Source organism: Moschus berezovskii, chromosome 19, assembly GCF_049115385.1.
Source record: "Moschus berezovskii isolate FMDL1 chromosome 19, NW_MosBer_1.0, whole genome shotgun sequence".
Taxonomy (NCBI): Eukaryota; Metazoa; Chordata; class Mammalia; order Artiodactyla; family Moschidae; genus Moschus; species Moschus berezovskii.
The window spans coordinates 75,938,080-76,006,127 of NC_142478.1; the positions used below are offsets into that span (position 1 = coordinate 75,938,080).

Genomic DNA, 68,048 nt, shown 5'->3' on the forward strand with positions numbered 1-68,048 from the left:
ATTCGGGCACGACTGAGCGACTAACACTTACTTACTTACTTGAACATTCTTTGGCATTGACCTTCTTTGGGATTGGAATGAAAACTGAACTTTTCTAGTCCCGTGGCCACTGCTGAGTTTTCCAAATCTGCTGGCATATAGAGTGCAGCACTTTTCACAGCATCATCTTTTATGATTTGAAATAGCTCAATCGGAATTGCATCACCTCCAGTAGCTTTGTTTGTAGTTATGCTTCCTAAGGCCTCCTTGACTTCATTTCCAGGATGTCTGGCTCTAGGTGAGCGATCACACCATCGTGGTTATCTGGGTCATGAAGACCTTTTTTTGTATAGTTCTTCTGTGTATTGTTAATATCTTCTGCTTCTGTTAGGTCTATACCATTTCTGTCCTTTATTGTGCCCATCTTTGCATGAAATGTTCCCTTGGTATCTCTTATTTTCTTGAAGAGGTCTCTAGTCTTTCCTATTCTATTGTTTTCCTTTATTTCTTTGCATTGATCACTGAGGAAGGCTTTCTTATCTTTCCTTGCTATTCTTTGGAACTCTGCATTCCAATGGGTATATCTTTCCTTTCTCCTCTGCCTTTAGCTTCTCTGCTTTCCTCAGCTATTTGTAATTCCGCCTCAGACAACCATTTCGCCTTTTCCATTTCTTCTTCTTGGGGGTGGTCTTGATCACTGCCTCCTGTACAATGTCACGAACTTACATTCATAGTTCTTCAGGCGCTCTGTCTATCAGATCTAATGCCTTAAATCTGTTTGTCACTTCCACTGGATAGTCATAAGGGATTTGATGTAGGTCATACCTGAATGTGGAGAAGGAAATGGCAACCCACTCCAGTGTTCTTGCCTGGAGAATCCCAGGGACGGCGGAGCCTGGTGGGCTTCTGTCTATGGGGTCACACAGAGTCGGACACGACTGAAGTGACTTAGCAGCAGCAGCAGCAGCAGCAGCATACCTGAATGGTCTAGTGATCTCCCCTACTTTCTTCATTTTAAGTCTGAATTTTGCAGTAAGGAGTTCATGATCTGGGCTCCAGTCAGCTTCCATTCTTGTTTTTGCTGACTCTTTAGAGCTTCTCCATGTTTGGCTGCAAAGAATATAATCGATCTGATTTTGGTGTTGACCATCTGGAGATGTCATCATCCAATTCCTGTCCCAGAGAGGGACACAGCCTTACCGATGGAGATATCCTTAATAATTGTGAATCTGCTTCATAAAATGGCATTTCTCCTTGGTTTTCCAGGATTCTCCTGGTGCTGCTGTTTTTAAACGAATCCGTCCAGAATCACCCCTTTGTCAGAGGCTCATGTTTCGGGTGTGCTGTACTGTGCTCCCCTTGACATGTCTGTGTCCTGGGTTACTTATGAATGCATCTGCGGAAGGACATCCTGATATCTTTAAGTGTTTAGCTATCATGAATAGAGCTCTCGTACATTACTTGATGCTAGTTTTTATTTCACAGTTTGGCAAAGCACTTGTCTAAATACAAGAGATACACTTCTTGGATCCTGAGGTGAGACTATTTAGATTTGGAGAAAAGTGCCAAACTGTCTTCCAAAGTTGACTGGACACGCATTCCACCAGCATCTGAGTGTACTCTTGTATGCTTATGTACTATCCAACTTCTTTGGCCAGGTGTGTATTTCAATCTTTACCAAAATTTAAAGAGGTCGTTTGGTATAATTTGAGTCAGATCTTTTTCAGATAAATGTGTTTTGGAAATGGCACTAGTGGTAAAGAACCCACTTGCAAATACAGGAGACTTAAGAGATGCGGGTCTGACCCCTTGGCTGGGAGGATCCCCTGGAGGAGGGTGTGGCAACCCACTCCAGTATACTTGCCTGGAGAATCCCACGGACAGAGGAGCCTGGCAGGTTACAGTTCATAGGGTCACAAAGAGTCAGACGTGAGTGAAGTAACTGAGCATACATACAGTGTGTGCTTTGTCTTTTGGTTTTCTGAATAAGGTCTTCCATAGAGTAGAAATTTTTAATTTTATAAAGTCTACATTATTTTTTCTTTTGTTGATAAGCTTTTATTAAGTAAATTTTTGTTTTATTTTTATTTTTAGCTGCACTGGGTCTTTGTTGTGCATGGGCTTTTTCTAGTTGTGGACGTGGGGCTACTCCTAGTTACAGTATGTGGGCTTCCCTTGGAAGTGGCCTCTCTTGCTGTGGAGCATGGGCTTCTATGCTCTTGGGCTCAGTAGAAAATATTTTAAAAATATTTTTCCTGATGCATGAGCATAGGATATTTTTCTTTTCTGTTTTCAATTTCTTTATCAGTGCCCTATAGTTTTCTGATTTTAGGTCTTTTATGTCTTTAGTTAAATTTATTCCTAGATAGTTTATTTTCCTTAAATTGTAAATGGGATTGTTTCCTTATTCTTTTTGATACTTTGTTATTCATGTATAGAAACAAAATTGATTTGTGTGTATTCCATTTCTTGTGTGCTGAATTTATCTTTTAACGTATTTTTTTAAATAACGTAAAAGATTGTGAAACTACAATCTCACTGTTTCTCCTGCAATCCAGATCATCCACAGGACCCACGACTTAGTGGTTACTAGCACCCTCTTCCCACGATGCCTCTTAATACTAAAACCATATGAACTCCTATAAGGGAAGTAAGTGTCACAACTTTGGTTAAACTAGGTCTTGTAAGTCTTGGCCTCTATAACAAAGTCTGATGCCTGTCTTATCTGATTTCTTGAATGGTGTTGTCATGGTTGTTTTGAAAAGTAACTCACTTTCCACTAATTTTAAAATGTACAGAAAGCTTTTAATAATGGCATAAAGTACTCATATTTGCAAATTCACAGAAAATGTTCAGTGTGTTTTACCCAAAACTGTGACACTCTCCTGAGAAACCAACACCTAGCCCCCACGAGGAAATCGTGACTCTGTGTCATAGTTTAATACACAGGCCCACTTCCACTTTCACCTGCTGCCCCAACTGTGTGAAGAACCTTTTTCCATCCTGATCCAGTTTTCTTTTCCTGGAACCAGTACTGAGTTTTCCCCTCATTTGGACAGCCTTGATGGATTTAAACAGACAAGATGAGTATGGGATCTGGGTGGCCTTTTAAGGTATGGTTTTTCTCACTAAGGATGTTTTTAATTTAATTTATTTTGTAACAGTTATGACCACTGCACTTTTTTTCTCATTGTCAGTAAAAATACAAAACGTGGCATTAGCCATTTAATTCATTTTAAGTTTGCAGTTTTGTGATATTAATAACTTTCATGTAGCTGCACAAATAAGTTAAATAATGTGTGTACCTCGTGTGTGCATGGGAGATACTTAAATATATGTATGAAGTGGAGTCGCTCAGTTGTGCCCGACTCTTTGCGACCTCATGGACTGCGTGTGTTTGTATATACACACACACACACCACAGCCACACACACACGTCTTTATCCATTCATCAGTTGTTGGACAGGTAGGTTCACATCGTTGCTGTTGTGAATAGTGCTGCTGTGAACATAGTGGTGAATGTATCTTTTTGAATTATAGCTTTGTCTGGATATATGCCCAGGAGTGGGACTGCTAATTCATATGGCAACTTTTTAGTTTTTTGAGGATCCTCCGTATTGTTTTCCACAGTGGCTGCATCAGTTCCCACCCACAGTGTGGGAGATTTAGTTTTCTCCACCCGCTCACCAGCATTTGTTATTTGTAGACATTTTATCGATGCCGTTCTGAGGACTATGAGGCGATACCTCACTGTGATTTTGATTTGCATTGCTTTAATGATGAGCAGCATGAAGTGTCTTTTTATGTGCCTGTTGATCATCTATATGTCTTCTTTGGAGAAATGCCTATTTAGACCTGCCCATTTTTAATTTATTTTTTGAGATGCATATGCTGTTTGTGTATTTTGGAAATCAGACAAAATACATGTGTATTTTGGTGGCATCATTTGCAAATATTTCCCCCCAGCAATTAGTACAGGTGCTGGGACAACCAGATCCCACATGCAAAAGAACAAAGTTGGACACCTACTTCTCTCACTATACAAAATCAACTCAAATTGGATCAAAGGCCTAGATGTAAGAATCAAAATTATACACCTCATGGAAGAAAACATGAGAAAAAAACTTCATGACTTTGGATTTGGCCATGATTTCTTAGATCTGCTACCAAAACCACAAACAACAGAAGACAAAAGAGATGAATTAGACTTCTTCACAACAAAAGTTGTGCACAAAAGGAGTCAGAAAAAAGACCGCCACCAAAATGGCACAAGGTGTTTGCAGATCATGTACCTAATAAAGGTCTTTAGCCTACAAGCCGAGGCCCCGCTGGCCCAGTGGAGTGCCCGTGGGGCCCCTCCCGTCCCAGGTTATAAGGGGGTTTCAGGCCCCACAGCACCCTTGGGCTGGACACTGGTCATCCTCAGCACCCTCAAGGAGTGAGTGCTGGATGGTTTTGAGCCCCGCTCCTTCTCATCACTGCCCTCAAAGACTGGAGGCTTCAACATGTCTCCAGAAGAACACAGAATCTTTGCAAGTCTTTGAGAACCAAGGGATCATCCTTCACTTTCTTGAAAAGTGCATCTTACTTCATCGCAGTGACCTTTTCCAGTGTGGCCCCCGTGGTGTTCTCCCACCTTCTCCATCTCTCTGAAAGTGGCCAGAGCAGGTCGAGTGTCTCCAGTCCCCACACCAGGTGACGAGGCCAGTGGGGGAGGTCCCAGTGGTCCTTGCTTTCACTGGATACTAACTCAGACTCGCAGGTTGACTGTGAACGTGGACACCCCTGCTTATCCATCAAGAAGTCTCATCTCCTCACCCTCTCTTTTCCTCTTGCTTTTCAGTCTCAGAGTTACCTGACATCGCCACTCACTGTTCCTGAAGAGCTCAGAGATTTCTCCTGAAGGACAGGTTTCTGAAAGATTCATAGAGATAAATAGAGAATGCAGATGATTCCTACCTTGTGCGGATGCCTCGAGGGTGACGAGAGTGAGTGTTTTCTCATGAGAACTGTAAAACCCTCCAAGTAATAGATCACTGGGGGCATCCTTTGTCTTCCTGCTCATTCTAATAATGTTGTTCCTGAATTTTAATTCAGTAAAATTTATCTTATAAATATGCCAAGGGGGCGATCCATTTAAAAATGTTTCTGAAGTAATTCAAGGGTTTTACAACAAATAGGGACACAGAACCTGAGGGCAGACACTGGCTGAGAGATTCCTACCCTGAGCCACTGTCCCTTGGAGGGTGGAATGGCCATGACCATCCTCCGGTAGGTTAGCCTCCTCAGGCACATCCTATGTGGGACCACTGCATCACAGAATCTTAGATTGGCCAATGGCAGGCAGCTGGCAGGAGATGAGGAAAACAGAAAGCTGCCCAGCAGCCTGGGACAACTCCTGGGCAAGGACTTAGTAAGAGTCCGCATCAGGCCATTCGTTAGAGCCAGCATCAGGGCCTTAGAGACAGTGTCAGGATCTCAGAGATAACTTGATGGCCTTAGCAAGAGTCAGTTAAGGCTGTTCATTAGGGACACTTCGCAGACTTTATCAGGGACATATTCACAGCCTTGGTTATGGACAGAATAAGAGGGATATTTGGTGACAGCATAGACTATGAGGGACCTAGACCTAAGCTAGGGACAGTGTCAAGGCTTCAGGTAAGGTTGTTCCTTAGGGATATCTCGGGGCTTTCAATAGGACCAGCGTCAGGGCTGTAGTTAGAACCAGTGACAGGGCATTAGTTAGTGACAAAATCAGGGTGTTACTTAGGGGATAAGTCAGGTCATTGTTATTGACAGTGTCAGGGCCTTTGTGAGGAGGAGGTTCTTGACCTTACGAAGGAATAGGATCAGAGAAATAGGACCATTCTCAGGTCATGAGTTAGGGCCACAATTAGGGTGTTATATAGGGCAAGAATTAGGTTATTAATGACAGTGTCTGGGCCTTAGGTAGAGTCATCATCAAGACCTTAGTTAGGAAGAGCTTCAGTTCAGTTCTGTTGCTCAGTCATATCCACTACTTTGTGACCCCATGGACTGCAGCAGGCCAGGCTTCCCTGTCCATCACCCACTCCCAGAGCTTGCTCAAACTCATGTCCATCGAGTCAGTGATGCCATCCAGCCATCTCATCCTCTATCATCCCCTTCTCCTCCTGCCTTCAATCTTTCCCAGCATTAGGGTCTTTTCAAATGAGTCAGTTTTTTGCAACAGGTGGCCAAAGTATTGGGGCTTCAGCTTCAGCATCTGTCCTTCCAATGACTATTCAGGACTGATTTCCTTTAGGATGGACTGGTTTGATCTCCTTGCAGTTCAAGGGACTCTCAAGAGTCTTCTCCAACACCACAGTTCAAAAGCATCAATTTTTCAGCACTCAGTTTTCTTTATAGTCCAACTCTCACATCCATATGTGACCACTGGAAAAACCATAGCTTTGACTAGATGGACCTTGGCCAGCAAAGTAATGTCTCTACTTTTTAATATGCTGTCTAGTTTGGTCATAGCTTTTCTTCCAAGGAGCAAGTGTCTTTGAATTTGATGGCTGCAGTCACCATGTGCAGTGATTTTGGAGCCCAAGAAAATAAAGTCTCTCACTATTTCCATTGTTTCCCCATCTATTTGCCATGAAGTGATGGTACTGGATGCCGTGATCTTATTTTTCTGAATGTTGAGTTTTAAGCCGACTTTTTCACTCTCCTCTTTCACATTCATCAAGAGGCTCTTTAGTTCTTCTTTGCTTTATGCCATAAGGCTGATATCGTTGTGTATCTGAGGTTATTGTTATTTCTCCCAGCAATCTTGAATCCAGCTTGTGTTTCATCCAGCCTGGCATTTTGCATGATGTACTCTGCATAGAAGTTAAATAAGCCGTGTAACAATATACAGCCTTGACATACTCCTTTCCTGATTTGGAACCAGTCTGTTGTTCCATATCCAGTTCTAACTGTTGATTCTTGACCTGCATACAGGTTCTCAGGAGGCAGGTCAGGTGGTCTGGTATTCCCATCTCTTTCAGGATTGTCCACAGTTTACTGTGATCCACACAGTCAAAGGCTTTGGCATAGTCAATGAAGCAGAAATAGATGTTTTTCTGGAACTCTCTTGCTTTTTCCATGATCCAGTGGATGTTGGCAATTTGATCTCTGGTTCCCCTGCCTTTTCTAAAACCAGCTTGAACATCTGGAAGTTCACGGTTCACGTATTGCTGAAGCCTGGCTTGGAGAATTTTGAGCATGACTTTACTAGTGCTTTAGATGAGTGCAATTGTGCGGTAGTTTGAGCATTCTTTGGCATTGCCTTTCTTTGGGATTGGAATGAAAACTGACCTTTTCCAGTCCTGTGGCCACTGCTGAGTTTTCCAAATTTGCTGGCATATTGAGTGCAGCACTTTCACAGCATCATCTTTCAGGATTTGAAATAGCTCAACTGGAATTCCATCACCTCCACTAGCTTTGTTCATAGTGATGCTTTCTAAGGCCCACTTGACTTCACATTCCAGGATGTCTGGCTCTAGGTGAGTGATCACACCATCGTGATTATCTTGGTCGTGAAGATCTTTTTTGTACAGTTCTTCTGTGTATTCTTGCCACCTCTTCTTAATATCTTCTGCTTCTGTTAGGTCAATAGCGTTTCTATCCTTTATTGAGCCCATCTTTGCATGAAATATTCCCTTGGTATCTCTAATTTTCTTGAAGGGATCTCTAGTCTTTTGCATTCTATTGTTTTCCTCTATTTCTTTGCATTGATAGCTGAGGTAGGCTTTCTGATCTCTCCTTCTATTCTTTGGAACTCTGCATTCAGATATTTATAGCTTTCCTTTTCTCCTTTGCTTTTCACTTCTCTTCTTTTCACAGCAATTTGTAAGGCCTCCTCAGACAGCTATTTTGCTTTTTTGCATTTCTTTTCCATGGGGATGGTCTTGATCCCTATCTCCTGTACAATGTCACGAACCTCCGTCCATAGTTCATCAGGCATTCTATCTATCAGATCTAGTCCCTTAAATCTATTTCTCACTTCCACTGTATAATCATAAGGGATTTGATTTAGGTCGTATCTGAATGTTCTAGTGGTTTTCCCTACTCTTCAATTTAAACCTGAATTTGGCAATAAGGAGTTCATGATCTGCGCCACAGTCAGCTTCTGGTCCTTTTTTTTTTTGCTAAATGTATAGAGCTTCTCCATCTTAGGCTGCAAAGAATATAATCAATTTGATTTCAGTTGTGACCATCTGGTGATGTCTATGTGTAGAGTCTTCTTTTGTGTTGTTAAAAGAGGGTGTTTGCTATGACCAGTGCGTTCTCTTGGCAAAACTCTATTAGCCTTTGCCCTGCTTCATTCTGTGCTCCAAGGCCAAAATTGCCTGTTATTCCAGGTGTTTCTTGACTTCCTATTTTTGCATTCCAATCCCCTATAATGAAAAGGACATCTTTTTTGGGTGTTAGTTCTAAAAGGTCTTATAGGTCTTCATAGATCCGTTCAACTTTGTCTTCTTCAGTATTACTGGTTGGGGCATCGCTTGGATTACTGTAATAGTGAATGGTTTGCCATGGAAACAAACAGAGATCATTCTGTCATTTTTGAGATTGCATCCTGACTGACTGACTGCATTTCGGACTCTTTTGTTGACCATGATGGCTACTCCATTTCTTCTAAGGGATTCCTGCCCACAGTAGTAGATATAATGGTCATCTGAGTTAAATTCACCTATTCCAGTCCATTTTAGTTCACTGATTCCTAGAATGTCAACGTTCACTCTTGCCATCTCCTGTTTGACCACTTCCAATTTGCCTTGATTCATGGTCCTAACATTCCATGTTCCTATGCAATATTGCTCTTTACAGCATTGGACCTTGCTTCTGTCACCAGTCACATCCACAACTGGGCATTATTTTTGCTTCGGCTCCATCCCATCATTCTTTATGGATTTATTTCTCCACTGAACTCCAGTAGCATATTGGGAACAAACCAACCTGGGGACTTCCTCATTCAGTACCCTATTATTTTGCCTTTACATACTGTTCATGGGGTTATGGTCCGGGTCAGGGTCAAGGACCCTGTGCGAGCCCCAACCTTCCCCGCACCCCACTCCGTCCGCCGCCCTGGCCCCGTCAGTCCCGTGGCCACCGGCTCTTGCTCCCGGGCCCATTGGCCTCCCGGTGCAGCGACCGGCGGGTCGACCAGCCGGCCGGGCCAAACTGTGCCTCTGGGTGGAGGGAGTTTCGGGTCGACCTGCCAGCCCCAGACGGCCTCCCAGTGCAGTGACCGACGGGTTGACCAGTCGTCCAGGCCGCATTCTGACTCCGGGTGGAGGGACTGGTGGGTCGACCAGACAGCTGGGCCAGACAGCCTCCCGGTGCAGTGACTGGTGGGTCGACCAGTTGGCTGGGCCGCACTATGCCTCCAGGTGGAAATACCGGTGGGTAGAGTTGGAACTTTATCCTTATGTCTGATGCACATTAGGACAAGAATTTGTCCTTTAAAATCACCTGTCTCTCATAAGAGTCTAAGTCCAGATTGGTAAACTTTTGGAGAGACTCTTTTAGACTTTCCAGAAAGGCAATGGTGTTCTCGTTGGATTCCTGAGTTATTGCTGAGACTCGGCACAGTCCCACAGCCAATAGGCTTACTTCTAATTCCATGGGTGGACTTCCTTAGGGGTGAGTCTTTTTAAAGCTTATCCTACACAGTACTATTGCAACCTGAGAGCCAGGTGTCCCTGGGTCAGGGTGCAGATCCCCAGGCAGGCTGAGGTGTGACAGCCTCCTGGAGATTGAATCCCTGGGCAGGTCAAGGGAGGTTGGCCTCCTGAGAATTGGGTCCCGGGACAGTTCGAATCATGTTGACTTCCTGGGACCCCTGGACTGGAGTTGAGTGTCCCCAAGGTCTCCAGCGTGACCAGTGCTGGGTGTGATTAAGGACTTGTAACCTTGATAGTATATTAAAAAGCAGAGACATTACTTTGCCAACCAAGGTCCATCTAGTCAAGGCAATGGTTTTTCCCGTGGTCATGTATGGATGTGAGAGTTGGACTGTGAAGAAGGCTGACCGCCGAAGAATCGATGCTTTTGAACTGTGGTGTTGGAGAAGACTCTTGAGAGTCCCTTATACTGCAAGGAGATCCAACCAGTCCATTCTAGAGGAGATCAATCCTGGATGTTCATTGGAGGGACTGATGCTAAAGCTGAAACTGCAATACTTTGGCCACCTCATGTGACGAGTTGACTCACTGGAAAAGACTCTGATGCTGGGAAAGGTTAGGGGCGGGAGGAGAAGGGGACGACGGAGAATGAGATGGCTGGATGGCATCACCGACTCTGTGGACATGAGTTTGAGTGAACTCCGGGAGTTGGTGATGGACAGGGAGGCCTGGCGTGCTGTGATTCATGGGGTCGCGGAGAGTCGAACACGACTGAGCGACTGAACTGAACTGAACTGAACTGAACCTTAACTCATTGCTGGTTTGTCCACCATGGATGGGAATAGATACCGTGATGTAAAGCAATCCAAGCCTGTGCCCTGAGACTGGGAACTTGGTGAAACAGCCATCAGCCTTATCCTCTTATTGTTCTGAGGGATTGTAAGTTACTCATTTCCTCCCCTAGTCCTCCATAAGAATAGCTTAGGGTATCTCCAATGGTAAACATTTCATTGTCATAGACCCACTGTAGGTAATAACAGAAGTAATGACAAAGTACACGGAACAGCAGACTGGTTCCAAATAGGAAAAGGAGCACGTCAAGGCTGCATATTGTCACACTGCTTATTTAACTTATACACAGGGTACATCATGAGAAACGCTGGGCTGGAGGAAGCACAAGCTGGAATCAAGATTGCCAGGAGAAATATAACCTCAGATATACAGATAACACTACCCTTATGGCAGAAAGCAAAGAAAAACTAAAGAGCTCTTGATGAAAATGAAAGAGGAGAGTGAAAAAGTTGGTTTAAAGCTCAGCATTCAGAAGACTAAGATAATGGCATCCGGTCTCATCACTTCACGGCAAATAGATGGGGAAACAATGGAAACAGTGACAGACTGTATTTTTCTGAGCTCCAAAATCACTGCAGATGGTGATTGCAGCCATGAAATTAAAAGACGCTTACTCCTTGGAAGGAAAGTTATGACCAACCTAGACAGCATATTAAAAAGCAGAGACGTTTACTTTGTCAACAAAGGTCCGTCTAGTCAAGGCAATGGTTTTTCCAGTGGTCATGTTTGGATGTGAGAGTTGGACTATAAAGAAAATTGAGTGCTGAAAAATGGATGTTTTTGAACTGTGGCGTTGGAGAAAACTCTTGAGAGTCCCTTGGACTGCAAGGAGATCCAGCCAGTCCATCCTAAAGGAAATCAGTCCTGCATATTCATTGGAAGGACTGATGTTGAAGCTGAAACTCCAATAATTTGGCCTCCTGATGCGAAGAACTAACTCATTGGAAAAGACCCTGATGCTTGGAAAGATTGAAGGTGGGAGGATAAGGGTCGACAGAGGATGAGATGGTTGGATGGCATCACTGACTCAGTGGATATGAGTTTGAGTAAACTTCAGGAGTTGGTGATGGACAGGGAGGCCTGGCGTGCTGCAGTCCATGGGGTTGCAAAGAGTCGGACATGACTGAGCGACTGAATTGAACTGAAAGGCATAACATAAACTGATTAAAATCAAATGGGTCTAAGATGACAGACAAATCAGTTTCAGCTAAACCTTGATCCTCAATCTGCAAGCTAAATGACACACCCAGGGGTGCCAGGACAGTTCCAAGGCACTGTCAAAAGACCGAGGAGTGGGTGGTTCCCCTGTTGTTGGAATGTTCCTTCTGCTCATTAACATATGAAATCACCCAACTCACTAATACTAACCACACCACATTCCACGGCCACCGCGCTGGTCCTCTGTGATGGCCCACACTCTCGGAGTGTGTTTGTCTCTGAATCCGAACAAATCTACCTCTTACCTATTGTTGGGTCTCTCATGGAGTTTTTTTTGAAATGAGACATCAGGAACCTGAGCTTCATTAGGTCTTGAAACCAAGCACCGTGGATTTTGGCCTGACTCAAGTCCCGGTCGGACACGACTGAGTGACTAAGCATAGCACAGAGTCCCTGACATGTGAGTTTGAGTCCCAATCTTAGGTAAACAGTTTCAAGCACAATTTTTGGAAATGGAAAGATGATGACCTGCCCAATACTTTGTAAACAGTGGCATAAATGGAGAGAGGAGCTGAAGGACGGGAGGAAAAAGAGGTGGGAAAAAGGTGCCTAGGAATCCCCTTCATAACTTGCGGAAAATCTGCTAAATGCCTGACCTGTGCTCACAGTTTTCATTGGCCTGATCCTTGGCATAAAGGAGGTTAAGGACAGAAGAACCTCCACCCACTTGGGCAACGGCTACCAAGGCACAGCAGATAGCAGAGCCTTCGGGACACCCTGGGGCACCTACTGCCGCTCACCCGTTTGCCGGGGGTTTGAGGAAACAAGGAATGAGAGATTGTAAAGGAAGTAAGATTTTGTTAGCCATATGTCCTTCCAGCCATAGGAGCAAGAACTTCCTACCCCAACCAGAGGTCTTCTGGACTCTGAGACAGAGCTACCTCAGCTTCTGCGCATTCATTTTTGCTGTCCCCATTTCCAGCACCCTGGGCTTCTTGTCACTTCCCCTGTGCTGGGTTTTCCTCACGTTCAACTTCCACCGTGGGAGCTTTTGCCGAGTTGGGCCTCTGATCTGTTTGGTCTCTGCCTCGCAGGAGCCGAGCTGAGGTTGTTTCAGCCGGGTTAAATGTGAGTCATGGCACCGTATGTGTCGGGGAAGTTTGTAATTTCCTCGGTTATCTCTCCCTGCAGCAAAAACTTGAAGCAACGGATGGACCAGTGTTACAGCTCCGTGATACAGCTCAGATTTATTTGGCAAACAAAGGAAAATACACCCTCTATGCGTGAGGGAGGGCTGACCCAAAAGATGCAGAGAGAATAGAAGCTCCCAGTCTTCTAGGCTTCCCCCTTTTATACATTAGTCTCCTTCCCCTGAACCTGCCCTGTGTAAATTGGGCTAGCCAGGAGGGCTGTATGTTTTACCTGAGGTCCTCACTCCGGTCCGCTGACCTTCCTTTGTTCTATGTTAGTGGGCTTTTCCCTTCTTTGTCTTTTGGCCACCGCCATTCTGGACTCCTTTTCCCTATTCTAACTACCTAACGGGTCAGGACTGCTCAGAGGCACCGCCGTATACCAGGTGCCGCCTGGATGTTCGGGCCGCAGCAGCAAGCACACAGGGGAAGACTTCGGTCCTTTGGAGCCTGCTTTCTGCTGCGGAAGATGTCACTGACAGTGGGCAGGCTCAGGCAGGAGGCGGGAGGTGGGTCAGGAGGGAGACAGGCCGAGCGAGATGAGAGGAGTGGGCAGGGTGTGCTGGGGGCGCTGCAGGTGTGGGGGCAGGCCCGGGGAGCCGTGTGGCCTTCACACGCCTTGACCTGTCTGGGCCTTGGTTTCCTCATCTGAGAAACAGGGGAGGACACGCTGGCTCCCCAGGGAGCATCGTGGCCTCTAGACGCCTCTCCATGGCTGGGTGCCTTGGGCACGGACGGGCCTGAGCTGCCTGTGGGATCCACGTGGCCTCTGGACGCCTCTCCATGGCCGGCTGCCTTGGGCGCAGACGAGCCCGCTGGGCTGACTGTGGGATCCTGTGGCCCCATGTTTTCCCCCCACGTGGTGTCTGTCACTCCCAGGCTGTGGTTTGTGGGTAAATTTGAGACTCTTGCGTTTAAAAGTAATTTCTAATTCCCAGGAAGCCTTCAGGGGTTTGGCGCTTTATCTTGAAACACATAACAAAGCCTGGTGTGCAGATCTGCTGACTTTCCTTTCGTGTTCATTGGTGCGTTGGGGGTGTTTTCCAATGCACGAGGCCCCTTCCTGCCTGGCTCCCTGAGTTTTCTTCCAAGCTCCTCTCCCCAGGCCCACCCACAGCCCCCTGCCCTGCTCCCCCTTGGATCCCCGCTGCCTGGGGTCCCCGCCCTCTCCAGGAGGCCGCCTGTGCCCTCACCCTTCCGCCTCTTCCCAGGACACCTGCCCTGCACACCTGCCCAGGCTGGGGTCCACCCCCGGGGGATATTCCAAGGCCCCGTGGCTGGTTCCAGCTCCAGCACTGGCTCAGACCTGGGGCTGGGGTGGGTGAGGACTGGCTGGGCCAGAGCTTCCTGCACCCCCAGGCCAGCTCCCCACACCCTCCCTGGGGGGCCTCTTCTTCCTGCCGGCTTCACCTGCGGTCCTCCCTAAGCTGTGATGGGCCCCGCGGGGCTCCTGACCCCGATTCTCATCACCTGAGGTCCGAGGGGTGGTCCTCCAGCTCGGCTGGGTGACAGCTGCCTGAGCTCTGGGCCCACCTACACTCGGGAGGAAAGAGGTTGACTTCTCGAGCAGCTCCCAGGGCTCCAGTCCAGGGGCGGGCAGAAGGGCGGCCTCAGCACAGACAGCGACCAGCACAGGCCTCACGGGGCTTTTGCCCTCTGTTTTCCCATCACCTTCAGGTCACCAGCAAATTCAGCCAAACGTGCAGAGAAGCAGATGCCCACTGGTCCCCCATCCTCTGGGAAGGCTCAAGCGTGCTGCCATAAACAGCAGTGGGCACTGGGTGCTGGGAACTTGTGAGATGCTCACCTTCTTTTCAGTTCAGCTCAGTTCATCGCTCAGTCGTGTCCAACTCTGAGACTCCATGGATCACAGCACTCCAGGCCTCCCTGTCCATCGCCAACTCCCGGAGTTCACTCAAACTCATGTCCATTGAGTCGGTGATGCCACCCAACCATCTCATCCTCTATCGTCCCCTTCTCCTGCCTTCAATCTTGCCCAGCATCAAGGACTTTTCTAATGAGTCAATTCTTCGCATCAGGTGGCCAAAATATTGGAATTTCAGCTTCAGCATCAGTTCTTCCAAAGAATATTCAGGACTGATTTCCTGTAGGATGGACTGGTTGGATTTCCTTGCAGTTCAAGGGACTCTCAAGAGTCTTCTCCAGCACCACAGTTCAAAAGCATCAGTTCTTCGGCACTCAGCTTTCTTTATAGTCCAACTCTCACATTCATACATGACTACTGGGAAAACCATAGCCTTGACTAGACGGACCTTTGTTGGCAAAGTAATGTCTCTGATTTTTAATATGCTACCCAGGTTGGTCATAACTTTTCTTTCAAGGAGTAAACATCTTTTAATATCATGGCTGCAGTCACCATCTGCAGTGATTTTAGAGCACAAAAAAATAAAGTCTGTCATGGTTTCCACTGTTTCCTCGTCTATTTGCCAGGAAGTTATGGGACTGGCTGCCATGATCTTAGTTTTCTGAATGTTGAGTTTTAGGCCAAATTTTTATTCTCTTCTTTTACTTTCATCAAGAGGCTCTTTAATTTTTCTTCACTTTCTGCCATAAGGGTTGGGTTATCTGCATATCTAAGGCTATTGACATTTCTCCCGGCAATCTTGATTTCAGCTTGTGCTTCCTCCAGCCCAGCATTTCTCATAATGTACTCTGCATATAAGTTAAATAAGCAGGGTGACAATATACAGCCTTGATGTACTCCTTTCCTGATTTGGAACCAGTCTGTTGTTCCATGTCCAGTTCTAACTGTTGCTTCTTGACCTGCACACAGATTTCTCAAGAGGCAGGTCAGGTGGTCTGGTATTCCCATCTTTTTAAGAATTTTCCAGAGTTTGTTGTGTTCCACACAGTCAAAGCCTATGGTGTAGTCAATAAAGCAGAAGTAGATGTTTTTCTGGAACTCTCTTGCTTTTTTGATGATCCAACAGATGTTGACAATTTGATCTCTGGTTCCTCTGCCTTTTCTAAACCCACCTTGAACATCTGGAATTTCACAGTTCACCTTCTTTCACATTACTTTAAAAGTTATTTATGGCTTCCCTGGTGGCTCAGTGGTTAAGAATCTGCCTGCCAATGGAGGGGACACGGGCTCCATACCTGATCCAGGAAGATCCCGCATGCCGCGGGGCAGCTAGACTCGTGCACCCCTACTGAGCCTGTGCTCCACAACCAGAGAAGCCACTGCCATGAGAGGCCTGTGCACCCCAACTCGAGAGGAGCCCCTGCTCTCTGGAGGCAGAGCAAGCCCGTAGGCAGCAACAAAGACCCAGCACAGCAAGAAATAAATATATAAATAATTTTTTAAAGAAGCTCAAACTCCAATACTATGGCCACCTGATGCGAAGAACTGACTCATTTGAAACGACGCGGATGCTGGGAAAGATTGAAGGCAAGAGAAGGGGACGACAGAGGATGAGATGGTTGGATGGCATCACTGACTCGATGTACATGAGTTTGAGCAAGCTCCAGGAGTTGATGATGGAGAGGGAGGCCTGGCGTGCTGCAGTCCATGGGGTCGCAGAGAGTAGGACATGACTGAGCGACTGAACTGAATTGCACATTTATGTGAAGTGACTGGCTGGACCCCCGTCTCCACAGGTACAGGGCTCACTGCCGTGTCCTCAGCTCTGCTTTGCTAGTAACTGGCGTGAGGAGGGCCGTTCTGTCACACAAGCTGCATCGCAAATCCCGGCAATTATTTTGCCCACAAATCTTCCATTTGAGCAGGTGTGGAGGGGGTAGTCTACTTCTGCCACTTGGAATCCGCTGGTGATTTGCAGCCTGGGGCCTGAAATTATCTGAAAGTTTGGTGACTCACACCTGGGAAGGATGCTGCCTCCAGGCTGAGGCTTCAGCTGGGGTTACCAGCGGAGACACCCACGTGCAGCCTCCCCACGTGGCCAGGGCTTCCTCAGAACGAGGAAACTGGCTCCAGGGTAGAGAGTCCAGGAAAGAGAGCCAGGAGGAAGCCCTCTGTCTGTCGTGACCTAGTCTGGAGAGTCACTCCACCTGACTCCCACGCCTGCTATTTGTCAGGGCATCCCGAACACCCGCCAAGGTCCGAGGGGTGTCCTGGTGGAGAGCAGCAGGGTTCTGGAAGACCATTCAGGACTGGACGTGCTGCTCTGGCCATTTCTGGAAAATACTATCTGTCATAAGGGGCTGCAAATGCCTTCAATGTCCTAGGAGAAAAATTACTTCTACCTAGAATTCTGTGGGAGAAGGACATGGCAAGCCACTCCAGTACTATTGCCTAGAAAATCCCATGGATGGAGGAGCCTGGTGGGCTGCCGTCTGTGGGGTCGCACAGAGTTGGACACAACTGAAGCGACTTAGTAGTAGTAGCAGCAGAATTCTGTACCCTGCCAACCTATCAGTCAGGTGATTGAAAGTGCGAGCTCTCGAAAGTTCACTCCTGTGACGGCCTCAGAAAGCCGCTAAAAGAACACTCCACCAAAACAAGGGAGGAGAGCAAGGGTGCAGAAGACACTGTCCTGCAGGGAAGAAGGAAGGCAAGTCCTGAGGTGACGACTAGCCGGGAGGCGACGAGATCCGCCAGACGACTAAGGGCAGGAGGGCGTGGTGTCCCTGGGGCATCTGTGCAGGAAAACATGCACTCGGAAGGCGCTGATGTAGCAGCCTGTGCGTCTGTCACTAGGAAGTGATATTTAGAACCTCTGCAGTGGTGAGTGATCACACACAGAATGAAACAGATGACAAGGGGATTGATTGAATAAAACGGAGCCGGGACACAGGGTATGTACAGACCCTTCATATGTGGCCGTGGTCAAAGTGCAGATAGAGGAATCACAGACCTTAGTGTTTGGCAGGAATCCATTAGCCAAACAGGGAAGAGTGAAACTGAGCCTCTGACATACTACAGACACATACAAATAGTTTCCAGGAGGATTAAAGACAAAAACGTGGAAGGCATGTCTGTAAAGTCTTTAGAAAATGGAGAAATTTGTCACACACATAACTGACCAGGGATGGTCGTGTGGTGTTTTAATTGCTAAGTCGTGTTGCACTCTTTGGGACCCCATGGACTGTAGCCCACCAGGCTTCTCTGTTCATGGGATTTTCCAGGCAAGAATACTGGAGTCGGTTGCCATGCCCTCCTCCAGGGGATCTTCCCCACCCAGAGTTAGAAACCGAGTCTCCTGCATTGGCAGATGGATTCTTCACCACTGAGCCACCTGGGAAGCCCAAGGTTTAATGCTGTTGGTTTCAGAAGTGCTCACAGGGTAAAGCGTCTGCCCACAATGTGGCAGACCTGGGTTCGATCCCTGGGTCACAAAGAGCCTCTGGAGAAGGAAATGGCGACCTACTACAGTACCCTTGCCTGGAAAATCTCAAGAACGGAGGAGCCTGATAGGCTACAGTCCATGGGGTCGCAAAGAGTTTGACACGACTAAGTGACTTCACTCACTTTTCACTAAAGGGCCCAGCAAAATAGGGGTAAAAACACCTTGGGTTAGAGTTTGGGGAGGAAGGGGTTTATTTAAACTGTGTTTCTGAAACAGGATTCTGAATAAATGAGGATTCCGGTGGAACTGGGGCTGGGGCAGGGCTGCAGGTTTCCCGGCCAGGTGTAAATCATCGGGCAGGTTGGAGGGGGAGGGTGTTTGCCTGTGCACACAGGGGCCCCAGAGACTTTGATGTCCACACCCCCGTCCCCCTACCCCCGCCACTCGCGGCAGACTTCAGCAGTCCAGGAAGGGCCCCTGGGGTCCCCAGCAGGACTCAGTGCCCGGAGGTGGCTGCGGCCTCTTCCGCAGGCGCGCAGAACAGCGACCCGGACTCCCGTCGCGCACTCGCCCGGCCACAAGGTCGCCGTTTGCGCCTGACGTCGTGGGCCCTCCGGGTAATTTGTTTACCGTCCTGCGTCACCGGGAAACGTCCGCCGCGGCCAGGGACAAAAGGTTCTTCCCTGGTGAGTCCCGCCGGACAGAGGGCGTTCGGGGGCGGCGCGCACACCACCTTCGAGCGCCGCCAGGTGACCGGTCAGACCGCGCTCAGCCGCCGCTCTGCCCGCCTGCCCCAGCGTCCTCTGGTCCCGGGAACAAATCTGATCCCGGGAGCGATGACAGACCCCCCATCACAGCGGGAACGACATGCCAACCCTCCCTGACCTGGCGGGCAGTTCCCACGCGCCCCCCACCACACACAGCCCGTGGGCCTCCACGTCCCCCCGCCCCACCACTGCCTTCACCACCGCGCACTCTGCACCACAGCCGCGCAGGGTCACTCCCGTTCCCTAGGCTCCGCAGCGTCCCTGCTCCCCCAGGGCCCTCCCAGGACCCTGTTTAGACCCTAGGCATCCTAGAACCCGGCCCAGACTCCTACCCTGGGCTCTGACACTTTGCCTATAGCTCTCTGAACACATTCTCCTGCAGCCAAATGTGGATGCCAAAAGCCGCCCTGTTTTCTCCCCAGGCGCCAATCAAATTACCTGCCCATTGGCGCTGTCAGGCAAGCAATCCGATGACAGTGAGGGAAACAGCAGACCAGGCCCAAGCACTGCCCGGACAGGTGAGGGCCCTGGGGTGGGAGGAGACTGAGGGGCAGGTGGAATGCTTCATACTGCCTTCCAGGGCCTAGTGGCCTCCCTGGATGGGCCCAGAGGAGTAGTGTGGACCACAGCAGGACTGGAGCCAGGTGGTCCCGTGTGGCAGGCCAGTGAGGTGGAAGCCGTGCACAGGGTCCGTATGGCCCACGAGAGCCCTGGCTCACCGCTAGGCAGACTTTCTCCTTGTCCTGCAACCTCTGAACCTGAAAGAAGGAGAAACGGAAATCCAGATGCAAGTGGCCGGGGCAGGCAGGCATCTGAGCGCCGCGGCGCCCGTCCAGCCCCGGTGGGAATTTCCGAAAGCGCCCCCTGCCGGCGGCGGGGCCGCTCCTTCCCGCTTCCACTGTCAGCCTCCAGGCTCCCGGGGCAGCCACGGAGGCGTCCCACGTGGTCCACGTCCGTTCTGCAGGAGAGGATCGGCACCCGGGGGAGGGGTTCTAAACTCACACGGGCCCAGACATCAGGGCCCCTGAGGCCGAGAAGCACAGGGAGGGACCCTGCCTGGCTGAGGACGCACAGCGTCCATCCCCAGCTGCAGACCCCCTGACCTGGCCCTCCCCAGCCGCCTGGGCACCGTGTCTCCCCAGGCAGGGGCGGTGGCTGGGGTGGAGGAGGCACAGGGGTGGTCATGCGCTGGGCTGTGCAGTCAGATTGCCCAGGTTTGAGTCCCAGTTCTGCCTCTTACGGTCTGTGGTCGTGAGCAAACACCTTCCTGTCCGTCAGCTTCCTTGTGGAGTTGACGACCACCCTGCTGGGGTGCCCTGCAGACCTCCAGTCAGGACACCCCTCCTACCACACTATGACGCAGGACACCCCCCTGCCCACACTGTGACCCAGGACACCCCTCCAGCCACGCTATGACCCAGGATACCCCTCCAGCCACACTATGACACAGGATACCCCTCCAGCCACACTATGACACAGGATACCCCTCCAGCCACGCTATGACGGAGGCAGACTGGCATCCTGAGCTAGGTACTGGGTTCTGTGCTATCACACAGCATCTCTCCCAGGTGTTCTTATGTCCCACTTTTCAGGTGGAGAAACAGACCCAGAGCACTAAAGTAAATTGTCCGATGTCACACAGCCAGAGAGGGTCAGCATGGACCCAACCCGGCCTGATGCCACAGCCTGTCCCCTTGGCCACCAAGGTCTCCTGTCTCTGAGCAGTGGGTGGGGGTCAGGCTCTCATCTGGAAAACAGAAGCCCTGGGAGTTTCCAGGAGAGGAAGTTGAATATAGGAAAATTGTTACACATGTGAGGGAAGTAACTAGATGCCGAAATGGGAATGAGTGGTGGGGCCATGGGAAATTAGCCAGGGCTCCTGGCCAGGCTGGAACCACGCAGGCCTGCCTAGGAGGCCACAGCTGAGGAGCCCTTGAAAGCAGAGGGAGGGGACAGATGCTCTGGCTCCAGTGTGTCCCCGCCCTCCAGCCTCTCCCCCGCCAGACCCCTCGGGCGTCCAGAGGAGCCAGGGCTAGGCAGTGTTGGCGGAAGGACCTGGAGGATGTGGGCCGTGACGGACAGAGCAGCAGGATGCCCTGCTCCAGGGGTGTCTCCCGAGAGGTCAGCCCCGAGCTGAGTCTTGAGAAATGTAGTGAAGCCAAGCAGGACCCTCTGGGGCCTTCCTGGGACAGACCTCCCCACTCGTGTCATCCATCTGCCTCTTGTCTGTAGAAAAACGTTAGCCAAAGAATAAATGTGATCAGAGAAATGAGAAAACACAGAGAGAAAGGAAAGCAGTCAAGTGAGACAAAATAGTAAGAGGCTAGTCATTAAACTGAGCGCAACACAAAGTCGGGGACAATAGTGAGAGGCCAGTCATTAAACTAAGCGCAGCACAAAGTCAGGGACCTTTAGATCTTCCCAGGAACTGTAGACAATATTTTGAGCCCCGCCCCTTGAGCTGTTTTTCAGACACCGAAACCCCTGCCCGATCCGAGAACTTAACTGTGTGCTGCCCACAAGATGTGGACCCCAGACCGGATGGAACCAGAAGGTTGGTGATGCTGACCCCTGGTTGCCTCACAATCAGAAGAATGTCCGTGCACTGATCATGGCCCCTGCAACCCTCTGCCCTGGCATAGCCCTCTCCTACGTGATCTCCAAGCAAAACCCAGGGAGTGAGGAGTTGTCTTTTGGACATAAGTCCACCTTCTACCCAAGACTGCAGTTTCCCCAATAAAACCATCTTTCCTGTTACCTAACACTTGTCTCTCAGTATTGATTTCTTGATCGACCTGAAGCTGAACCTGAGTTTGCTAACAGTAGGAGTTTGACATCAGAATAAAGGTCATTCCAAAAACGGGATGAATAGAAGCCCCAGGCACAGAGTCAGTTTTGTAGGAGTGACCTGAGATCTGCTGCCACGGAAACATACCAGCTCCTGTCCTGCTGGACCACCTGTGCCTCTGACAACGCCCACCCCCACCCCGGGCTGGGGACCCTTTCTTAGGAGCCCCCACTTCCTTCCTGCCTCTCTTGCAGTCAGGGTGGAGTGGGGACTCTCAGGCTCCCGCCTATCAGACATGGAGGCAGGCAGGTGACCCAGGTTCTGCAGGCCAGAAACACACATCAGGACCCGCTCATGGCCAGGGTCACACCTGCTGCCCGCTTTGGGCTCATTCCTGACACCACCATCTGGGGGTGGCTGGCTCCCACCCACTGCAGACTCAGAGAGCCCCCCTGCCCTTTCCGTTTTTAATTGGCTACTGTTGATTTCTGTATCTATTCTCAAGAACTCTGTCACAGCTTCTTTCAGGAGGAAATCAGCTCACATGTTGTTAACAAGGGGTTGGCTTTTCTCCTTTTGAGATGGATATTTTCCAGACTCCTAAAGCAAAAACAAGACCAGGAGCTGACTGTGGCTCAGATCATGAACTCCTTATTGCCAAATTCAGACTTAAATTGAAGAAAGTAGGGAAAACCACCAGACCATTCAGATATGACCTAAATTGAATCCCTTATGATTATACAGTGGAAGTGAGGAATAGATTTAAGGGACTAGATCTGATAGAGTGCCTGATGAACTCTGGACAGAGGTTCGTGACATTATACAGGAGACAGGGACCAAGACCATCCCCATGGAAAAGAAATGCAAAAAAGCAAAATGGCTGTCTGAGGAGGCCTTACAAATAGCTGTGAAAAGAAGAGAAGCGAAAAGCAAAGGAGAAAAGGAAAGATATAAGCATCTGAATGCAGAGTTCCAAAGAATAGCAAGGAGAGATAAGAAAGCCTTCCTCAGTGATCAATGCAAAGAAATAGAGGAAAACAACAGAATGGGAAAAACAAGAGATCTCTTCAAGAAAATTAGAGATTCCAAGGGAACATTTCATGCAAAGATGGGCTCGATAAAGGACAGAAATGGTATGGACCTAACAGAAGCAGAAGATATTAAGAAGAGGTGGCAAGAATACACAGAAGAACTGTACAAAAAAGATCTTCACGACCAAGATAGTCACGATAACGTGATCACTGACCTAGAGCCAGACATCTTGGAATGTGAAGTCAAGTGGGCCTTAGAAAGAATCACTATGAACAAAGCTAGTAGAGGTGATGGAATTCCAGTTGAGCTATTTCAAATCTTGAAAGATGATGCTGTGAAAGTGCTGCAGTCAGTATGCCAGCAAATTTGGAAAACTCAGCAGTGGCCACAGGACTGGAAGAGGTCAGTCTTCATTCCAATCCCAAAGAAAGGGAATGCCAAAGAATGTTCAAATTACCGCACAATTGCACTCATCTCACACGCTAGTAAAGTCATGCTCAAAATTCTCCAAGCCAGGCTTCAGCAATATGTGAACCGTGAACTCCCAGATGTTCAAACAGGTTTTAGAAAAGGCAGAGGCACCAGAGATCAAATTGCCAACATCTGCTGGATCATGGAGAAAGCAAGAGAGTTCCAGAAGAGCATCTATTTCTGCTTCATTGACTATGCCAAAGCCTTTGACTGTGTGGATCACAATAAACTGTGGAACATTCTGAAAGAGATGGGAATCCCAGACCACCTGACCTGCCTCTTGAGGAACCTGTATGCAGGTCAGGAAGCAACAGTCAGAACTGTACATGGAACAACAGACTGGTTCCAAATAGGAAAAGGAGTGCATCAAGGCTGTATATTGTCACCTTGCTTATTTAACTTATATGCAGAGTACATCATGAGGAACGCTGGGCTGGAAGAAGCACAAGCTGGAATCAAGATTGCTGGGAGAAATATCAATAACCTCAGATATGCAGATGACACTACCCTTATGGCAGAAAGTGAAGCAGAACTCAAAAGCCTCTTGATGAAAGTGAAAGAGGAGAGTGAAAAGGTTGGCTTGAAGCTCAACATTCAGAAAACAAAGATCATGGCATCTGGTCCCATCACTTCATGGGAAATAGATGGAAAAACATTGGAAACAGTGTCAGACTTTATTTTTTTGGGCTCCAAAATCACTGTGGATGCTGATTGCAGCCATGAAATTAAAAGACACTTACTCCTTGGAAGGAAAGTTATGACCAACCTTGATAATATATTAAAAAGCAGAGACATTACTTTGCCAACAAAGGTCCGTCTAGTCAAGGCTATGGTTTTTCCCGTGGTGATGTATGGATGTGAGAGTTGGACTGTGAAGAAAGCTGATGCCGAAGAATTGATGCTTTTGAACTGTGGTGTTGGAGAAGACTCTTGAGAGTCCCTTGTACCGCAAGGAGATCCAACCAGTCCATTCTAGGGGAGATCGATCCTGGGTGTTCATTGGAGGGACTGATGCTGAAGCTGAAACTGCAATACTTCGGCCACCTCATGCGACGAGTTGACTCACTGGAAAAGACTCTGATGCTGGGAAAGGTTGGGGGCGGGAGAAGAAGGGGACGACCGAGAATGAGATGGCTGGATGGCATCACCGACTCTGTGGACATGAGTTTGAGTGAGCTCCGGGAGTTGGTGATGGACAGGGAGGCCTGGCGTGCTGTGATTCATGGGGTCGCAGAGAGTCGGACACGACTGAGTGACTGAACTGAACTGAACTGAAAGTCTAGTTTGAGAACTCAATGGTGCTTGAGATGAACCCTCTCAGAACCGTGTGCTTTCCTACTCAGTCACTGGTCACACAGCTTGGACTATAGACTATGGACCCCAGGGAGGCAGGGCTACAGGCTCAGGCTGGCAGCTGGATCATTGGGACTGTAAGAGTCTCCCCACTTTGGGCAGACCCAGAAGAGACCAAAGAACTGCTCCTGCCTCGGGAAGAGCCGGAAGTTGCTGGGACTCACTGGCTCCGCAGTACTGGCCTGCAGACTGTCCAGAGGCCCCTAGTGGCCCCTAAATGCCTTATGTGTGTTAGTCACTAAGTCGAGTCCTATTCTTTGTGGCCCCATGGACTGTAGCTTGCCAGACTCCCCTGTCCACGGGATTCTCTAGGCAAGAATACTGCAGTGGGTAGCCACTCCCTTCTCCAGCGGATCTCCCCAACGCAGGGATAGAACCCAGGTCTACCTGCATTGCAGGCGGACCCTACATCTGAGCCACCCTTGTCAATCTATAAATCCCCGAGATGAGATGTGTGGGCAGAACTGGTGGCCATGGTCAAGTCTCAAGGAGAGGTCTCCTGCTGTTTTGGGGGATAGGGGACCTGGCGGGGGGGTGTGGGGCGTTGGGGTGGGGGGGTGGTGAGTCTCGGCGATCTAGCGCGGACCCCTCCCTGCTTACTGACAGGTGTGCCGCCCTGCCTTCATCATGCGTCATATGCAGCCTGTGGAGCGGCGGATCTCCACCCGAGTCAGCACTGGAGTCACCTTCGCCGGGTGAGCTTGTTGGCACCCAGATCGCCGGTCCGCCGTCCGGGTCCTGCAGAATGTTTGCTTCTGTAACTAGTTCCCAGCACGTGGGATGCTGCGGCCCGGGACCACGATTGTCAGAGCCGCCCCTCTAGACTGTAAGGTTAGCTCCGCAGGAAGAGGCAGGTAGGTGGTGCACGTGAAAAAATCAATCAGGAGAATGAGGGAAACGGCAAGAGGGGTGCTGACCAGGAAGGAAGCCCGCGCACGCTGGGCGGGGCGAGTCCACTCACTGCGCAGCCCCCGGGCGGCGCGGGCGCCGCGGGAAGGCCGGAGCCTTTGTGATGTCACTGCCCCGCCCACCGGGAGAATGGTTGCCATGGCGACGTAAACCGAAAGCCTGGACTCGCGGAGCCCCGGGGCAGCAACTCAGAGGCTTCGGAGCGAGCACCGGTGGGTGCGCTCGGGACCTGGGCGGGAGCCACGGGCGGGGTCGGGGCGGACACTTCGCGCGCCCTTCCAAGCCCCTGTCGCAAGGCTCCCTGTTCCTTACTCATCGCATTGCCAGCCGTCTGGCAACCCCTCTTCCCTCCAGGCCCATGCACCCTCGCCACACGCCCGGACGGGCCAGACGTGGGTGTGAGGAGGCCCGGCCCTGCTACAAGCCGAGTACCCCGATTCCTTTCGTGGAGGCTGCAGCAGGCATGCGGCTGGAAGGGTGCAAGCTTTGGAGTCAAGGACTCTCGGGCGGGAGTCCCAGCCTCGGCCCTTCCTGGCTGTGTGACTTCGGACAGTTTGCCACTTTGTTTCCTCCTCTGCAGAATGCAGACTAGCTCCGCAAATAGTGAAAACAAGCGCCATGGTGGGGCGGAACGCTTGATGGGCCGCCAATGAGTGCCTCCCCCGGTCCTCAGGGAGCTTACATTCTGGGGGAATTAGGTAATCGACAGTCGTTAAAGGGATACATCAGCTCTTGGAAACTGGTTAAAGGGAAGAGGATGGGGTGGTGGGAAGATGCTTCTGGAGAGGGGCGGGCCTGAGCGCTGGGCGAGGGTGGGAGGGGCCGAGGCTCGGGCTGGCGGTGGGTGGGCGGCTCTGCGGGCAGGACCAGCCCTGGGCTGCTGGAAGCACGCGGGGCAGAGGAGGGAGGCGCTGCGGGTCGGAGCTGCAAGTGTCCTCCTGGTGAGCTTTGGGCAGGTGCCCGCTGTTCTCAGCAGCCGTCAGCGGAGGGCGGGCGGAGGGCTGCGGGCTGCATGCTGCGGGCTGGGCCTGGGCCCATCCGGCTCAGACCCTGTCTCTGCCCAGGTTGGGAGTCTCCTCTAGCCCATGTCAGGTTTCTCAGTGCACGCTTCCTCCTCGGCGCCGATGTCGGAGATCCTGCCTCCTATGGTCTCCAAGAGCGTCACTTTCAACAGTAAGTGCTGGGCTGGGAGGGCTTGCGCAGCGTCAGAGGCAGCCTTAGGGGGCCTGGGCGGCGGGTTCAAGGTGGAATCAAGGCGACAGCGATTCTAAGCCAGGCCACCGACCAGAAATCACAGGCTTGGCCAACTTCCCTAGAAACTCCATGCTGTAATCCCTAGGGCTGCTGTAGCCAAGCCCCACCCCAGCCCGGGGCTTAACCCCCAGAGTGTATTGTTTCACAGCTGCGGGGACCTCGAGTCCCGGGCAGGGATGCTTCCATTCTGAGGCAGGAGGGGACCCGCTCCCTGTGCGCGCGCAGCTTCCGGTGGTGTGCTGGCGCCCTCTGGTGGTGATCGGCAGAAGCGCCGCCTTGGTCTCGCCTTCACCTTCACTCCATCCTCAAGTTCGACGTGTGTGTCCGTTATTTCCCCTTCTTGTTAAGGCTGTGCACACTCGCCCGGCGTGACCTCACCAGGGTTACATCTGCAGCCACTCTCTTTTCAAGCAGGGCTGCACGCTATGGCGCCGGGCGTTGGGACTTCAGATCTTCAAAAGCATTCGTTTGAGGGGGGAACACAGCTCACCCCGAGACAGACCTCGAGGAGGATGCCGCCGTGGAGGTGGGGCTCGCTCAGCCTTCCTGCAGCCTCAGCTGCTGGCCAGCCCCCCGCGCTGGAGGCCCCCACCTCCTCCCCGGGCTCCTGCTGAGTGGCCCCGGGCGTGGCCGCGGGGCTGAGGGGCAGAACTGGCCACACACCCTCTGCTTTGGTTTACTGGTCTTGAACTTCCGATTCCAAAGGGCGTTGAGAGCCCCCGTGTGAAACTCCAGCTTCCTGGAGGCTCCGCTGTGTTCTCTCTCCCTCCAAGCTTGACGCCCGCCGTGCTCACACCTTGCACACATCCACACAAATGCACACACAGTCTGTCCTTTTCTCACACCAATGGCCACACAGAAACGCTCCCTGTGCCTTCTTCCCCATCAACCCAGATGCTGTGCAGACTGTTGCCTATCAAACCCTGAGCTCCTGTAAACCCAGTGCTTCCAGCAAAGGCGCTTCCACGTGTGCGGGCACCAGTCTCTGTTGGCGACTGCTGTCCATGGCTGTCCCTCTTACACTGTGTGCTCTACGCCCTCCCTCTTTCTCATCCGCTCTGCTCCGGAGTAAACTGAAAAATGAAGAAAGGTTGAACTGGGGTTCCCAGAAAAAAGATAGCTTTGAAATGTTTACAGATAACAAAATAACTCTAAATGCGCTCACACAGAACGATGCAACATAATGGTGCTGTTGACGGAAAAAATACTCACAACCTACAAGTTCGGAATTATGTTTCATTCCCTGGGGATATTTGGGCGTCCTTGTGGTAAAGAACCGCCTGCTAACGCAGGAGACTCAGGAGGTGCGGGTTCGGTCCCTGAACTGGGAAGATCCCCTGGAGTAGGAAATGGCAGCTCACTCCAATAGACTCTCCTGGGGAGTCTCATGGACAGAGGAGCCTGGCAGGCTACAGTCCACGAGGTCGCAAAGACTCAGACCTGACTGACCACACACAAAAGTTGAGTTATGTTTTGTTTAGTGTGAATTTTGTAGGACTTCACGCCTGGGAGAAACAGAACTGCGACAAGCAGGGGAGGGAGGAGGCGGGCTGCAGAAGTTCTGCAGGTTGGGCGCAAGTTAGGGAGCCCTAACAGCCAAAAGTTAGTGTTAATGAAAGCAAGCCAGAGAGCCGGGTTAAGGGAGTTAGCGATTCTCCAAGTGTGGGGAGATGCAAGAGTCTGGGCTCGCTGAAATCATTCCTTTCATGTGCCTGCCACCTCCCTGGGGCCAGTGTCCTTCCTTTTCCATTGGCACTGGCGCCCTGGGATCACAGGTATTGTTCTCCTTCCTGGGTGCCCTGGAGGGCAGGAGTCACTTCAGACTGTGACTTCCTTGTTTATTGATGTGGCGGAAAATACTCCATTCTCATAGGGGAGGGTGTTCTGGGCCATGAGCTGGGGATGAGGTGAGGTGCTGGAGGAAGAGACAGAGGCCACTGTGGGCCAGTGTGTGGGGCCCTGTGGGCAGGGGGAGGACCGTTTGGCTCTGCTGGGATGATGGAGACAGCCCAGGTCTACGAGTGTGTGACTGGGGCACCATTCCTCCCACCTTGAGTGGGGGTTGGGGGGAGAAATGGCCACAGCTCCATCGAGACATGGCTAGTCCGTGCCCTGGTGTTGAGGGCAGAAGACCTCGGTGGGGAGCTTGGCCTGGCAGAGGGGCTGGCCACACCAGAGCGGAACCCAGGCTTCCCAGGCAGGGCTGGTGGGGCCAGAGCTGCAGCACTTCTGCTTCTGGGAGACGCGGCCTGTGGCTGGTCCCCCTGTATCTGGGGGCTCCTGACATCCAGGCCAGAACCTGCCTGAGCCTCTTGGGTCCAGGGGTGGATTGGGAGGGAGTGATCACTGAGTGGATGGTGGTATCTCCCGAAGGCGAGACTGGGCGGGGCGAGGGGTCATTCCTGGTGAAGGAAGCTCACTGCCAGGGTCTAACCTGAGCAGGCTGGTCGAGGGTGGGGCGTCCTCCCCGATGTCTGCACCTCCCGCGCTGGGGACGCTCCCGCCCCGTGTGTAGGCGTCCCTTCCCCCATCCACTGCTGACTGTAGGGGTGGGGCTGGATGCGGTCCTTTAATTTGGTGATTTAGGGTTAGGGTTAGATCCCTTCCCCCATCCACCGCTGACTGTAGGGTGGGGCTGGATGCAGTCCTTTAATTTGGTTAGGGTTAGGGTTAGGTCCCTTCCCCCAACCACCGCTGACTGTAGGGGTGGGGCTGGATGCGGTCCTTTAATTTGGTGATTTAGGGAACATGGTTTTCAGTGACCCAGCCTTAGTCTGGGGAGCCGCAGAATTGGGCTGTCCGAAGCCCGGGCTGGCGGCCGCGTGTGGGCGCGCCTGCTCTGTGCCTGGCACTGTGCTGGAGTGCAGAGGTCAAGGGCACAGAGGCAGGCCTGCTGTCAGAGGGTTTGGGGCAGCGTGACCTGCTGCTCTCCTCTCTGCTTCTCGGACAGACCAGGCAGTCCCTGTACAGAGTGCCCCCGCATCCCCGCACGAGCTTACTCAGTGAGCCACCTCCCCACCCCACCATCCAGGGCTTTCCTGGGGCGCCCACACCTTCCCCACCCTCCTTCCCCAGCTTTATCTTCTAGTAGCCCGGGCCCCCTCCCCCCGCCGGTAGACTGTCATCTGCCTGAGGGCTGGGGGCTCTCTGTTTGCCTCTAAGACTGCTGTCTTTTCCAAAACCCGGTACACAGAAAGCCCGCAATGAAATTCTGTTAGGCTGCAAGCTTTCCCCAAGGGTCAGGACCTTCTGGCACTGCTTTCCAATGCTGTGCTGAGCTCAGCTGGAGCGTTAGACGGGGACGAAGAAGCAAGACTCTGCTCACTGATGACGTGATCCTGTATGTGGAGAAGAAAGCTCTGTGCTCATAGATGAATGCAGCAGCACAGGAGAACACGAGGTCAGTACTCAAACGGGAGTTGTGTTTCCATATTCCAGCCATGGACAGTCCAGCTTGGGAGTTAAAGGGCAGTTCCATTCACGACGGCACTGAATAGAATAGATACAGCCATGAACAGTCCAACTTGGGAGTTAAAGGACAGTTCCATTCACGACGGCACTGAATAGAATAGATGCAGCCATGAACAGTCCAACTTGGGAGTTAAGGGGCAGTTCCATTCACGACGGCACTGAATAGAATAGATACAGCCATGAACAGTCCAACTTGGGAGTTAAAGGACAGTTCCATTCACGATGGCACTGAATAGAATGGATATCCAGGAAAGGGGTGATGTCGTGGGCGATGACCAAGCAAGAAGACCTGGGAGTCTGTCTCTCCACCAAAATGACTCTCCAGCAGGCAGGCGCTGTCAGAACCCCGGACAGGACCTCCCCAGCTTCCAGGAAAGAAGTTAATGCCAAGGCGGGGGGATTCCGGGGGATTCTGGCATTTTGTGGCGTGGCTACCAGCCTCCAGCCTCCGGTCCAGCAGCAGTGGGGAGGGCAACCTGAGTTCCTGGCGTGGCTTGCTGGTGCCAGTGTAGCAGGAAGAAGTCAGTTCTGACCCCATGTTGGAACTGTTTGTTTGACTTGCTTTCCGTCACTTTTGCTATCATAATCATACAGAACGGCCTGCCTCAGAGAATCCTGCCCCTCTGCCTGACTGTTAAGTGCCTTTGTCCAGAACACTGTCCACCTATGGATGGCAAAGAAGGAACTGACACATCCCCCTGCCTGGGGCTTGCCATTCTAGGAGATGTTTGTAAGACTAATGGCCTGTTCACGTTGCTTCCCCATCTCCTGCCGTCTCTGATCTATAAAAGAACCGGCGTCCAGACCCCATTGTGTTCATTCACCTAATTGTGTCCGACTGTCTGCGACCCCATGGGCTGCAGCACGCCAGGCCTCCCTGTCCATCACTAGTTCCCAGAGTTCGCTCAAACTCACATCCATCGAGTCGGTGATGCCATCCAACAATCTCAGCCTCTGTCATCCCCTTCTCCTGCCTTCCCAGCATCAGGGTCTTTCCGAGAGCCCACGAGATGGTTATTTTGAGGCGCGAGCTGCCGTCTCCTCGATCTGCCGGCTCCCTGATTCAAGTCTCTCGTTCTCAGTTTCATTGGGCTCTCGTGCGGCGAGCAGAGCTAGTTGCACTTGGAAACACAGGGTGGACAGCAAGGATCGTCCTCCAAGTTGGGCTGTCTGATTGCTGAAGGGCCACACAGAGGCTGGAGCCACTTCCCTGCCACGTCTGTTGGTGGGAGTTTAGAAACAGGACCCCTTCTCTTGCTTTGGAGCCAGAGTCTTAGGAAATCTTTTCTTACAAATTTTATTTATTGATTTATTTTTGGAGAAAACCCAACCCCCATCGCCGCCCCATCGAGGAGCACAGACCCACGCCTTTCTCTTGTGGCACCTGGGCCATGGGAGTTTCTGGAGGGCAGGAGTGCCCAGGGCTTTGGGGTAGGGGGGCGTCGCGCCTGTGCTGTCCGAGCCCACCTCCCGTGTCTCGGTTTCCTCGGTTACCGAGAAGCAGCAGCGTCTCCCGAGTCTTGTGGGGACCGCTCCAGAGCTGACCCAGGGAGGCCCGGGGTGGGGTGAGCTCCCACCGTCCTGGACAAGCGGGCACAGGGGAGATGCTGGGACGAACCCAGACGAAGGAAGGGTGTGTGGACAAGCGCCATGGCGGCGAGAAAGGCACCTCGAAGAGGGACCAGGAGCCTGCACAGCGGGCTGGGCTCAGGGCTCAGGGCCGGGGGCCGTGGGGGCTGCCGCGGACAGGCTCTGCGCGGAGGAGGAGGGCCTGGCTGCGCGTCTAGGGATGCGCGAGGCACCGATTTGGCTGAGCTCCAGGCTCCTATAGGGCCCCTGGGGGATGTGTGGTGAGTTGTGGAGCGTTGGGGGAATCCAGTGCTGATGCGGGGTCATCTCCACAGACCCAGTGACCGGCGGGTGACCGCAGCCACCCACCTGCTCTCGCTGTGTTGCCTGCCTGCCTCAGGAGGCGCCGTGGTGTCAGCTAACAGGGGAACGGCAGGGAAGGGGGTCTCCGCGTCTTCCACTGCAGCCCCCAGAGGCCTGAGGAGGCTCCTAGCAGAAGGGTTAGCTAGGCGGGTGTCAGAGGCTCAGAGCCTGTGGCCTTTCTGAAAAAGCATCCTGCTCTGTCCATAGGAGCAAAGGGGAGGGGTGCCCAGCGGGAGTCACAAGCTGCCGTCATGGGTCAGGCACGTGTGCTGGAACTTTTGTGGCCCGTTTTTTGCTCAGTCCTCAAAACTTCCTGGCAAAGTCAGTATAATCATTGCAGGTGTGGGAGCTAAGGGTCATCTGGCAGGTGAGACCCCAGGGCTGGAGCCTCTGAAGTCTCCCTGGCCTGATGCCATGGGCACAGCTCTCACAAGCTGCTGAGTCTTTTGCTGTGGCTGTCACTTTTGTGTCTCCCCAGAGCATGGCCCAGAATCCATGGACAATAGTTCTTCAGTCACTGAAGAAAAGAAGCAGCATGCGAAAAAAGGCAAAGGTAATTCTGGACTTGGGAGTGCACGTCCCATCAGTGGGAGGCAAGCGCTCACCCTCAGGCCCCAGATGTCCTCAGATGTAGCTTCTGGTGGGAAGGAGAGTGAGAAAAGTTTCTGTTTTCGTTAGAAATTGGATTACTAAAAAAAAAAAAGAAAAAGAAATTGGATTACTGAAACCTGAAATAACAGGAATGTAAGCAACAAAGTAGGATTTAGTTTTCCTCCAGTAATGAGGAGTGTGGGAGGCAGGCCAGGGCTCTGTGAGCTCTACCAGAAGCAGTCCTACAAAATCTTCCATGTGACCAGGTACTAAGTCTTTCTGCTCCACTATCTTTACTTTCGGGTCTTTCAACCACAAGGTTGTTGCCTGGTCAAAAAATGGCTGTGGCAGCTCCAGCCATCACATCTGCTTCCAGACAGGGAGAAGGAGGAAAGGGAAGGGCTAACTCAGCCGTCCATGGGAAAAGATCTTCCCCAGAAGCCCCACCCAACAGTTTCTTGCCACACTCCATCTGTTATGGGGCCATCAGTATCTGCAAGGGAAGCTGAGAAATGTAGCTTTTCAGTGAGTGGCAAGGTCACCACCTGTTAGGAGATAGAAAGGGATGCATCTGGCAGCACATGCCTTGTCCTCTGGGCCCTGCTGTGTCCTCCATGCCTTGGCTTCCTGGACTCCCTCCTGGTTCCTTGGCTGTCCCCACCCCCAGCCCGGCCCCACAAGCCAGTCTGCTCCTCGCAGAGGTGCGCAGCTCTGAGCATGTTGCTGAGCCTGTCCTTCTCTGGCCAAGCTCCCGCCCTGGGCCTGGGCTTCCCCGTCCACCCTGCCCACGCCCACTTCCTCCTCCTGTTACTTATCAAAACCCAAACCTGCCTAGAAGTAGAGACTGGAGGTCAGTGAACTCGTGTGCTCATCACCAGATCGGAAGCAGACGAGATTTAGCCATGTTTGCTTCACCTGTCCTTCTTCTCTTTTTTCTTTTTTTGTCTTTGGCAGAATATTTTACTGTTTCAAAATTTGTTGTTTCTCTTGAAGTGTAGTTGATTTACCCTGTTGTGCTATATAGCAAAGTGACTCAGCTATACACATATATACATTCTTTTTTATATTCTTTTCCATTATGGTTTATCCCAGGATATTGACTACCTGTGCTGTACAGTGAAAGTGTTACTCAGTCATATCTGACTCTTTGCGACCCCATGGACTGTAGCCCGCCAGGCTCCTCTGCCCATGGGATTCTCCAGGCAAGAATACTGGAGTAGGTTGCCACTGCCTCCTCCAGGGGATTTTCCTGACCCAGGGATCGAACCTGCGTCGCTTGTATCTCCTGCATTGTAAGGTGGGTTCTGTACCACTCGTGCCGCCTGGGAAGCCCTGTTTTGGCTGCACTGGGCTTTAGCTGGGCACACGAGAGCTTTGTCTTCATTGTGGCGTGCAGGGTCTCTAGTTGGCAGCGTGTGAACCCTCAGTTGCGGCTGTGGGATCTGGTTCCCTGACCAGGGGTCAGACCTGGGCCCCCTCCACTGGCAGCACGGAGACTTAGCCCCTGGACCCCAGGGAAGCCCCTGTGGCGCATGTGAGGCGCCGCGTCTGAGGGACGACGTGAGGTGTCTGTCTTTTTCTCTCTGACTTCACTTCTGTGATCATCGCTGGTTGCATCCACGTCTGAGGGACGGCGTGAGGTGTCTGTCTTTTTCTCTCTGACTTCACTTCCTGGGATCATCACTGGTTGCATCCACGTCTGAGGGACGGCGTGAGGTGTCTGTCTTTTTCTCTCTGACTTCACTTCCTGGGATCATCGCTGGTTGCATCCACGTTGCTACAGATGCTGCCACAATAAACTCCAGACGTTATTTCATTCCTCCAGTGTGCATTTTTCAAATATCAGGACCTTTCTCACATGCCCAGCAGCAGATAACCAGGCCAACGTCAGACTTTCCCGGTTGTCTCAGGAACGTCTTCCCACAGAAGACTTGTTCTCATCCAAAGTCAGTTGAGATCTGAGCACCTTCAGTCTTGTCTAACCGAGCAGAGCGGCCTCCGCGCCCTTTCATCCTCTGTGCTTGCCTGGTGGGGACGTGGTCTTACTAACCCGACAGCGTTTCCCTGTGGTGAGCACGTCTGTTCCCTTCCTGGTGGTGTCACTGAGGCTGTGTCTGTGGGTCCTGCATTTCCTCTGGCTCAGCGTTAACCAGGGTGCCTGAGAGAACCTGTGTCTGCCTGTGTGTGCACACACCCCTTCCCGGTGGGCTGTGTGCCTTCAGCTGCCTCCCTGGGAGCCACCTGGGAGCCCTGGGTTCAGCCTGATCCCTCATTGCCGACCCCAGCTGTTCACCCACCAGTTTCTTCTACTCATGATGCTTGCATTGAGCTGAGCATGACATTAAGGGCCAGGGGTCTGCATTGTGGCTTGTCTGTCTGTCTTCACTGAGGTACCATTCCTATGCAGTGCAAAGACAAACCTCCAGGTTACAGTTTGATCCATTTTGATAAATGTGTACAACTCTGTGTACAACCTCCACCCCGTTTGCCATCTAGAACGTTTCCCTCCTTTCTCCCGAGGATGGATGATGGTCTGCTGTCCCCATCAGTTCAGTTCAGTTCAGTCACTCAGTCGTGTCCGACTCTTCGCAACCCCATGGACTGCAGCACACCAGGCCTCCCTGTCCATCACCAACTCCTGGAGTTTACTTAAACTTACGTCGATCGAATTGGTGATGCCATCCAACCATCTCATCCTCTGTTGTTGCCTTCTCCTCCCACCTTCAATCTTTCCCAGCATCAGGGTCTTTTCAAATGAGTCAGTTCTTCGCAGCAGGTGGCCGAAGTATTAGAGTTTCAGCTTCAGCATCAGTCCTTCCAATAAATATTCAGGACTAATTTCCTTAAGGATGGACTGGTTGGATCTCCTTGCAGTCCAAGGGACTCTCAAGAGTCTTCTCCAGCACCACAGTTCAGAACCATCCATTCTTCCACGCTCAGATTCCTTTATAGTCCAGCTCTCACATCCACACATGACCACTGGAAAACCACAGCCTGCCTGCCACCGGCCGGCTGCTGAGCGCCTTTATAGTCCAGCTCTCACATCCACACGTGACCACTGGAAAGACCACAGCCTGCCTGCCACCAGCCGGCTGCCGGGCACCCTCGGAGCCCCTGACGCCCCCCTTCTGTCCTTGTTCATCTCCCCACCGGTGACGGGGCTTCGCTGGCGGCAGGAGCTCCCCTCCCTTCAGTCCCCCAGAGCACAGGTCCTGCCGCCCATCCCCTCCCTTCCTTCTTTCGTCCTGCTGGCCGTGTGGGACCCTTTTAGGTGTCTGAGGGCCTGGCTGGTCCAGCGCGTGCTCTGTGACAACCCTTCCTTGCGCACGTGCATTGCCGATGCGTTTGTGGGGAGAGATGGGCTCCGCGCCCTCCTGCTCGTCCACCATCTGCTGTTCTGAGGCTGTCTCCCCCGCGCGTGCCAGGAGGACTGGAACTGCTGCTGGGATGTTAAACTTTAGAAGTTGTCACTGAACATCTACCAGAGCCACTGTACCAGCTCACAGCCCACCACCAGGTGTGAGGGCTCTGGTCACTTCGTGCCGCTCCAGCCCTGGGCACCGGCCCTTCCTTTCTGGGTTACCTTTCTGGCACGCCGCTGGGCATGCGTTAGCATCCCGTGTTCCCCGTGACTAGCGAGGGGGACGAGCTGTGTTTACGGGCATTGATGATTCTTTGCTCTGAAGCACCTGCCTTCGGCCCACTTTTCTACTCGGTTGTCTGTCTCCTTAGTTTAATGATTCCTGGGCTTCCCTGGCCGCCCAGTGGTAAAGCATCTGCCTGCTAATGCAAGAGACGCGAATTCGATTCCTAGGTCAGGAAGGGCTCCTGAAGAAGGAAACAGCCAATCTATTCCCGTATTCTTGCCTGGGAAATCCCATGAGGGGCAGAGCCCCAAGAAGCCTGCCAAGCTCCTGCAAGTGATGCAGCTGCGCCAGGCACTGTCCATGACCGTCAGCCAGCAGCAGGGCACCCTGCCCAGCGTGCCCAGCGGGGTGGAGTCCAAAAGGTGAGTGGGCATGGGGAGGGGTTGATAGAGGAGACTGGCCTGCTGGGGGGCGGCCCCCAGTGGCGCCAGCTCAGAGTGCCTGGAACAGGGAAGAGGCTGAGGAAGGGCCGTGTCCAGCCTGGAGGGTCAAGAGTTAAACGTAAGCCTGAAAATCGAGGTGTTTCCTGAGCAGACACTTATGTTCGTGTGATTTGGTGAACTTGAGCTTGGGGTGGCCCACGTGGGTGCTGCTGGGACAGTCAAAGGTGCATGGCGGAGGCAGCTGGGGGCGGGGGGGTGCTTGGGAGAGGACCCGCCTGCCCGGACCCTCAGAGTCCAGAGTGCTGGCCGGGGGGCTGGCAGAGCCTCTGAACCTTGAAAGGGAAACAGGAAGTCTGGATTTTCATATAAAATATCCCAAACTTTAATTATGACAGTTATTTTCAAGTCTTATGCAAAACACGGTAAGGGACAAACAAACCGACCAGATCCAGCTCTGGTGACTCACCCCGTAGCCCCTGCAAGACCCTCTTGGGGACCACCAAGCCGCCCTGGGGCCTGTCCTGAATGTCTTCCTGTGATTCCCTGACACCCCCCCCCCCCACACACACACGCCGTGATGACTGACCGCAGGACACGCCTGCCCCACCGCCGCCTCCGGGGCCCCCTGCTCCTCCAGCAGAGTCACTGTACACCCCAGCCTCTCCGGGTGGGCTCCCCACAAGGTGCGGAGGGGCGGGGGCGCCTGACAGCCAGGCAGAGCTGCACCCTGGCCTTGCCTCAAGTCCCCGCCCTGGGGTCCAGGGCTGCAGAGGCCAGGGAGTTTCGGCAGGGTTCCGACACAATCAGACCTGGGTCTTGTACCTTTCTCTCTGATTTTGTGGTGCACGTGGCAGGTCACTAAGCACACAGGCCAGGCACGTGCAGAGGTTAGCTCTGGTCCCCATAACCCCTCCGTGCCGGGCTGTGGTCTCCAGCTCCGGGATCTGTTGTGTGTGCCTCCTCTGGCGAGGTGCCCTCAGCCTTGGAGCTCCCGGCAGCAGGGAAAGTCCCTGGAAGCAGAGGTCTGGGACCTCCGCCTGCCAGCCCCGTGACCACGGCCACTGTGCACATCTGGGCAGGTCGCGGGCCGCACAAGGCACTTGACCGGGAGGGCGAGTCAGAGCTGGAGTCCAGCTTGGCCGCAGGCTGTGTCCTCTTGGAAGGAAGAGTCTCAGAAGGGCGCCTTCCAGGCCGAGAGTGACCTTGGGCAGGTGACTGGCTTTCTGACGGCAGGGCTCTCGTGGGCCGATTCGGTGGCATCTGTGTGCGTGGGGCCCCCTGGTGGCTCAGACGGTAAATCCGCCCGCCAGTGCAGGGGATGCAGGTTCAGTGCCTGTTCTGGGAAGATCCCCTGGAGGAGGAAACGGCAACCCGCTGCGGTATGCTTGCCTGAGAAATCCCACGGACAGAGGAGTCTGGCGGGCTGTCGTCCTCGGGGTCGCAGAGTCGGACAATAAAATCAGTGTGCACACAGGGTGAGGCACAGACCTCACCAGCTCCGGGGGCGGCAGAGCCTGCGTGTCCATACAGGGTGCAGGCTGGGAGGGGTGATGGATGCAGGACTGAGGTTGGCCAGGTCCCCCCAGTGCTTGCAGCCCTCACAGCCTTCCCTGTGGCCACTGGGCCATGCGTGTCCAGCAAGGTCCCTGACGTGTGGTGTGTCACAGCAGCTGTGAGAGGGGCCAGTGATGACATGTGCTAAGGAGGGAGCGGGGCAGGGAAGGCCCAGGTGGGAGGGAAAGAACGGGGACCAGGGAGGGGCCTGGCAGTGGGAGCCGTGGGTCTGAGGTCGGGTTGGCTCCTGGATCTCAGGAAGGAGCTGCTGGGGCTGGCAGCCTCGAGGCGGGAGCTGCGCTTTATTCTAACCAGAGTGAGAGGGACTGACTGGGCGTGGTGTGACCGGGGCCACAGGAGGGGCCGAGAGGAGGTTGGGGCCACGGTCTCGGCTGCCGGGGGGACAGAGGACGGGACGAGGGCTGGTTGGGGAGGTGCCCCAGGCCCCGACCCCGTGTCCCTGCAGGTCCAGCTCCACCCTCCCTGTGGAGGACGACCTCGACAGCGACGATGGGGAGGTGAGTGCCTGTTCCCACGGGGCTGCAGGGCGGGGCCCGCTGACCCGGGTCCTCACCCGGCTCTGCTCGCAGGAGCTGGAGCTATACTTCACAGACCTGCAGCAGCTCCTTGACATCTTCACAAAGCTGGAGGAGCAGAACCTGTCCCTGGTCCAGAACACCCAGGAGATGGAGGAGGCCCTGGAGGAGCTGAGCTTCACCCTGAAAAACACCCAAACCCGCATGTAGGTCTCAGGCAGGGCTCCGCGGCGGGATGGCCCACCCTGCCCTGTCCATGGTGCTGGCCCTGCCGGCTCTGGGGAGAGGCCGTGTCCTCTTGGGCCCGGAGCTGAGGTTCAGAGTGGGCCAGGCGGGTGGAGCCCTGAGGGGCTGACCTCTCCCCACCCTGCAGCAGCCTGCGGTCGGAAGGGGGTATCTCCACGGACACCCCCCAAGGTGGTTCTGTAATGATTATTTTACTGGCTCAGCAGTAAAGAATCTGCCTGCAATGCAGGAGCTGCGGGTTCCATCCCTGGGTCGGGAGGATCCCCTGGAGGAGGAAATGGCAACCCACTCCAGTATTCTTACCTGGAGAATCCCATGGACAGAGGAGCCTGGTGGGCTACGGTCCATGGGGTTGTAGAGTCCAACATGACTGAAGCGACTGAGCACACGTGCATTTATTTTACTAATGATTATAATGATTAGCACCGTCATTTGTTATTTAATAGTAGTAATATGATCCAAGCTACTTGACTCTCCAGCCTTCGTCATGTAGTGTTTCCTGCCCAGCGTTGGCTCAGAGTAAGTTTTCTGGAACAGAGAGAGGCATCAGTTTTATTGTTGACATGAAGCACTGCAGAGCCTGTTTGGGCAGCGTCTGGCTCCAGGTGAGGCCAGCTGGGAGCAGGGGATCACCGCTTTACTCCCGAACCTGGAGTAAGCACCCACTCTGGGTCAGGCCGGGGTCTGGGCCCTTCATAAATAAGGTAAACCCTGCCCCATGAGCTGGCAGCCCAGGGGAGCCGACTTCGAGGCTCTCAGATTTGCCTTGTGGGTAGTAACACATGCTAGGGGTAAAGGGTCCTATGAGGAGGAGGTTGAAGTGGAGGTTGGCGGCAGATGGGAGAGGGCAGGGGAGGCTCCCAGGGAGGGTGTCCTTTCAGCCATGGACTTGCTGAGTGATGGGACACCGCAGGGAATCTTGGGGGAAGAGGGAACCGCGTGCAAAGGTCCTGAGGTGGAGCCAGCCCATAGCTCTGACCGCTTGTGTGCTCACGTCCTGTTGATCAACACCCTGCCTTGGATAATTTCCTACCAAGAGTCTCCAGAATAATGCTGAAACACGAGCTCTCAGGAAAGACTGTTTCCTGCCAGTGCAGGAGGTACAACAGACTCAGGTTCGATCTCTGAGTCGGGAAGAGCCCCTGGAGAAGGGAACAGATACCCACTCCAGTATTCTTGCCTGGAGAGTCCCATGGACAGAACAGCCATGCAGGCTCCAGTCCAAAAGACTGGACTGGGGTTGAAAAGAGTCGGATGTGACTGAGCACACACACAGTGGGGAAAAAGCATCTTTTTATCCCAAACACCTGGGAAAGAAATAGAAGAATAAAATTACCCGCCCCCCCATCTGGTCCATGTAAAAGGGGCGCTGGCTGCAGGGTCACTCGTGTCCAGGCACTGGACGCAGAGGAAGCTCTAAGGAGCAGGCTGGACTCTTGGCAGTCATGCAGCACTGGGAGATGCACCGCTGACTCTGCAGTGGACACTCAGGGTTGAGGGGAGGTCCGGCCTCTGTTCTTATCCTGGGTGCCCTGCTTGCCCCCCATAAGGGCCCAGGCCTTGAGGGAGGGTGTGTGTGAGCTGCAGGTGGTCCACCTGTCCACCCGCCTCTGAAAGCCTGGGAGGGCTGGCTGGACCATTTCCGCCCCCCTCGCACTCAGGCTCCTGGCCTCAGCCCCACAGCCATGGGGCTGCATCCTGGAGGGCTGCCAGGGGGCGGAGGCCTGTACCCCGGCACCCGTGCTCATGACAGAGGGCCAAGGAGCCGCTCCCATGGCACTTTGCCTAAACACAGGAAAATGTCGGTGGTTCTGCTCACCTGGGCGGAGCCTCAGAACCACCGTAGGGAAAGGGGCACCTCTAGACCCTACAGGCACAGCTGGCTGAGCGACTAGTGTCCTGCTCACTCTGGTCAGGACTGGCATGCCGCTGCCCACACTGGCCAGACCCATGCCAACCATAAGAGCCAGGGTTTCTGCTCCAGAAACCCCAGCAGACAATGCATGTCTGCCATGACAGACTTAAGAAAAATTTAATATGTTTCATATAAAAGGTGATTGTTGCAATCCTATTCCTAGTGAAAGTGAAAGTCACTCAGTTGTGTCCGACTCTCTGCAACCCCATTGACTATACAGTCCATGGAATTCTCTAGGCCAGAATACTGGAGTGGGTAGCCTTTCCCTTCTCCAGGGGATCTTCCCAACCCAGGGATCGAACCCAGGTCTCCCACATTGCAGGCGGACTCTTTACCAGCTTAACCACCAGGGAAGCCCCTAAGAGGATTAAAAACTTGGGCTCGGAAAACCCTGTCCAGTGAACATCCACAGCAGCATTGTTCCCAAGAGATTAAAGGTAGAAACTGCCTAATGTCCACTGAAGAATGACTCTGGCAAAGCCTGGTCTCCCACGTGGTGTACTACAGTGGTCGTAAGAAGAAACGAGGCTCTGACCAGGCACGTTACAGGAGAGACAGACCTGAAAACACAGTGCCGGGTGAAAGAGCCAGACACAGAGGGACAGACGCCACAGGGCTCCGTGTTTATGTCCAGGAGAGACGGAGTGGAAGGGCTGGGTGAGAGTGACCGGGGGCTTCTCTCCAGTTAATGACACTGTCCTGAAACTAGATTATGATGGTCATGAAAAAAATTGGACATTTAGAAAGAATTTTATGGTGAATTCTGTACCTCAATGAGGCAGGTTTGGGTTTTCCCTTTTTTTTTTTAGCGTGGATTGTTAAAGATGTTAAATTTCCCCTGCATCTCACCAGGGCCTCTGAGGCTGGGGCTCTTGGCCCTCAGCATGCGGCAGGGCCAGCAGGCTCAGAGGTGCTGCTGCCCTTCAGGGACTGGGAGGTGAACCAGCTGAAGCAGTGGATCACCACGCTGATGACGTCCATTGCCAAGGAGGAAGAGATGGCCGCGGAGCTGGAGCTCAAAGCCCGCGTCTTCCATTTTGGCGAGTTCAAGGGTGATCAGGAGGTAGGACCCCGGATGGGCAGATGGCAGCGGTGGGCACGTGGCCATAGCCCCAGTGGAGGGTGGAGTCATCCCCGCCAGAGGGGCCTAGACCGCGGGAGAGCCAGCCCGGAGGCACGTGGTTCTCCAGGGCTGCCGTGGTCCTTGCCACTCGCCAGGCTCTGGGCTTGACCGATGGGCACCACTGGACATGGCCCTTGGCCCCAAAGCAGAACCAGCCGTGTGCTCACGCCCCATAAATGGGCAGCTCCGTACCACCCCTCCTCCATCCCTCCTTCCTTCCGTGAACTCATCTGCTTCCTAAACACTCAGTGCGTCTGGAAGTGACCCTGCAGGGAGGCAGGCAGGCACGTCCCCAGCCAGGCCAGGAGGGTGAGAGGACTCAGCACGGAGCCCAGGGGCCCAGGGCCTGAACCCAGCTTCCTAGTTCATTCGATTGCTGTTGAGAGCCTCCTGCCTTCCGGGCCAAGTACCCGGAGCCCCGAGAGCGGGCCGGGCATCTACCCCCAGACTACCGGGCACCAGCTGTACCCTGTGCCCCCTGCCCCCCGCCCCTCCCTCTTGGCCACCCCAGGGGACAGGGGTGTTGTGTCTTCTGAACATCAGAACAGGCTGGGAGGGGGGTCGTCTAGCCGAGCACTACAGAAAGCAGGCCACAGAACGTGGTCCCGGGGGGAGCTGAGGGCAAGGCAGGGGCAGAGTAGGTCACGGGGCCTCAGTGGGCACCCCGTGTCCAGGCAGGAGCCCCAGTAGGCACTGGGACCCGCGATCTGGCTGACCACAGAGGCCCAGGGCGTGGCCCTCTGCCCAAGAGAAGCCCGAGTGTCCAGCTCTGTGCCCCCTGACTTCCCGAGCACCCCCTGCTGGCTCGGCAGAGCCCCGGGAGGTCAGCTGGCTGAGGCATGGGGGCAGCCCGGGCCCGCGCGGCCCCGCTGGAAGGAGGCCTGCCCACCTCACAGGACAAGCTGCTGGAGAGTTTGAACTGCAAGGTGCTGGACGTCTACCAGCACTGCATGGGTGGCCAACAGGAGTCCAGCCTGGGCACCATGCAGATGCTGGCCACCATCGAGTACAGGCTGGACGAACTGCTTGAGAACCTGGAGCGCATGCCCCCAGCCCGCATCGAGCAGGCCGAGAAAGCCAAGGAGAAGGAGAGGCGCCTCCGGTGCGTGGGGGCCCCTGCACATCCCCACCAGCTCTGGACTGGCCCTGAGGACAGGGGCACGCCCTGGGGCTCCCCGCTGGGAGGGGGGTGTCTGGCTCACACCCCACAGGCTCAGCCCAGTGGGAAAGGTCCCTCCATTGGGAGGGGCATATGGTGGCCTTAGGGACCCCAGGAGCAAAGTGATGGGCAAACCCCCACCTCCCGCACCCAGCCGCCAAGGAGAAGGGACAGTGAGAGGCACTTTGCGGGCAAAGAGCTATACTGCCCGAGCCCGGGGAGGGAAAGGGCCGGCCTGAGAGCCGCTGAAGGGGAACAAACAAAGGGTGTGCCCCGTGGGCCCGATGGGGTGCAGGCTAGTTCCCGGCCACCTGGGTCATTCGGTCCCAGCAGAGTCCTGAGGCACGGCCATCTGCAATCAGCCATGTCTTTCCCACACACGAGGGCTCTCCCCCTGGGTCCCCAGACCCTGCTCAGGCACTGGACAAGGTTTGGTGGCCTCAAGTACAGACAGGAGGACTCGGGACTGCTGACCTTGCTGGGGCCTGGGCTTTCAAGGATGGTGATGCATCAGTGACCAGGGAGGGGAATCCAGGAACCTGGGCCTTCCGGGGGTGGTGGTGATGAGCCTCGAGCCAGGCCCTCCCAAGCAACCAGGGCCAGAGCCAGCAAGGAGGTGGGGCAGAGCGGCGCCGAGGCCTGAGGCTGCGTGGGGAGATGCTGGTGGCCTTCTCCGGGCCTCTGGTCGTTAACCTCGCCCTTCCTGCACCCAGACTCCGGGAAGAGAAGGCGAAGCTGCAGAAACAGCTGCAGGAGGAGCGACTGCTGCGGGCACAGCCGCGAGCCCAGGCCGACGTCAAGAAGGTAAGCGAGGCCCCGAGGAGGCGTGGCCCGGGGCGGGGCGGCCCAGAGGGGTGGGGCGTGTAGAGGGGGCGTGGCCAGGAGGGCTCATGGCTGCAGACCCTCCAGGTCTCGCCCACTTTTGTAGACATACTTGCTGGGGTCCTGTGGGGAGACGGGTCACCAGAGCAATGTCAGGGTGGAGCCAGGGTCCCCATCTCAGGCCTGCTCCCCGCCACCTGCCCCTGAGGACCTACTTCCTCCGGGCAACCTCCCAACCCTCCCTAGGAGCACTGGTGCCCACAGCTCCAGTGCCTCCTGGGGTCCCACCTACATTCCAGCCACACCCCAGGCCAAGGCCATCACCCCTCACTCACTGAGGGTCTCCCAGCCACTGCGTCCCCCATCCACAGCGTACGGGCCGGAGAAGCCACTGGCCTGCTGGACTTGTGGTCCTTGAAGTGTCCCGATCCTGACCCTGACCCGAGGACCAGTGTAGACCCCACGGAGTCTCTCCTGATCCTCGTGGCGAGAGAGATGTCCCTTTAGCCTGGCGTCTCCCGAGTTTCCGGGTGCCTCCTTCCTGCCCCGCCCCCACTCACCCAGGGCCAGCACCCTGGTGTGCAGGCCACATAGATTTCCCTACCCCGGCCCTCTCGGAGGCCCTGGCCTGTCCGCAGACCACACATGACCTCAGCCACCGGAAAGGCTGGGCTGGGCCTGGGCCCCAGGCTCCTGTGCGCTCAGGGCAGGTGTCCAGCCTCAGCCCGGGTGCAGTGAGGCCGGGGTGCAGGCTCACAGCATCCCCTCCCTGCAGCGGGGCAGGAGGCTAGTGTGCCGATCCCGGCCACCCGCCCTGAAGACCACAGAGCAGTCCAAGCACGAGCTGATGGACAGGGACAGGGAGGAGCCGCTGTTCTTCTTCACGGAGCGCGCTGGCCTCCCGCTGGCTGAGCAGAAGCAGACGGAGGCGTGGGGAGCAGAGGCGGAGCCTGCACGCCAGCACGGGCCCCTCACCGCCCACGCTGTGCCTTCGGTCTCACCTGAAATAAAAGCGGTGTCGCTCGGGCGCCTCCAGGCCTGTCTCGGGAGGCGGACACAGTAACAAACTCAGTCTCCGCTCATTGTCACTCAAACCAGGAAGTGATAAGGGTTAGGGGAAGAGATGGTTAGATGGCATCACCGACCGAATGGACTTGAGTTTAAGCAAACTCCGGGAGATAGCGGAGGACAGGCAAGCCTGATGCGCTACAATCCATGGGGTCCCAAAGAGTCAGACGTGACTTCGTGGCTGAACAGCAATGCTAAGGGGTGAGCCTGTTTGGACTTCCTGTCAGTCAGCTGCTGAGACAGACGTGACTGGGGTGGGATCAGTTGCCGCTCTGCACAGGGTGAGATGGGAGATCCGCTGCACGTTAACCTGAGGTGACGGGGTAAAAACGCCAGTGTAAACTGAGGTGATGTGTGGGGTCCCCCCTAGATCCACCCTGGGATCTTCTTCAGCTCCACCCAGTGCTGATGGGCTGCACGATGACTCTCAGTGGCCAAAGAACAAGTGTGGGAACGAGCACGGTTACTCTTTTTTTTTTTTTTTAAAGGATTTAATGCCCCTTTCGTTTATTTATTTATTTAAATTTATTTTATTGGAGGCAAATTACCTTACATTAATATATTGGTTGGTTTTGCCATACATTGACATGAATCCGCCCCGGGTGTACATGTGTTCTCTTTCTTGAACCCCCCTCCCACCTCCCTCTTCTCCACATCCTCTCTCCATGTCATCCCCGTGCACCAGCCCCAGGCATCCTGTATCATGCGTCGAACCTGGACTGGTCACTTATGATAATATACATGCTACAATGCCGTTCTCCCCAATCATCCCACCTTCACCCTCTCCCACAGAGTCCCAAAGACTGTTCTATATGCCTATGTCTCTTTTGCAGTCTCATATACAGGGTTCAGGTTACCATCTTTCTAAATTCCATATATATGCGTTAGTAATGGTTACTCTTGAGGTGAGACGTGGGCTCAGAGCCGGGCTGTCTGAGACTCTTGAAGTCCATCCATTTTCCACCTGAGGGATGCAGAGGGTCATCTCTAGGTGAAAACTGAGTGGAGGTGCGGGGTCAGCTCATCTCCACCACAGGGTGAGGCCTGGGGTCCACCTAGCTCCACCGTGGGGTGAGACGTGGGCTCGGACCCAGGCTCTCTGAGACTCGTTGTGACGTTCATCCATTTTCCACCTGAGGGATGCAGAGGGTCATCTCTAGGTGGAAACAGTGGAGGTGTGGGGTCAGCTCATCTCCACCACAGGGTGAGGTGTGGGGTAGCACCAGCTCTGCAGTGGGCTGAGGCCTGGGGTCCACCCAGCTCCACCGTGGGGTGAGGTGTGGGGTCAGCTTCAAATCCCCATGGGGTGAAGTGTGGTGTCCTCCCCAGCTCCACCGTGGGGTGCGTTCTGGGGTCAGCCTCCAGCTCCACTGTGGTTTGAGGTGTGAAGTCCACCCCAAACCCTTCCGTGTTGTGAGGTGTGGGTTCCTCCCCCAACTCCACCGTGGGGTGAGGTGTGGAGTCAGTCCCAACCCCACTCTGGGGTGAGGTGTGGAGTCAGCCCAAGCTCTACCGTGGACTTAGGTGCCAGGTCTGAACCAAATTCACCGAGGGGTGCGGTGCGGGTTCAGCCCCAGCTCCACTGTGGTCTGAGGTTGGGGTCAGCCCTAGCAGCTCCATGGGGTGAGGTGTCGTGTCATTCCCACCATGGAGTGACGTGTGGGGTCAGCCCCAGATCCACTGTAGTGTGAGGTAAGGGGTAAATCCGCACCTCTTCCGTGGGTTGAGCTGTGGTGTCAGCCCCAGCTGCACCAAGGGCTGAGCTCCAGCGTAAGTCCCACCATGGGTTGAGGTGTGGGTTCAGCCCCAGCTCTACCGTGGGATGAGGTGTGGGGTCTGCTCCAGCTCCTCCATGTGATGAGGTGTGAGGTCAGTCCCAACCCCACTGTGGGGTGAGGTGTGGGGTCCAACCTCAGTTCCTCCATGGGGTGAGGTGTGGGGTCAGCCTCACCGTGGGGTGTGGTGTCAGGTCAGCCACATCTTGGGGTGAGGTGTGGGATCCACCCCCAACACCTCCGTGGGGTGAATTGTGATGTCAGCCCCAGCTCCACCATGGGGTGAGGTGTGGGGCCTGGTCCAGCTCCTCCATGTGATGAGGTGTGGGGTCAGCCCCAGCTCCACCGTGGGATTAGGTGTGAGGTCAGTCCCAACCCCACTGTGGGGTGAGGTGTGGGGTCCAACCTCAGTTCCTCCATGGGGTGAGGTGCGGGGTCAGCCTCACCGTGGGGTGTGGTGTCAGGTCAGCCACACCTTGGGGTGAGGCATGGGATCCGCCCCCAACACCTCCGTGGGGTGAATTGTGATGTCAGCCCCAGCTTCACTGTGGGGTGAGGTTTTCGGTCAGCCCCAAATCCACCGTGGGGTGAGGTGTCGGGTCAGGGCCAGGTCCACCATGGGTTGTGGTCTAGGGTCAGACCCAGCTCCACCGTGGGGTGAGGTGTGGGGTCAGCCCCCAACTCCTCCGTGGAATGAGGTGTTGTGTTAGACACCAACTCCTTCGTGGGGTGAAGTGTTGGTCAGCCCCAGCTCCACCGAGGGGTGAGGTTTGGGGTCAGTTGCAGCTCCACCGTGGTCTGAGGTGTTGGTTCAACCCCACTGTGGGGTAAGGTGTGGGTTCAAGCCCAGCCCCACCGTGGGTTGAGGTGTCGGGTCAACCCCGCTGTAAGGAGAGGTTTGGGGTCAGCCCCAGGACCGCCGTGGGGTGAGGTGTCGGGTCAGCCCCACCGTGGGGTTAGTAGTGGGATCGGCTCCAGCTCCACCATGGGGTGAGGTCAGGGTCAACCTCGTCGCGGGGTGAGCTGTGCGGTCAGCCTCAGCCCCACTGTGGACTGAGGTGTGGTAAGCGAAGAGTGGGACACGGCTGAGCGACTGAACTGAACTGAACCGAAGGGAAGAGGAGAAGGAGACGACAGAGGATGAGCTGGCTGGATGGCATCACCGACTCAATGGACATGAGTCTGAGCGAACTCTGGGAGACGGTGATGGACAGGGAGGCCTGGCGTGCTGCAGTCCGTGGGGTCGCAGAGTGTGGAACACGACCTGGGGACTGAACGAACAAGAGGTATTCACAAGCAAAACTCTTAAGGTTGCTATTGCAGGCTATGGCCACAAGGCGGCAGGATTTTTTTCATGCCCAGTTGTGATTACCTTGGAAATGAAAGCTTTTGAGTTTTAACTCAGGACTGTAATTTAATAAGGAATGTACTTGAAGAAACACCCAAAAGCTTGTGTGTTCTTCCTGAACATTCTTATATTTATTTTAATAATTTTATTTATTTATTGGCCGTGCCATGCAGCTTGTGGGATCTTAATTCCCTGACCAAGGATCGAACCCTCACCCCCTGCTTTGGAAACACAGAATCTTAATCATTGGACTGCAGGGAAGTCCCCCTGAGCATTATTTTTTTTAATTAATCTTTATTTTTTATTGTAGAAACATTGATATACTATGTGTTGTTGGTGGCAGGTGAACCGAATGTATTTTCTATTTTGTTGTTGTTGTTCTTTCTCCTAGTCAAGTCTGATTCTTTTTGTAGGAGCGTTCCCTTTTCGCCAGGCCCTGTTACACTGGTAAAACATCTATTTGTGTATACATAAGTGTACATAATTATAAATGTCTAGGTATATAGATATATAAATGTCTGTATACACAGATATATAAATACTTCGATATATAGAGACATAAATATGTATATACATAGACATATAAATATCTATATATGTGGAAGATGGCTACACAGTGGAAAATGCAAGAGACAACCTTATAGACAAATTAAGTGATACAGATAGTGGCATTTATCAGTTCATACCAGGAGAGAGAAACATAAACAATTTCAAAATAAAGAGAACAAATCTAACCACGATTCACGTACCTAGTTTTAATCTGGTGGTGATAAACCAAGTCTACAAGGGGAGTCAGTAGATGATGGCAAATTCTGGAAGGGTCAGAGAGTGAAAAGAAGTTAAATGTTTCATCTTTGTTTACAAAGTATACCTTTACAATTTACGGACTCATACTTGTTGCTCCTCCTTAAGTATCATCCTATCTATCCTCATATGCCCACATCCAAACTGTTTCAACTCAAATCATTCCAAGCATAACTCCAACTTGGTGCAACTCTAACTAGAGTTGCAATTGTTGCAATTTCATGAAAAAGGCCCCTTGTGATTCTTTTTTGTAGACTAGTAAAGGCAAGGATGTCTGTCTAATGTTTTTTTTTTAGAGGCCTTAAAAATCATTTAAAATTTCAACTCTTCTCCCTGCTTCACTTTGTTCAGATTCAATTGACATGGGGAAAGCTATCGAAAGAGTGTTTAATGTAATCTGAACTCACCAGGTGTGTCTATTATTTGGTGAACATGAAGATCTGAGAAGTAGATTTTGATGGATATAAAAGAAATATTATGGATGTAGAACATAGTTAGAAATTGCGGGAGTCATTTGACCAGAGAGCAGTCACAATGGATCAACTTCATCTCCCACACCCGTGAGGGCAAGTTTATCTTGGCAATAACATCAGCAACTGAGGAGTTAAAAGTGTTATCTCTGTGAAAAATGATCATGAAAAGAAACCTATGAAGTGTTTTCACAGACAGAGCACAGCTTTCCAAGAGGCTTTAAATCTCAGGTAAAGGATTTATTATTTGAATCCTGAGTGGATTACAGACTCTGTGTAAGTTTTACAGACTGTTCAAAGTAACATTCTATTCCATCCTGGAATGAATACATTACCTTTTGGTTCATGCACTTGTGACACACTTAATCAGACTTACAGACCATCTGTGCTGGAGAGTGTTCTAAACCAACTTGTGCGTGCCAGCTGCAGATCTGACGAGAAACGCTCACTCTCCCGTCGCTGCTGTTCGGTTGCTGAGCTGTGTCTGACTCTCTGTGACCCGTGGACTGCAGCCCGCCGGGAATCCCCGTCCTTCACCGTCCCCTGGAGACGCTCAGACCGCTGTCCGCTGAGCCGGTGACACCGCCCAACCGTCTCTTCCTCTGCGTCCCCGGCTCCACTTGCCTTCAGTCTCTCCCAGCATCAGGGTCTTTTCCAGTGGGCTGGCTCTTCACGTCGGGCGGCCAAGGGATTGGAGCTTTGGTTTCAGCATCAGCCCTTCCTGTGAGTACTCAGGACTGATTTCCTCTAGGATGGACTGGTTGGATCTCCTTTCAGACCAAGGGGCTCTCAGGAGTCTTCTCCAGCACCACAGCTCACAAGCATCGGTTCTTTGGTGCTCCGCCTCCTTCCTGGCCCTACTGTCGCATCCGCACACGACCGCCGCAGAGCCGGTAGCTTTTGTTCTCACGGGTGGGATCTCAGGCTTGCTTTCACACGTCGCCTGCTGTATTCAGACTCTTAGTTCATGCTTCACGTAACCATGTAGTGTTGTATTTAAATCCAGTTTGAAACAAAGCTTTATTTTAAGAATGTTTTGCCTACCAGCAGTGTTCTATTTTCACCAGAACCTCTTACCTTGTTGTGACATCTCAAAACTCAGAAACTCTTACGTGTTGATATGAATATCAATTTCATTTTAGCAGAGTTTGAACAGAGACATGAAAAAATCAGGGTGCCCATTTTATCAGATTGAAGCTTGATGTTGTTCAGTCACTCAGTCGTGTCCAACTCTTTGTGACCCCATCGATTGCAGCACTCTGGGCTTCCCTGTCCTTCACCATCTCCCGGAGCTTGCTCAAACTCATGTTCATTGAGTCGGTGATGCCATCCAACCAGCTCATCTCTGTTGTCGCCTTCTCCTTCTGCCCTCAGTCTTTGAAATAGAAACTGTTAGAAGGCAGAGTTCATGCAGCTTGTGGGCTCCTTGACTCAATTTTTTTGCAAGAATTTTCTTATGTATTTTTTCAAGTGTGACCTTTCCTTCATATAATAGCAAATAACAGAATTAGAAGAAACTAATTTGAAATGATTTTGATAGTATATTAAAAAGCAGAGACATTACTTTGTCAACCAAGGTCCGTCTAGTCAAGGCAATGGTTTTTCCCGTGGTGATGTATGGATGTGAGTGTTGGACTGTGAAGAAGGCTGATCGCCGAAGAATCGATGCTTTTGTACTGTGGTGTTGGTGAAGACTCTTGAGAGTCCCTTATACTGCAAGGAGATCCAACCAGTCCATTCTGAAGGAGATCAATCCTGGATGTTCATTGGAGGGACTGATGCTAAAGCTGAAACTGCAATACTTTGGCCACCTCATGCGATGAGTTGACTCACTGGAAAAGACTCTGATGCTGGGAAAGGTTGGGGGCGGGAGGAGAAGGGGACGACGGAGAATGAGATGGCTGGATGGCATCACCGACTCTGTGGACATGAGTTTGAGTGTACTCCGGGAGTTGGTGATGGACAGGGAGGCCTGGCGTGCTGTGATTCATGGGGTCGCGGAGAGTCGGACAAGACTGAGTGACTGAACTGAACTGAACTGAATTTGAAATGATGGATTGTTTCTACCCTGACAATCTGAACACAAAGGAACTAGTGGGAACTGCCAAGATCGGGGGGCCAGGCTTTTAAGAATATTTTAGGTTGGCAAATAATAACTAGTATGCTTTAAATTTTAACAGTTTTTATTCTGATAAAGAATATCCTTTTCTAGAAGGCTTCCAGTGTGGCTGCCTCCTGCTGGAAGCCTTGGATGATGGAATCAGGGCACTTCCTGTCTGTCTGTACAGGACCCTGGGCTCAACTCTAAGGAATCCCTGGATCTCCCCTGGATCCTGGCCACCGCTTGCCAAAAGATACTGGTAACAGTTTTGTTCTGGCGATTGAACTGTTTAATGACAAAGATTCTTTCAGTTTCCTGATATGGGCGACATGTGGAGTCCAGTGATGATTTCTTTAAGAGACTTACGTGCCAGCTCCTACACGAGGCTGAGCCCCCTCTCCAACGATGAGAGACCTTGCCTGGGTGTGACCTGTGCCTCCAGGGAGAGCAACTTTATGCTAATTTAAACCTGACTGATGCTGAAGCTGAAATTCCAATACTTTGGCCACCTCATATGAAGAGTTGACTCATTGGAAAAGAGTCTGATGCTGGGAGGGATTGGAGGTGGGAGGAGAAGGGGACGACAGAGAATAAGATGGCTGGATGGCATCACCGACTCGATGGACATGAGTTTGAGTGAACTCTGGGAGTTGGTGATGGACAGGGAGGCCTGGTGTGCTGTGATTCATGGGGTCGCAAAGAGTCGGACACGACTGAGCGACTGAACTGAACTGAAACCTGACCAAGTTCTGTCTACATGGTAGATTTAGACCTCTCTGTCTTGTCTAGGGGCTTCCCTGGTGGCTCAGATAGTAAAGAATCCGCATGCAGTGCAGGAGACCTGGGTTCGATCTCTGGATCGGGAAGATCCCCTGGAGAAGGGAATGGCAACTGACTCCAGTATTCTTACCTGGAGAATCCCATGGACAGAGGAGCCTGGAGGGCTACAGTCCATGGGGTCACAAACAGTCAAACGTGACTGAACGATGAACACTCTGACTTTTCAATCCTGTCTGCACTGATTATGTTTAGACAAGACTGCGTGCTTTCTATGATGAGAATATTTCCACCTGACCATGTCCTGTGTGCACCAGGATGTGGAGACCTGGGTGAAGCCTGGACCTGTCCTCTGTCCTGGAAAACTCTGTGCCTGTGTCTGAATGTCAGTGCTCAGATGTCTGGGGTCTGGAGCTGAGGTGGGCTTCTCTGGGTAACGTGCCCTCCTCTGAGTGGGGTTCCATGGCCCTCCCAGGGGTCAGTGCTGCAGTAGGGCTCCTAGTCTTTCCTCCTGCCAGGCTCACCTGCCCTGGGGCTCATGGAGACGCCTCAGGTGGGCTACCTGGTAATTATTCCAGGTTTCCAGCTCATTCAGTTTGAGTAGGGAGGCAGCTTCACCTGGTAAATTGATTCCAGGGTGCAGGGATCAGGCAAAAAACCAACGGGCAGCAGGTGAGGTTGCTGTGTGATCGCCTTCCGGTCGGCCTTCGCTGCTCAGCAGAGACCAGACCTGCCCCTCAGCTTCCAGCCCCGTGCCTGGTGTGTTTTCTCAACAGCTCAGCGGGAAAACAAAGGATGGAGCCTGCTGGAACCAAGGTAGTGTGTTCAACATTATTGTGACAGCTGTAAAAACAGTATCAGACAGAACCAAAGGGCAGGAGAGGAGGACTTCTCTGGGACAAGTGTGGGGAGAGGAGACCCACCCTACGCTTCTTTCTACCATCCCAGGAGGTTCCAGGAACCCACTCGTTTCCGCCTTAGGGGCCCAGCCATCAGGGACCTGGTGCCCTAACCAAGAGTCCTGCGACCCCGGATGCAGGGTCTGGGGTTGTGTGGGTCTCACCGCATCCACGTGGGTCCGGATCCTGTACCCGGACACCCTGTGTCTGCTCTTCACCTCAGTGTGTCTTGCCCTCGGAGATTCCCAGCATCTGAGTTGAGGGTGTTGCCCTAATTAACCTGTGGTCCTTTTTCTTCTTTTCATCTTGGGACATTCACACGAGGTGAGGCACCTTTGAATGGGTTGCTGCTCTGTGTTCTGCTGAGTGAAAACCGTTGGTGGTGTCATATTAATGTCATAGCATATCACATATCTAATCCATAGGGTCGCCACTGTCTGGGGTTCCCTAGATGGATTTCAGGTAATTTAATTTTTATTTTCTATTGGAGTCAAGTTGATTTCTATCGTTTTGTTAGTTTCAGCGGTGTCAGAACTCAATTTGATTTTACATAGAAGCGTATCTATTCTTTCTCCATTTTTTTCCTCATATAGATTATTACAGTCTGTTCAGTAGATTTCCCTGTTATATTCACTAGGTCCTATTTGATTATTAATTTGTTAAATATTAGTGTGTATAGTTAATCCTAAACTATTATCCCTTCTTTGCCTGTTACTCCAGGTGTTTCTTGACTTCCTACTTTTGCATTCCAGCCCCTATAATGAAAAGGGCATCTTTTTGGGGGTGTTAGTTCTAGAACATCTTATAGGTCTTCATAGAATCTTTCAGCTTCTTCAGTATTATTGGTCAAGGCATAGACTTGGATCACTGTGATATTGAATGGCTCTCCTTGGTAATGAACAGAAATCATTCTGTCATTTTTGAGATTGCACCCAAGCACTGCATTTTGGACTCTTATTGACTATGATGGCTCCTCCATTTCTTCTAAGGGATTCTTGCCCACAGTAGTAGATATAATGGTCATCTGAGTTAAATTCACCCATTCCAGTCCATTTTAGTTCACTGATTGCTAAAATGTCAATGTTCACCCTTGCCATCCCCTGTTTGACCACTTCTAATTTACCTTGATTCATGGACCTAACATTCCAGGTTCCTATGCAATATTGCTCTTTACAGCATTGGACCTTGCTTCCATCACCAATCACATCCACAACTGGGCGTTGTTTTCACTTTGGCTCTGTCTCTTCATTCTTCCTGGAGTTATTTCTCCACTGATCTCCAGTAGCATATGGGGCACCTACCGACCTGGGGAGTTTATCTTTCAGTGTCATATATTTTTGCCTTTTCATACTGTTCATGGGATTATCAAGGCAAGAATACTAAAGTGGTTTGCCATTCCCTTCTCCAGTGGACCACGTTTTGTCAGAACTCTCCACCGTGACCTGTCTGTCTTAGGTGGCCCTACACAGCATGGCTCAGTTTCATTGAGTTAGACAAGGCTGTGGTCCATGTGACCAGTTTGATTAGTTTTCTGTGTTTGTGGATTCTACCTGAACTACCTGTCTGGATTCTACCTGAACAAACACAAAAGGGCTTGAGTCTCACTACTATTTCCCCATAAAGCATCACACCAACACCCAATCCAGACTAATCTTTTCAGGGTCCACAGTACACTGCTGAGGGTGCTTATATGCCAGGAGGCAGCATTGTCAGGAAGGAGGCTTGAGCTAACATCTGCAGGACCAGCAGAGGTGAAGACTGGCTTAATTTTGCCTTGAAATTCCTAGCGACCTTGATCCCACAATGCAATCTTGTCCCAGCCCAACATAGCACACACTAAACCTTTAAAAATTGTTCAGTGAAGGGCACCCTGCCAGACTGTTTCCACCTCACCCCAGTTCAGCAGTGGGACTCAAGCCTGCTCGGCCTCCAGGGATGGAATGGCGTCCCATGCCAGGGAGGTCGGACATCATACAGTAGGCACTGCTTTCCTTCCCTTTTCTTTAACATCTTGCCAATACTACCCACAGCATAATCCAGTTGACCTGCTGTGACGATTGTCACTGTACTGATTCGATGTGAAGTCATCTTTGGGTTTTCTCTATGGTGTTCAGGGGACTGTTTGCCTTAGGAGTTCGAGCAGAGTGATGAGCATCAGGTCTTCATGCCTGTTCTACCTCAGACACTTTTTTTTTTTTTGCCAATGGAAAGCAGGAAGATAACAGGTAACTGGTCTGGATCGTCTCTGAGAGCTACAGAGTTGTACGTCTGTGTGGGTGGAAGGGAGGAGGAAAGGGTACAGTCCACATGGGTGATTCATTACAGGGATAGATCTGCTTTCGTTTTGGGTACTTACCCGCTAATTTGTTCCAGGCCGTGCTCTTTCTTTCCAAAACCCTTTCTTTGACTTTGAACTCTCAGCATCTCTTTCTGGGATATCAATTTATTGCCTTCTATGTCTGTCCTCACTTGGCCTAGACTAGACCTCATATACTCGGATCTTCCTCTGCCTGACTGACTACTCTTGGCCTCCTACCCTTCATGGGCCATCCATCCGTGTCTCCAAGGGTTAGAGTTCCCTACTTCTGAGAAACCGTTTACTGGATCTATGTACAACATTTTGTTTAAGCTTCATTCTCTCACTGGGGATTTTGCGGGGTGCGCGTCTAGGCTCCTGAGGAAGAAGTGCTCGAGGTTTGTTGGGGTGCAAGTGCCTTTTGATTGATGGAGCTCTCAGGAAACAGGCCAAGGTGCGGGAATGACATAAGGCCTGACTTGAGAGTGTTTCTTTCAGGCATTCAGAGACTGTCCATCTCCATTCTAGTGGCTGCTGTCAATGGGTGTTCCCACCCACAGCCTAGGGCGATTCTTCTTCCTCTAGGCTCTCTTCCAGGTTGATTGCCTATAGCCTTGCCATGTTGGCATTTGTGAGTTATCGCAATGTGACTTCCCATTGTCCTTTCGATTGGCATTCCTGCAATAATCAGGGATGCTGAGCGCCTTGTTTGGTGGGGAAGGTTGGGTGAGTCTGTGCTTTTCTGGTTTTTCCTTTCTTTCTTCTCCTTTAAGGGTGGAGGACAATTTTCCTTAGGCAGTTAGCTTCCTGAACAGCCACTGCCATTCCCTGGGGGCAACTGGTTCAGAAGCCCAGGCCTTGCGGATTGAACTGAGGTGCCTGTGGTCATGTTGTAGTTACAGAAAATGTCCACAAGGAGGCAGCACATTCCCATGCCCTCCTTTGGATCCTGGGGGCAAGCGGACACTTAGGGCCAGCTGGCCTCCTGGACTGTGCAATAAATGAGTGGGATGTGCCTCAGCAAAGAAGACAGGGCCTGAGTCTCACTCTTTTCCCCTACAGCATCTCACCAACAGCCCGTCCAGACGAGTCCCTTCAGGGCCCACCGTGCACTGCTGGGAGTTCTTAGGTGTCAGAAGGCTGCATTCTCAGGCAGGAGGCTGGAACTGGGACCCCCAGCGCCAGGAGAGGGAGAGGCTGCCTGAATAACCTCACATATGCAGATGACAGCACCCTTATAGCAGAAAGCGAAGAAGAATTAAATAGTGTCTTGATGAGAGTGAAAGAGGAACATGAAAAAGCTAGCTTGAAACTCAACATTCAAAAAGCGAAGATCACGGCGTCCGGTCTCATCACTTCATGGCAAATAAGTGAGGAATCAGTGGAAGCAGCGAGTGATTTTTTTTTTTTTCCAAAATCACTGCAGGTGGCGACGCAGCCGTGAAATTAAAAGACGCTTCCTCCTCGGAAGAAAAGCTGTGACCAATCCAGACAGCACATTAAAAAGAAGAGATATACTTTGCTGACAAAGGTCCGTCTAGTTGTAGAGCTTGGCGGAGATGCCTCTGAAAAAGGGTCACGGACAGCCTTCTCGGAGACTGACAATTTGCTTTATTTTACAAGCGCTCTTATATAGTTTAACAAGGAAGTAAGACTTTAACAGCTATATCAGCATGACAAACCAGGACACCTGTGGAGTGTTGATAAACTTAGATTTACATCGCTTTACCAGACATGCTGGCTCCACTTCTAATCATAATCAGTTTCCTAAGCTTCAGGTCCGCTATCAATCAAGGTTACCGGCGTGGCTTTCAATTAACTCAAGGACTACGTGCGTAGGGAGTATTCCTAAAGCTAAATAAAGAAGAACAAAGAAAGTGTTTCTTAGGCTAGGGAGTGTTCCTTGCGCTGCATCCCAAGGGTTGTTAAGGGCCGAATGAAACAGCTTCGAAGGGCAAGATGTTTGTGAGAACGTTGGAGACGTGCGAAGCGAGGCCGGCCCTCCGCCAAAGCCTCTGGTGAGGACCTTCTCCTCAGGCACCTCTTCCTCAGTTTCTCAACATCTCCTCCCTTTCTTTTTTAATGCCAAGACGGCTGCGATTGTTTTTACTCCTGTGGTGTAGGCGTAGGAGGGCCTGGTCCAGAGGCATCGGAATCCTAGAAGCCCAAAAATAATAACAACAGCAATCAATACATAGGGCGGCCAATGCAGCGAAGTAAACCACTTATGAGGATCAAAAGAAGAGAAGGCGTTAGACAAAGCGTCATAGAAGGCCGAACTGTACATCTCGGGGGGCAATTGAGCATAATAACGGCTAATTTGTTGCTTAAGCCTGTCTATGTCTACAGCTATGTTAGAGCTATTATGAATCATTTGTAAATGGGCCTTAATAACTTCCAAGGATTTTTAGTGTGATTATAAGGTAAATTAGTAACACAAAAGTTAGTAAAGTTCCAATAACATTTTAACTTCAATTGTGATTGTATTCTCGTTATCTGATCCCCTACATACAATAATGCGTCCTGGAACTCATCTAGGCATGCCTGAATCTGTTGATCTATTTTAGCCTGTTGGGACCATAGCTCCTGAGAATCTTTGTGCCAGGTAGTAATGAATTCATGATTTTGTATGGAGTTATACAAAGCCATGCCAGAGATAGTCCCTAGGAGATTACACCAGTTAGACTAATAATCGCTGCTATAATCCACCCTACAAATCTTTTGTAATGCTTAGACAATCGTTTTACCAAAAAGGACCGAAACATGGAATCAGTCCAGGGCTCAGCCAGAGAAACAGGTATCCATAAGTCTGGTTGCTGTTTCATGAGGAAAAGCCCGTCAGTACTCTGGTTGAAAACAATAGTATGATTCAAACAAGTATAAAGCTGACAATTAGTACAATTGATTAGTTTTCCATCATGAATAAATTTTCCCATAGCAAACAAAAAGGGAGGGCGCACACAAGCTTGTACACAGCCTGTAGAATTATATTCTATAGTATAATTTTGTTCCCCCAAAACGCGAGCATGGCCTATGGCGGTGGCAAAGGGATGTAGAGAAGGAGGTATTTTTCAGATGTGCCAATGTTCTGGTCCTAAATGAGGGGTTACTACACGAGGCCGAGGGGGAGAGAGGCCACCATTATACCAGATTAAAACATCGTCTCATTGATGCCAGAAACCCGTTACAGAACGATTGAATTGAACCTCTCAGTAAGATCACATTCCGTATTTTCCCAGTCTGGACAATTAACAAACATACCATGAGGCCCCCAGTCAACAAAGGTAATGTTCGAATGAATTGATATTTTCCCCAAAATTCCCCTGCAGTCTGTCCATAGCAACGGTGGTCCTTGATGCTTCTTTCTCCGGGATACCACTTCACATGGTGGCTCATCAGGAGGAAATAAGGAGCTGGTTTTGTTGCCAATTTGTCCATGATGGTATTTCTCGGTGTTGTTTAGCAGAAAATATGCAGCGGCAAAAAATCCCAAACGAAAACCAGTTCCATTGGAGTAAGAATACCCCCACCACTGAGGGTATATAGTCATGCACAGTGGCCCCTTCCCAAAGCATATAGGCAGAACTCGATACCCCAAGGATATATTTATCCTCTTTGCCTCTTGTTGTGGGTGGCTTGGCCCGCGCTTAGACCAAGGCAGGGGGAAGTGTTCACTGTCGTCGGTAAAGACAAGGGGACTTGCCTCATCCCATTCAGCGAACTGCAGCAGTGGAGGGGTCGGGACGTGTGTTCAGTGTGTGTAATTGGCTTACCATGGAGGCACAGGACAACACGGCCAACATACTCAGGAGGAGCTTATCTGGTGTCTTGGGGGTTCCCGTTTCTTTGAGGACATCCTCGGCTTTCCGCGTCAGATTCTTTATCCGAGCCCAGGTCGGGTAACTGGGCTTCCCCGGTGTCGTTTGGCCCCCTGCTGGCGATTTTCCTCCAGCGAGACCGTAGCCATCCGCTTGGTGATGCTTGTCACCCACTTTGGCGTTCCCGAGGGATCGGTCGGATCGGGGACGTATATTCCGCTGCGGAACCCAAGTTTCTTCTCCTCCATCTGTAATGACAAGACCATATGCTTTGCCTAGGAGTTTTAATACCCCTGGCTGCCAGTTATCAAAACGCTTCGCCCATACAGTAATATTCAGTGAGGATGAAGGGAGAGTTTTAGATTGTTCAAAATGACGTTGTCCTCTCGTTACATGATCGTCCTTTTTATTTAAAAAATTAAAATAGTAAATAAGATCAAAGGTAAATAATTCTTGCTACCGTACTTCATGCCTAATGTCCCCCCTTTTAATTTTGTTGTTGTGAGCTTGAGAGTGCGATGTGTTCGTTTTATGATAGCTTGTCTCTGTGAATTGTAAGGAATGTCATGGATATGGCGAATGTCCCAGTCATTTAAGAATGAGGAGAATGTGGCCGAAGTAAAAGCTGGGCCATTGTCTGTTTTGAGCGCAAGAGGGAGTCCCATTACCGACAATGCAGCAGGGAGGCCATGAATGGCTGCTTTGGCAGATTTTGAAGTGGCAGTAGTTGCCCATATGAATCCAGAATAAGTATCTATAACCACAAAAAGAAGAGTAGTGTGAAGGAGAGAGAAATGTGTGAAGTCAGCTTGTCAGAGTTTATTTGGGATTAGTCTTCTAGGATTAGATCTAGAAGGAACTGAACGTTGATGTAAAGGGGCACATATTGAAAACGTACGGACAAGCTGTCTTGTGTTCTTTAAAGGAATGTGATAATGAGCATGTAACCTATTTGTGTTTGTATGAAAAATGTCATGCTCTCTTTGTGCTGAGGAGAAAATCATTTTTAGTAATTTATCAACTTTAGCATTCCCTTCGGTTAGTGGGCCAGGGAGGCCCGTGTGTGCCCGAATATGAGCATTGAAAAAAGGTTTAGTTTGGGCTTGAATAAGGGTTTGTGTAGAAGAGAATAACTAGTAATTTATCATTAGAAGAGGAGAATCCAGCAGTAACAAATTGTGGAAACATATTAGCAATGTATAAAGAGTCGGTGAGCACATTAAAGGCATTTGGTTCCATTTGCAAGAGAAGAAAAAGAACATGTAATTTAGCACGTTGCACTGAGGAGAAAGGACTTTTGAGTCGTTTTATGCATTTTGGGCCTATTACCCCAGAATAGCCTGCTTTATTGCCATCAATGAAATAAGTAGGCACTGCAGAAAGTGGTTGGGAAGATACTATGTTGTTAATAATGAACGGGGTGGTTTGTAAAAAAATCCCATAGTTTGTCTTTTGGGAGGTTAGGAATAAGTTGTCCCTGGTAATCAGAAAAAGCTATCTGGAACATGAGATTAACTTGTAAAGCAGCAGTAAATTCTTTTTTTGGAAATTGGGAGATAAATTTTCGCAGGGTCATAACCCATAAGGGCTTGAATGCGTTGCTTTTTCGAATGAACAAGTTTGCCAATTAATTTAATAAAAGTAACAGTCTTTTTTGTTTGCTTGGTATGCAAATAAACCCATTCTAAAGGCTTTTTTTCCTGTGCTATTATGGCGGTAGGGGAATCTATTGTAGCAAAAACGTAAAGAGAAATCGGAACACCGAATTGTAGCCGCGAGGCAAAGGCTTTAGAAATTTTTTCTTCTATTAGTTTTAGTTCTTGTTTGGCTGAGGGGGTTAAAGTTCGGGAACTATTTAGATCAGAGGGTCCCTCTAACGTTTTGAAAGGTTTTGTTATGCATAATTGGGTATACCTAGAGAAGGCCGGAACCAATTAATATTGCCAAGAAGTTTTTGAAAATCATTTAAGGCTTGAATTTTGTCCAATCTCACAGACATTTTTTGAGGTTTTACAGTCTGTTTAGTCATTACATATCCCAAATAATTAAAAGATTCCTGGAATTGTATTTTTTTTTTCAGATACTATTAGATTTCTCATTTGCAATTGTTGTGTGGTAGCCGCTAACAAGGCTTCCACAGTTGCTGTTGTTGATGCAGCAAGTAAAATATCATCCATGTAATGAATTATATATGTATCTGGGAATCTCTCCCTTATGGTAGTAGGATCTGTCTCACTAAAAATTGGCAAATAGTGGGGGAATTTTTCATTCCCTGAGGAAGCACTTTTTAATGATACCTTTGAACGGGTTGCTTGTTATTTGTTGTGGGAATAGAAAAAGCAAACCGCTGTCTGTCATCTGGATGAAGAGGAAGGGTAATAAAGCAATCTTGAAGGTCTATAATAATTACTGGCCATCTTTTGGGTATTATATTCGTATTTGGAAGTCCTGGCTGTAAGGCTCCCATGGTGACCATAGTCTCATTAACATTTTAAAAATCTATTAACATTTGCCATTTTCTTGATTTTTTTTAAAAATTGCAAACACAGGAGAATTCTGTGGCGAGAAAGAAGGCTCGATTCGCCCTTGATCAAATTGCTGTTTTGTCAGTTTTGTTAAGGCCACTAATTTTTTAAAAGGCAGGGGCCACTGAGCCGTCTATACTGGATCATTAGACTTCCATTGTAATTTTAGCGGCTGTATCTCAATGGCCCCTAACAAAAAGGTTTATTTGATACCAAACGGGCTTGAGTCTGTTTCAAAAAATCTTGGCCCCACAGATTTATAGGGACCTCTGTAATATAAGGTTTAATGTAGGCTACAATCTGCTCGGGCCCTCGAGCCTGCAGGCAAGAGACACTTTCAAAAGTCTTATTAAGGCTGGCCTCTCTCAAGCCGGTAATACGGGTTGCGGGTGTTTGGAGAGGCCATTTAGGGGGCCACTCTGACAAGCGGATAATGGAAATATTGACCCCAGTATCTAACATTAAAAAAATTTTTTTCCCCCAATGTTCAAAGTCAAAATGAGCTTTTCTAACTCCTGTAAGAGAGCAGTTAATCCTGCAGATAAGTTAGTGTTGCCAAAGCCCCCAGCACGAAGAGCTTGGGACGATTTTTGTGGTTTCTCATAGGGTAACAGGAGCATCTGGGCAAAGCGATCCCCTTTTTGCAGATATATATTTTGAGTGACTTGTACCATTATTGAAATCTCTCTGTCATAATCTTTATCAATAACCCCAGTCATAACATGCAACCCTTTTACAGTACAACTGCTTTTGCCCAATATAAGTCCCACAGTGTTAGCAGGAATAGGCCCATAATAACCAGTATCTATTTTATATGGAGAATTAATTACTAACAGTTTTATGTCCCTTGGGCTAGGAATATCTACACAGGAACTGTGCTGCGTAGCTGAGGAAAGAGTCATAATACTCGGTTTTGTATTATCCCCTTCTTTTGGTGCGGGGCTGAAGGGAAGCCCCATTTTCAGTTTCTCGGAACCTCCCTGATTGTGTTTTAGCTTTAAGGGCAATGGATTTTCATCTTTGTCAAATTTAGATTTGTATTCATTTAACCCTGAGTGAGGGCTTCCCTGGCGGCTCAGAGGTTAAAGCATCTGCCTCCAATGCGGGAGATCCGGGTTTGATCCCTGGGTCGGGAAGATCCCCTGGAGAAGGAAACGGTAACCCACTCCAGTATTCTTGCCTGGAGAATCCCATGGACGGAGAAGCCTGGTAGTCTACAGTCCACGGGATCGCATAGAGTCAGACACGACTGAGCGATGGAACGGAACGGAACCTTGAGTGAACTCCGGGAGTTGGTGATAGACATGGAGACGTGGTGTGCTGTGATTCATGGGGTCGCGGAGAGTTGGACACGACTGAGCGACTGAACTGAACTCTGAACTGAACCAATGATTGTCCTTTTTTGCATCACGGGCAAGGCCCGGGAGGTTTCCTTTTTATTTGTAGAAGCAGTCAAAGACGGATTTGCAGGCAGACGGCCTTGTTTTTTTATGTGACCTGGCTTGCCACAGTTAAAACATTTTACATTCATACTTTTTTGTATGGCATATGTTTTCATAGCGGCGACCTTCACCCTATGACATATGGAGCCAATGTTTCTACATACTTTTATGTAATCCATAATAGAGCCTGTTTCTCTGATGGGTCTGATAATATTTTGACAGTCCTCGTTTGCATTTTCAAATGCTAATTGCTTCAAAATCATTTGTTGCACATTTGCATCCCTAATAGATTTTTTCATTCCATCTTTTAACTTTCCAAGCAATTGAGCATATTTCTCATTTGGTACTTGAAATATTTTTACAAAGGACCCATCAGACAGAGAGCTATCCACTTTAGACCATCATTTAAGGCTACTTGTTTAATTCCATGCATCATGGGCGGAGTCACGCCCTGTATTTGAGCGGCCATCTCTGCCATTGTCCCTGTGTCTGTTAAAATATCAAAAGTAAGCTGTGCGGGGTTTCCCCGACTTTGCTGTTCTTGAAGCATCCCTTTCGCTTCATCATTCACCCACATCTGCCACTGGAGCAATTGTTGGGGGGGGGGTGGTGTTCATTGGAAGGACTGATGCTAAAGCTGAAACTGCAATACTTTGGCCACCTCATGCGACTAGTTGACTCACTGGAAAAGAGTCTGATGTTGGGAGGGATTGGGGGTGGGAGGAGACGGGGACGACAGAGAATGAGATGGCTGGATGGCATCACCGACTCGATGGACATGAGTTTGAGTGAACTCTGGGAGTTGGTGATGGGCAGGGAGGCCTGGCGTGCTGTGATTCATGGGGTCACAAAGAGTCGGACACGACTGAGCGACCGAACTGAACTGAACTGAAGAACCATTTTCGCAATGGCAGTAAAATCCGCTGGTATCCAGTTTTTTGCCCAGTTCTGAAGGAATTCAAGACAATAAGGAGCAGTGGGCCCATAGAGCGTACATGCTTTTTTAAAGGTCGAAATGATGTTGAAATCAGGAGTGTTCCAGGTCACTTGCCCCTGTTGGGGATGGTCAAAGACTATAGGAAAAGCCTGCTTGACCAAGTCCCGAGGAGTCAAGGAGCTGGTAGCGGGGGTCAGAAAAGGAGCAGGGGGAACGTTAGTTGTCAGTGATGGAAGAGTTAAAGTTGGAGCAGTAGGGAAAGATAGGAATTCTTTCGGAGAAGGGGGAAACTGGCTCTCCAATGGTTCAGCCGTTTTTGCGTCCGTTTTTGCTGGGTGAGGCGGCGGCGGCGGCAAATGAGATACACCTCTTTGTCCAAAAAGGACATTTTTGTGATGAAGAGTCCCCTGCATATCCTTTTCTTCCAATTTGTATTCATGCAGTGATTACATTATTTCTACCTCAACATCCACCTCTTTCCCATCCAATTGTTCAATGATGGCAGAATCAGAGCCCAGGTTACCCACCAACGGGGAGGAATCTGGGCTCCTCGTCTGTATGCCGTCAAGACATTAGTTCGCACTCTGTGCCAAACCTGCTCATCTAAAGTCCCTTCCTCGGGAAACCATGGGTTGGAATCAACAACAAGGTTATAACATTCTATTAGCTGTTCTGTAGAAACATTCGCTCCAAACTGTTTTAAAAAATGATGCACTAGAGGAACAAAAGGAATCTTACTCGCTTGGTGTCCCATGTTCTGCTTACCTCTTTCTTCAGGAAGCACGTCTCCGTTTTCGAAATGCGTGTTCTTCGAGCCCCACGTTGGGCGCCATTTGTAGAGCTCGGCGGAGATGCCTCTGAAAAAGGGACTTGGAGAGCCTTCTCAGAGACTGACAATTTGCTTTATTTTACAAGTGCTATTTTATAGTTTAACAAGGAAGTAAGACTTTAACAGCTATATCAGCATGACAAAAACCATGACACCTGTGGAGTGTTGATAAACTTAGATTTACATAGCTTTACCAGACATGCTGGCTCCACTTCTAAGCGTAATCAGTTTCCTAAGCTTCAAGATTTTAATTTCATGGCTGCAATCAACATCCGCAGTGATTTTGGCGCCCCCCAAAATAAAGTCTGACACTGTTCCCACTGTTTCCCCATCTATTTCCCATGAAGTGATGTGACAAGATGCCATGATCTTTGTTTTTTGAATGTTGAGCTTCAAGCCAACCTTTTCACTCTCCTCTTTCACTTTCCTCAAGAGGCTTTTTAGTTCCTCTTCACTTTCTGCCACAAGGGTGGTGTCATCTGCATATCTGACGTTATTGATATTTCTCCTGGCAATCTTGATTCCAGCTTGTGCTTCTTCCAGCCCAGCGTTCCTCATGATGTACTCTGCATATAAGTTAAATAAGCAGGGTGACAATATACAACCTTGACGTATTCCTGTTCCTATTTGGAACCAGTCTGTTGTTCCATGTACAGTTCTGACTGTTGCTTCCTGACCTGCATACAGGTTCCTCAAGAGGCAGGTCAAGTGGTCTGGTATTCCCATCTCTTTCAGAATTTCCCACAGTTTATTGTGATCCACACAGTCAAAGACTTTGGCATAGTCAATGAAGCAGAAATAGATGTTTTCCTGGAACTCTCTTGCTTTCTCCATGATCCAGCGGATGTTGGCAATTTGATCTCTGGTGCCTCTGCCTTTTCTAAAACCAGCTTGAACATCTGGGAGTTCACGGTTCACATATTGTTGAAGCCTGGCTTGGAGAATTTTGAGCATGACTTTACCAGCGTGTGAGATGAGTGCAATTGTGCGGTAGTTTGAGCATTCTTTGGCATTGCCTTTCTTTGGGATTGGAAGGAAAGTTATGACCACCTAGATAGTGGTGGTCATATTAAAAAGCAGAGACATTACTTTGCCAACAAAGGTCCGTCTAGTCAAGGCTATGATTTTTCCAGTGGTCATGTATGGATGTGAGAGTTGGACTGTGAAGAAAGCTGATCGCCGAAGAATTGATGCTTTTGAACTGTGGTGCTCAAGCTGGAATCAAGATTGCTGGGAGAAATGTCAATAACCTCAGATATGCAGATGACACTACCCTTATGGCAGAAAGTGAAGAGGAACTCAAAAGCCTCTTGATGAAAGTGAAAGAGGAGAGTGAAAAGGTTGGCTTGAAGCTCAACATTCAGAAAACAAAGATCATGGCATCTGGTCCCATCACTTCATGGGAAATAGATGGGAAAACAGTGGAAACAGTGTCAGACTTTATTTTTTTGGGCTCCAAAATCACTGCGGATGCTGATTGCAGCCATGAAATTAAAAGACGCTTGCTCCTTGGAAGGAAAGTTATGACCAACCTTGATAGTATATTAAAAAAAAAGCAGAGACATTACTTTGCCATCCAAGGTCCGTCTAGTCAAGGCAATGGTTTTTCCCGTGGTCATGTATGGATGTGAGAGTTGGACTGTGAAGAAAGCTGCTCGCCGAAGAATCGATGCTTTTGAGCTGTGGTGGGGTCGCGGAGAGTCGGACAAGACTGAGCGACTGAACTGAACTGAACTGAACTGTGGTGCTGGAGAAGACTCTTGAGAGTCCCTTGGACTGCAAGGAGATCCAACCAGTCCATTCTAAAGGAGATCAATCCTGGGTGTTCATTGGAAGGACTGATGCTGAAGCTGAAACTCCAATACTTAGGCCACCTCATGCGACGAGTTGACTCACTGGAAAAGACTCTGATGCTGGGAAGGATTGGGGGCAGGAGGAGACGGGGACGACAGAGAATGAGATGGCTGGATGGCATCACCAACTCGGTGGACATGAGTTTGAGTGAACTCCAGGAGTTGGGAGGGAGGCCTGGCGTGCTGTGATTCATGGGGTCACAAAGAGTTGGACACGACTGAGCGACTGAACTGAACTGAACTGAACTGAAGCTTCAAGTCAGCTATCAATCAAGGTTACTGGTGTGGCTTTCAATTAACTCAAGGACTACATGTGTAGGGAGTATTCCTAAAGCTAAATAAAAAAGAACAAAGAAAGTGTTTCTTAGGCTAGGGAGTGTTTCTTGCGCTGCATGCCAAGGGTTGTTAAGGGCCGAATGAAACAGCTTCAAAGGGCAAGATGTTGGTGAAAACGTTGGAGACGTGCTAAGCAAGGCCGGCCCTCCGCCAAGGCCTCTGGTGAGGACCTTCTCCTCAGGCACCTCTTCCTCAGTTTCTCAACACTAGTCAAAGCTATGGTTTTTCCAGTAATCATATATGGATGTGAGAGTTGGACCATAAAAATCTGAGTGCTGTGGAATTGATGCTTTTGAACTGTGGTGCTGGAGAAGACTCTTGAGAGTCCCTTGGACTGCAAGGAGATCCAACCAGTCCATCCTAAAGGAAATCAGTCCTGAATATTCATTGGAAGGACTGATGCTGAAGCTGAAGCTCCGATACTTTGGCCATCTGATGCAAATACTGACTCACTGGAAAAGACCCTGATGCTGGGAAAGATTGAAGGCAGGAGAAGGGGATGACAGAGGATGAGATGGTTGGACGGCATCACTGACTCAATGGATATGAGTTTGAATAAACTCCGGGAGTTGGTGATGGACAGGGAGGCCTGGTGTGCTGCAGTCCATGGCGTCGCAAAGAGTCGGACACGACTGAGTGACTGAACTGAACTGAACTGAGCCAAAAAGGGCCTGACTTCCTCAGCTCTACCCGACTCTGGTGATCCCAGAACCTCTTACTTAAAAATAGGAAT

The 68,048-nt window shown here is 51.0% G+C and overlaps 1 protein-coding gene across 1 annotated transcript; it reads left to right on the top strand.

The window, feature by feature from the left end:
• Nucleotides 1-25,549: 25,549 nt before the first annotated feature.
• Nucleotides 25,550-45,100, top strand: LOC129542615 (uncharacterized). The gene is made up of 13 exons (XM_088827869.1): nt 25,550-25,616; nt 25,985-26,102; nt 26,469-26,577; nt 27,070-27,261; nt 33,320-33,502; nt 35,719-35,999; nt 36,393-36,661; nt 38,703-38,754; nt 38,827-38,978; nt 41,786-41,996; nt 42,953-43,158; nt 43,929-44,019; nt 44,813-45,100. Exons 3-13 carry the CDS (start codon nt 26,490-26,492, stop codon nt 45,098-45,100), a joined length of 2,013 nt encoding a protein of 670 aa, XP_088683995.1. The 5' UTR covers nt 25,550-25,616; nt 25,985-26,102; nt 26,469-26,489.
• The last annotated feature ends 22,948 nt before the right edge of the window (nt 45,101-68,048 follow it).

Coding starts and splice junctions, on each gene's coding strand:
- LOC129542615 (XM_088827869.1), top strand. CDS start 26,490: ATGTCAGGTTTCTCAGTGCACGCTTCCTCCTCGGCGCCGATGTCGGAG. Junction 26,578..27,069: donor CAAGAGCGTCACTTTCAACA/GTAAGTGCTGGG, acceptor TCTCTTTTCAAG/CAGGGCTGCACGCTATGGCG. Junction 38,755..38,826: donor TCGACAGCGACGATGGGGAG/GTGAGTGCCTGT, acceptor CTCTGCTCGCAG/GAGCTGGAGCTATACTTCAC.